This window comes from Cryptomeria japonica, chromosome 3, assembly GCF_030272615.1.
Source record: "Cryptomeria japonica chromosome 3, Sugi_1.0, whole genome shotgun sequence".
NCBI lineage: Eukaryota > Viridiplantae > Streptophyta > Pinopsida > Cupressales > Cupressaceae > Cryptomeria > Cryptomeria japonica.
In genome coordinates, this window is record NC_081407.1 from 622,362,361 (window position 1) to 622,434,449 (window position 72,089).

Sequence of the window (72,089 nt, forward strand, 5' to 3'; positions counted from 1 at the left end):
TCCTCATGATCTTCATCCATTTCAAGTGTTTCTATTTCTATTTCTTTGATCTTTCGTCTCTGAGCCTTGGTTAAAACAGGCATACACATGTTCTGAATGTTTTGCGAGGTTTCAATCTTCTATAATGTGTCCTAATAAGTGATCAATTGTTGAAGGAAATATGATAGATTGATAAGACATGAAATGGGCATTCAAGTATTTGCCAGTTTGCAAGTTTTTCGATCTTAGTTTGGAGTGCAAATTTTGGTGATTTTTTATATGACCAGGTTCAATAGGAACGATATATCCTATGATAGAAAATGAAGTTAATCTGATCAAGCGTTGTAGTTTCGTGATAAAGGATGATAGATCTTGATGAGAAACTATGTTTGAACATTCAGTTTATCAAAGAAAATGTGATGATGCACTTTGAGATGTTAGATCTTGAACTTGTTGGAGATGAATATTTGAGAACCTTAGTCTGTCTAGCTTTGAATCTATTTTGATAGAAGATAACTTGACTGAATGACCCGAGAAGATGACCTAGTCTCTATGTTTGACTGTCTGAGAAATGGGTTGTTTTTGTTTTCTGATTTTAGTACAGTTTACTAGAAACGCTAACAAAATGACCAAATGCGCTGCTATAATAACCAGGAACACCACCAAATTGACTAGAAACGCCGAGTAACAGACCATAAACGCTGCTATACTGACCATAAACATTGCTAAACTGACCAAGAACGTTGAGAAACAGACCAGAAACACTGCTATACTGACTAGAAACGTTGACAAACTGATCAAGAATGTTGAGGAACATGCCAGAAATACTGCTATACTTACTATAAACGCTAACAAACAGACCAAAAATGCTGAGGAACATACCATAAATGCTACTATACTTACCATAAATGCTAATAAACAGACCAAAAATGCCGAGGGACAGACCAAAAATGCTATTTTGCAATGCAGTGACTCTAAAGTTCAAAACAATAATGTTTAGACTCAGCAAATTTGGTGTTTGAACTTAGGAGATTGTTATTTTGACCCAACCTTTTGATTTTTAGACTCAGATAACTGATATTTAGACCTAGAAAGTGCAAACTAGGAGATCTAGTGTTGAAACATGAACAATTTGACATTCAACCCAAAAGAGTTGTTGCTTAGACCAAGAGAGCTGACATTTAGACCAAGAGAGCTGACGATTAGACCAGAAGAGCTACTGTTTAGACCAAGAACTTTGTTGTTTAGACTAGGAACCCTATTGTTTAGAATAAGAGAGTTGTTGTTTGGACTAGAAACTCTGCTATTTAGACTAGAATCTCTATTGTTTAGACCAGAAACTCTTCTTTTGAGACCAAGAGAGTTGTTGTTTTGACTAGAAACTCTGTTGTTTAGACCAAAAACTCTGTTGTTTAAAATAATGATGTTGGAACTTCGACAATGGTTGTTTTGACTCCAAGAGTTGATGCGTAGACTGAGAAAATTGATGTTTATACCTAGCAAGCTCAACCTTGGAGAGTTAATGTTGAAATATGAGAAATTTAACATTCATACCAACAGAGCTGGCATTTGGACCGTGAGAGCTATTGTTTGGAATGTGAGAGCTATTGTTTGGACTAAAAGAGAGATAGTTTGGGCCGAAAGAGCATCTATTTGGACCAAAAGAGCGACTGGAGCGACTGTTTGGACTAAAAGAGCGATTGTTTGGACCGAAAGAGCTACTGTTTGGACCGAAAGAGCTAATCCGCTATGAAACTTGTAAATTTGACAATTTGAAGTTTGAGTTTGCAATTTTTGTTGTATTTCAATGGATCATATCTTGACTTGACATACAAACATAGAATTCATTTTGTAATTTTTTTCCCAAAGGAAACATAAAGTGTATGTTCAAGAAGCTTTAAAGAAAGCCCAAGTTTTCACGGGTTTTGAACAATTGAAAATACATTATTCAATTTATCCTAAGGAGATTGGCTTCATTATTAGTTCTTAGCGCACACTTGGTACCCTGTCAGCTCACACATCCTTGTCACCCCCTAAAGGGCACCCATGTTTTTGTCTTTGCGAGAGCTAGTGGAGTCCCATTATGAGCCTAGCAATAAGGTCTCAAAAGGGGAGTTCGCACATACGCTCAAGAGGGACATATGGTGAGTGTCTTAAGGAGAGATTCTTCCCCCTCCATGCACTAAGAATTTAATAATATTCGGAGGTAAACTGGGTAGCTTCTAATTTTAATTGGAACTAGTATGGGATCTATTCAGCACGTCGAGGTATAAACTCAATTAAGAGGTCTCCCAACCTTGAAAAGCAAGGTTTGATATACCCGAAGGTATGGAGGAGAGATATTCCTGAGCACTGTTGTTGACTTAATTTTCATCAAATCACGTTTATTTTATAGTGGGTTGGAGTATTTGGTGTTAGCCATTCCCACTTGGGTCATTCCCCTCTCACCAGTCTTAATCGCTTTGGCCTTATAGGCTCCTCAAGAGGGCAGGCCCGCTAATGATATGCACTATTGAAAAGAAAAGATGAGTCTAGCTTTCTGATCACCTAAGAAAGGTGAGAGCATACTTGCCTATCATCAAAAACACATAAGACATGTCTGTTCATTTGCATTGTAATTAGTCTATGTGCCTAATTTATCAAAAATAAGTGCAAAAATCATGCGGCTGCAAACAAAGTTAGTAGTTTATATTGCATTCTTTGACGGCGAAATGGTTTTTGACTCTGGTCTTTCACAGCGAAATAAGTACTTGCAAAACCAACAAACTGCAACTTATGTTCGGAAAAATGACAGTCCAGAAGCATAAATAAGAAATGCAGAATACAAAATTAGAAAAATTCATGAAAATTTGAAAACGCTATCAAATTGACCAAGAATGCTATCAAATTGACCAAGAATGCTATCAAATGGGCCAATAACGCTATCTAATTAACCAAAAACGTTATTCTAAACACCAAGAATGTTGCTGAATTGATCAAAAACACTGCTAAATAGACCAAGAACGTTGCTAAACCGACTGAGAATGCTCTCAAATATACCAGAAATACTACAAGACATACCAGAAATGCTAACGTAAAGACTGAAAATGCTAAAGTGTGGAAAAACATAAAAACAAAGTTGAGAAATCTCCCATAAACACCATTTGAAGTGTCAGGACGCTATAATGGAGAGGGAGAATGCGAATCGAGAGTCCGAGAGAGCTAATTTGTGCACCGAAAGAGCTAATCAACTTGTCAATGAGATTTCATGCAAGAAAACTTGTTAAAGATCAAAGAGGCTAGGACCCATGGTGGGCGCCAATTAATATGATGCTAAAAAATATGGTTAAATTAAACAAGCATACACATAGATGAGACAATAAAAAATAAGTAGGAAGAAAATACAAGATCTAAATTAAAGATGCAAACCCATAGCCTCCTTTCAAGTGTCCCATCTTCCTCTATTCTTGAGGACCTTGAAGGTTGAAGAATTGTTGGCTCTCAGCGAAGCAATGACCTCTAAAGTGGCAACTCAAGAGTTGAGTAGCTACTTCATAATTGATTGTGTAAATTGGATGAAATGCATGATAATTGCTAAATGATTTAGCTAGATGATCTATTCAAGCTACATGATTGATAAAATGAAACTAGATTAATATGAAAATGAACTATGATTAATCTAATTAACAATTAATGCTATATGATATGATGTAAAATGCCTATAATAACAATGCAAAAACTAGGAATGCAAGGGATCCTTATTTCTCCCAAATGAGGGGTATTTATAGGAATTCCAAGGTCAAAGTTGAGGTAGCAGGAGGGTATATGCACGAAGTTGTGATACCAAAAAGGTGCCACACTTCAAAAAGAAAAAAGCGCATAAGGCGCACACACTATAGGGCGTGCACTCTATAGTGTGCACGCCTTATAAGGCGTGTGCCTTATGTGCATTATAAACAACAAAAAACCTTTGCTCCACATTTCTGCATTCCAAACACGCATTTTTGGCATTTTTGGGTGCTATTTTCTTGCGCTCGCCCTTTGTAAAAGCTTGAAATTGGGCATTAAGTTGTCCATCTCTCATCAAAATGCTGCCACGCCATCGAAGAGCTCGAAGAGGTATGTATTTTTATTATCTTATTGTCATTTTTTTTAATTAATTTGAAGATTAAACTAGGTTTATTGATTTAAATTTATTTTCATTATCAGAAAATGAGATTAGACAAGAAAATATTGAAAACACTCAATCACCTCCTCATGAAGACCATCTTGAAGAAGAAGCACATCAATCAGCTCCTCATGAAGACCATATTGAAGAAGAAGCACATCAAGAACCTCCTACAATCCCTAGACACCCCATAGGTGTTGGCAATATTGCATTATAACAGACAATGAAAGATTGTTGGCATTTCATAAGGATATTGAGAAGGTTGTTGATGATTATGGATATAACTGATTAAGGATGTTTACTGTCTTGATATTATTATTTTGTCATTGATGTCAAGAAATTGATTTTCTAATTTAGTATGATGTTGCCATATCTTGAGAAGTATGATTTGAAGATTATAAAGATGTCGGTAAAAGACACAGGAAAGAATATGATGAATAAGGTATTCAATAGGCAACTAGTACTGAGTCAGACAATGATGAGATCATGATGTTTTAGATTGTTTTAACATCATACATATGTTGTAAAATGTAAAGGTTAATACTATACTATGTTATCAAGCAAAGAACCTAGTCGGTAAACCCTAAAGAACCTAGTTGGTAAACCCTAAGGTTATCGCTATCGGTTAATGAAGGCGCAATGTCTACCGAGTGAAGTTTAGTATTCATCGAGTTGTTACCAAGTTGTAACCGAGCTATAACAGAATGCATTAAATGGTTACATGCGATATTTAATGAAGGAAGCTGATGAGTTGGAACTGATTAAATGATTGGTGAGCCGTGGATGAAGTTTGTTAACGAATCTAAGGCAATGGAAAGTCGGCATGAAGATCTATAGCTCAGATTGAACTGCAATACCTTGGCACAAGTTCCAAGAAATATATGCAAGTTCCAAGGCAGGGTAAAATGTTTTCAGATCAAAAGATGCATTGAACCTGGACAAGATCAAAGATCTGATGGCTATGATTGATCATGGGAAATGTGATCAAGGAGATTAAGCAGCTACCTAATTGTTTATAAAGAGGAAACTGTTGATAAACAATGTATGCGGGCAAGTGTATGCACAGGGATGCTACATAGTGATTACCGAGCACAGAAACTTGAAGACTTGTTTGAATAACAAAGTATAGAAGCCCAACAGATAGACAAGATTAGTTCTATGTCTAGATTGTATTGAACAAATAGGAATCTACTTTAGAATTTTAGACATGAAGTTGTAGATAGATTTTATTACTGTTATTTTGTGAAAGTGACAGAAAATCTCTTAACCGAGTGGACTTAACAGTCTTATTTGTAAAACCCTCTAGCAAGGTGACATTCTGATTGAGTGTTTGAAATCTTTTAACAAGGTCACTTCTAACAAGGTGAAGATCCTAACAGATCTGAGGGAAATCCCTTAACCGAGTCACATCTAGCAATGTGTTTGTAATCTTTAACAGGATTTGCTTTTAACCGAGCATACTCTAGAAGAGTATATTTCTTAGTGGGTCTGAAATCCCACAGTAGTTTTTTCCTATTTGGGTTTCCACGTTAAATCTAGTGTTATGAGGTTTATGATGTTTATATGCTTTTGAGTTTGCATGTTTAACAGTTTTGGTTATATTACTGAAATATATGTTACCGAGGTTGAATCTGATGTTTTTATGGATGATTAAGTTTGTATGATTCACCCCTCCCCCTCTCATCTTGTTGGCTATTGGATCTGTACTTATATTAAGTATCAGAACTATCAATAGGTACACAAGAAAACCTATTAGGTCAAATAGAAAATAGAACCTATTAGGTCAAATAGAAAATAGCCAAAAAGAGCTTGAAGGTTTAATCACAAGGCTAAAAGATCCCACTGGAACAAGCTCCCATAGGACAAACCTTGCCAATTATTTGCAATCTATTGTATCTCACATACAATCTATGAGTGGGCAAATAAATTTTTGGTCCCATAAGAAGGAAGAACAAAAGCTATTTTATGCTGACAAATTATCATATGCGGCAGTGAAGAAAAAGAAAATTAATGAATTTGACTTGTGTGCTCTTTTTACGGACCCCCGAACGAATCAACCTTTACACCCTAGATGTAGGAGATTCCCTATTCATTGGTGTCATCATGAAGGGATTAAGAACAATTTTTGGGATAGGTGGTGGATGGTATTTGATCAGCCCCCATGCAATAATCATGAGGTACCCCAATACTTTACTGTGAGTTTGTCCTTAATGAGATCCCAAACTATTTTGATTTTCTAGATTTCCAAGGTAGAGGTGGAGGTTCCTCGCATTAGAGAGAGGGTGCACAACGTGATCCAAATCTCCCACCAAGACCCTTGGTCAGACCTATGGTGGAGCATGTTATTATTCCTTCCATTGTGAAGGAGAGTATTGAGGTCGAAACTCTAGACTCGATTAGCTCACTCACTTAGAACCTTATACAGTATGCTAGTCCTCTAGTAGAGGGTGATGCGAGTGATGATGTTGATTCTTCTAGGCATCGAGTTCCAACTCATTTTTGTTGATCTTGTGGTTCTCTTTGCACTTATGATCCTAATAGTTCTGAGAATGCACGTGCATGAGCGGAGTTTGCTACAGAGAACATTGTCATGACAAAATCCTTGATGAATGAAACATTTGGCATTGATACCCAGGTGAATTTCATTACAAGTTCAATTCATTCTTTTTATTAAATCTTATATGTAAATTTGAGAATATATCTAAATTAGTAAATTATTATGATAAAAAATCAGGGTCAAAGTGTTCACAATACTAGCAACATTCCTGCAGCACCCTTTTTCACTACTTCGTCGACTCCATAGGTATACAACGAGTGAAAAAATATAATTATTATATGTAGATAGTTGAACCTTAAGTGAATGATTTTCTAATTACTCATTTTGGATGTCAAATAGTTTGATGCTAGAGCTTCAACATCAACACCTTGTAGTGTATTTCATCGACAATCTTTCACCCAGGTAAACAATTTATCTTTAATGTTGTTATTAAATAATATAGATAGTTTTGGCAATTAATCAATATACTTTGTTTAATTTTCAGATGTTGAATTCAGAGACTCCTCCTTCTGTCTGCGCGTCAATGGAGCGCGGTGTTGCTGCAGCAGTAGCAAGTTCAACTGCTTTAACAGAAGTATGAGACATATTTGTAAATTTAGTAAATTTAGCATTACATTTGTTATCTTAATAATATGTTATTGAAAAATTTAACGACACTTGTATTTAGTTTAATTTATATTGTGATGCTTACAGGAGGGGCTTGTCACTCCAGATCATGAACATGAACCTGTTGTGGATGAACATCATGATTATTTGTATGCGGTAACTGACTATTCTATTATATGTCATTCTAAAATTTAATTTTTGTATATTCTAACATCATTATTTTCATTGTGTCGGGTGGAGTTACAAAAAATTCTGGAGAGGAGGTCAAGCGGACGTACTCGAAAGACACCTACATCATATACATCTCCATCCCCTCGACAGGCAAAGATATCTCATGATCTGTTTCCTTCCCCTAGAGGGAAATGAATAGAATAGGGTCCTATGTTGTATGCCTATATGGCAATTTTGAACATATGTTTTGTATTACGAATATGTGACATTCTATCGCCATATGGCTTTTGGCAAGCCCCTATTTGACTTTATTGGATATCATGTTGTATGCCTTTATAGCAATTTTGAACATATGTTTTGTTTTATGAATATGTGAAATTCTAAGTCCATATGGCTTTTGGCAAGCCTATTTGTTTGTATTGGATATATTTGATAGTTTTAACGGTATACAATGTTGCATGGATTTGTAGCTTTTTGGTTAATGCAAATCATTTATCATGGTTATCCATAATTGCAGTACAAATGATTAGATGAATAATTGAACTCATTTGACGCTTTTTGTCGCGACCGAGAAAGAGTCGCCACGAGCAACTAGATCCGAGTCTACCAAAACCAAGACAGGATTTTTCAGAGTGCCATAACACGACCCCGTAGGATCAGACGGATCGTTCCTATGATTAACGGGCACAAAGAAACGCGATGCCAAATATTGACAACTTTGAGCAATTTGAGCACTTGGGCGATTTGGCTGCTAGGGTGTGGCCCACAACGATCGGGCGAGTTGGAAAGCAAAAAGAAGGCATTCTAAACGTAAACCCGGCCACCCCGATGTGTACAAGCTGACGGTTCGCTGCTGCAACGAGCGGATTGAAAGATGGGGCATTGTGCAACTTTTCATTGAACTCATCTGACGCTTTTTGTCGCGATCGAGAAAGAGTCGCCATGAGCAACTGGATCCAAGTCTACCCAAACCGAGAGAGGCTTTTTTAGAGTGTCATAACATGACCCCGTAGGATCAGACGGATCGTTCTTATGATTAACAGGCACGAAGAAACGCGATGCCGAATATTGACAACTTTGAGCAATTTGAGCACTTGGGCGATTTGGCTACTAGGGTGTGGCCCGCAACGATCGTGCGAGTTGGAGAGCAAAAAGAAGGCATTCCAAGCATAAACCCGGCCACCCCAATGCATACAACCTAACGGTTCAGTGCTACGACGAGCAAATTGAAAGATGGGGCATTGTGCAACTTTTCATTGAACTCATCTGACGCTTTTTATCATGACCGAGAAAGAGTCACCACGAGCAATTGGATCCGATTCTACCCAAACCGAGAGAGGTTTCTTTAGAGTGCCATAACACGACCCCGTAGGATCAAACACATCGTTCTTATGATTAACGAGAACGAAGAAACGCGATGCCGAATATTGACAACTTTGAGCAATTTGAGCACATGGGCGATTTGGCTGCTAGGGTGTGGCCCGCAACGATGGGATGAGTTGGAGAGAAAAAAGAAGGCATTCCAAGCATAAACCTGGCCACCCCGACGCGTACGAGCTGACGGTTCGGTGCCGCGACGAGCGGATTGAAAGATGGGGCATTGTGCAACTTTTCATTGAACTCATCTGATGCTTTTTGTTGCGACCGAGAAAGAGTCGCCACGAGCAACTGGATCCGAGTCTACCCAAACCAAGAGAGGCTTTTTTAGAGTGCCATAATAAAACACCATAGGATCAGACGGATCGCTCTTATGATTAATAGGCACAGAGAAACGCGATGCCGAATATTGACAACTTTGAGCAATTTGAGCACTTGGGCGATTTCGCTGCTAGGGTGTGGCCTGCAACGATCGGGCGAGTTGGAGAGCAAAAAGAAGGCATTCCAAGCGTAAAACCGGCCACCCCAATGCGTACGAGCTGACGGTTCGATGCCACGACGAGCGGATTGAAAGATAGGGCATTGTGCAACTTTTCATTAAACTCATCTGACACTTTTTGTCGCGACCGAGAAAGAGTCGCCACGAGCAACTGGATCCGAGTCTATCCAAACTGAGAGAGGCTTTTTTAGAGTGCCATAACACGAACCTGTAGGATCAGACAGATCGTTCTTATGATTAACGGGCACAGAGAAACGCGATACCGAATATTGACAACTTTGAGCAATTTAAGCACTTGGGCGATTTGGCTGCTAGGGTGTGTCCCGCAACGATCGGGCGAGTTGGAGAGCAAAAAGAAGGCATTCCAAGCGTTAACCTGGCCACCCCGACACGTAGGAGCTGACGGTTCGGTGCCGCGACGAGTGGATCGAAAGATGGGGCATTGTGCAACTTTTCATTGAACTCATCTGACGCTTTTTGTCGCGACCGAGAAAGAGTCACCACGAGCAATTGGATCCAAGTCTACCCAAATTGAGAGAGGCTTTTTTAGAGTGCCATAACACGACCCCATAGGATCAAACGGATCGTTCTTTTGATTAACGGGCACGGAGAAACGCGATGCCGAATATTGACAACTTTGAGCAATTTGAGCACTTGGGCGATTTGGCTGCTAGGGTGTGGCCCACAACGATCGGGCAAGTTCCAGAGCAAAAAGAAGCCATTCCAAGCGTAAACCCGGCCACCCCGACTAGTGCGAGCTGACGGTTCGGTGTCGTGACGAGCGGATTGAAAGATGGAGCATTGTGCAACTTTGCATTGAACTCATCTGACGCTTTTTGTTGCGACCGAGAAAGAGTCGCCACGAGAAACTAGATCTGAGTCTACCCAAACCGAGAGATTATTTTTTAGAGTGCCATAACATGATCTCGTAGGATCAGACGGATCGTTCTTATGATTAACGAGCATGGAGAAACGTGATGCCGAATATTGACAACTTTGAGCAATTTGAGCACTTGGGCGATTTGGCTGCTAGGGTGTGGCCCGCAACGATCGGGCAAGTTGGAGAGCAAAAGGATGGCATTCCAAGCATAAACCCGGCCACCCCGATGCATACGAGCTGACGGTTCGGTGCCGCGATGAGCGATTTGAAAGATGGGGCATTGTGCAACTTTTCATTGAACTCATCTGACGCTTTTTGTCACGACCGAGAAAGAGTTGCCACGAGCAACTGGATTCGAGTCTACCCAAAGCGAGAGAGGCTTTTTTAGAGTGGCATAACAAGACCCCGTAGCATCAGACAGATTGTTCTTATGATTAACGGGCACAGAGAAACGCGATGCCGAATATTGACAACTTTGAGCAATTTGAGCACTTAGGCGATCTGGCTGCTAAGGTGTGGACCGCAACAATCGGGCGATTTGGAGAGCAAAAAGAAGGCATTCCAACCATTAACCCGGCCACCCCGATGCGTATGAGCTGACAGTTTGGTGCTGCGACAAGCGGATTGAAATATGGGGCATTGTGCAACTTTTCATTGAACTCATCTGATGCTTTTTGTCACAATCGAGAAAGAGTCGCTATGAGCAACTGGATCCGAGTCTAAAAAAACCGAGAGAGGCTTTTTTAGAGTGCCATAACATAACACCGTAGGATAAGACGGATCATTCTTATGATTAACGGGCACAGAGAAACGCGATGCTGAATATTGACAACTTTGAGCAATTTGAGCACTTGGGCGATTTGTCTGCTAGGGTGTGGCTCGCAATGATCAGACGAGTTGGAGAGAAAAAAGAAGGCATTCCAAGCATAAACCCGCCCACCCCAACGCGTAGGAGCTGATAGTTTGGTGCCGCGATGAGCGGATTGAAAGATGGGGCATTGTGCAACTTTTCATTGAACTCATTTGACGCTTTTTGTCACGACCGAGAAAGAGTCGCCATGAGCAACTGGATCCGAGTCTACCCAAACCGAGAGAGGCTTTTTTAGAGTGCCATAACACGACCCCATAGGATTAGACATATCATTCTTATGATTAACGGGCATGGAGAAACGCGATGCCGAGTATTGACAACTTTGAGCAATTTAAGCACTTGGGCGATTTGGCTGCTAAGGTGTGGCCCACAATGATCGGGCGAGTTGGAGAGCAAAAAGAAGGCATTCCAAGTGTAAAGCCGGCCACCTTGATGTGTACGAGCTGACGGTTCAGTGCCGCATTGAGTGGATTGAAAGATGGGGCATTGTGCACCTTTTCATTGAACTCATCTGACGCTTTTTGTTGCGACCGAGAAAGAGTCGCCACGAGCAACTGGATCCGAGTCTACCCAAACCGAGAGAGGCTTTTTTAGAGTGCCGTAACACGACCCCTTAGGATCAAACAGATCATTCTTATGATTAATGGGCATGGAGAAACGCGATGCCGAGTATTGACAACTTTGAGCAATTTGAGCACTTGGGCGATTTGGCTGCTAGGGTGTGGCCCGCAACGATCGGGCGAGTTTGAGAGAAAAAAGAAGGCATTCCAAGCGTAAACCCGGCCACCCTGACGCATACGAACTGACGGTTCAGTGTCGCGACGAGCAGATTGAAAGATGGGGCATTGTGCAACTTTTCATTGAACTCATCTGACGCTTTTTGTCGTGACCGAGAAAGAGTCACCACAAGCAACTGGATCCGAGTCTACCCAAACCGAGAGAGACTTTTTTAGAGTGCCATAACACAACCCCGTAGGATCAGACAGATCATTCTTATGATTAACGAGCATGGAGAAACGCGATGCTGAATATTCACAACTTTGATCAATTTGAGCACTGGGGCGATTTGGTTGCTAGGGTGTGGCCCGCAACGATCGGGCAAGTTGGAGACCAAAAAGATTGCATTCCAAGTGTAAACTCGGCCACCCTGACGCATACGAGCTAACGGTTCGGTGTCGTGACGAGGGGATTGAAAGATGGGGCATTGTGCAACTTTTCATTGAACTCATCTGACACTTTTTCTCGCGACCGAGAAAGAGTCGTCATGAGCAACTAGATCCGAGTTTACCCAAATCGAGAGAGGCTTTATAAGAGTGCCATAACACGACCCCGTAGGATCAGACGAATCGTTCTTAAGATTAACGAGCACGGACAAACGCGATGCCGAATATTGACAACTTTGAGCAATTTGAGCACTTAGGCGATTTGGCTGCTAGGGTGTGGCCCGCACCGATCGGGCGAGTTGGAGAGAAAAAAGAAGACATTCCAAGCGTAAACCCGGCCACCCCGATCCGTACGAGTTGACGGTTGGGTGCCGCAACGAGCAGATTGAAAGATGGGGCATTGTGCAACTTTTCATTGAACTCATCTGAGGCTTTTTGTCACGACCGAGAAAGAGTCACCACGAGCAACTGGATCTGAGTCTACCCAAACCGAGAGAGGCTTTTTTAGAGTGCCATAACACAACCTCGTAGGATTAGACGGATTGTTCTCATGATTAACGGGCACAGAGAAACGTGATGCCGAATATTGACAACTTTGAGCAATTTGAGCACTTGGGCGATTTGGCTGCTAGGGTGTGGCCCACAACGATCGAGCGAGTTGGAGAGAAAAAAGAAGGCATTCCAAGCGTAAACCCAGCCACCCCGACACGTACGAGCTGATGGTTCGGTGCCATGACGAGCGGATTGAAAGATGGGGCATTGTGCAACTTTTCATTGAACTCATCTAACGCTTTTTGTCGCGACCGAGAAAGAGTCGCCACGAGCAACTGGATCGGAGTCTACCCAAACCGAGAGAGGCTTTTTTAGAGTGCCATAACAGGACCCCGTACGATCAGACAGATCATTCTTATGATTAACAGGCACGGAGAAACGCGATGCCGAATATTGACAACTTTGAGGAATTTGAGCACTTGGGCGATTTGGCTGCTAAGATGTGGCGCGCAACTATCGGGCGAGTTGGAGAGCAAAAAGAAGGCATTCCAAGCGTAAACCAGGCCCACCCCGACGCGTACGAGCTGACGGTTTGGTGCCACGATGAGCGGATTGAAAGATGGGGCATTGTGCAACTTTTCATTGAACTCATCCGATGCTTTTTGTTGTGACCGAGAAAGAGTCACCACGAGCAATTGGATCTGAGTCTACCCAAACCGAGAGAGGCTTTTTTAGAGTGCCATAACACGACCCCATAGGATCAAACAGATCGTTCTTCTGATTAATAGGCATGGAGAAATGCGATGCCAAATATTGACAACTTTGACCAATTTGAGCACTTGGGCGATTTGGCAGGAAGGGTGTCGCCCGCAACGATCAGGCGAGTTGGAGAGCAAAAAGATGGCATTTCAAGCGTAAACCCGGCCACCCCGATGCGTACGAGTTGATAGTTCGCTACCGCGACGAGCGGATTGAAAGATGGAGCATTGTGCAACTTTTCATTGAACTCATCTAACGCTTTTTGTCGCGACCGAGAAAGAGTCGCCATGAGCAACTAGATCCGAGTCTACCCAAACCGAGAGAGGCTTATTTAGAGTGCCATAACACGACCTCGTAGGATTAGACGGATTGTTCTTATGATTAACGAGCATGGAGAAACGCGATGCCGAATATTGACAACTTTGAGCAATTTGAGCACTTGGGCGATTTGGCTGCTAGGGTGTGGCCCGCAACGATTGAGCGAGTTGGAGAGCAAAAAGAAGGCATTCGAAGTGTAAACTCGGCCACCCCGATGCGTACGAGTTGATAGTTCGGTGCCACGACGAGCGGATTGAAAGATGGGGCATTGTGCAACTTTTCATTGAACTCATCTGACGCTTTTTGTTGTGACTGAGAAAGAGTCACCAAGAGCAATTGGATCTGAGTCTACCCAAACCGAGAGAGGCTTTTTTAGAGTGCCATAACACGACCCCATAGGATCAAACTGATCGTTCTTCTGATTAATAGGCATTTAGAAATGCGATGCCAAATATTGACAACTTTGACCAATTTGAGCACTTGGGCGATTTGGCAGGAAGGGTGTCGCCCGCACTGATCAGGCGAGTTGGAGAGCAAAAAGATGGCATTTCAAGCGTAAACCCGGCCACCCCGATGCGTACGAGTTGACAGTTCGCTACCGCGACGAGCGGATTGAAAGATGGAGCATTGTGCAACTTTTCATTGAACTCATCTAACGCTTTTTGTCGCGACCGAGAAAGAGTCGCCATGAGCAACTAGATCCGAGTCTACCCAAACCGAGAGAGGCTTTTTTAGAGTGCCATAACACGACCTCGTAGGATCAGACGGATCGTTCTTATGATTAACAGGCATGGAGAAACGCGATGCCGAATATTGACAACTTTGAGCAATTTGAGCACTTGGGCGATTTGGCTGCTAGGGTGTGGCCCGCAACGATTGAGCGAGTTGGAGAGCAAAAAGAAGGCATTCAAAGTGTAAACTCGGCCACCCCGATGCGTACGAGCTGATAGTTCGGTGCCACGACGAGTGGATTGAAAGATGGGGCATTGTGCAACTTTTCATTGAACTTATCTAATGCTTTTTGTCGCGACCGAGAAAGAGTCACCATGAGCAACTGGATCCGAGTCTACCCAAACCGAGAGAGGCTTTTTTAGAATGCCATAACACGACCCCGTAGGATCAGACGGATCATTCTTATGATTAACGGGCATGAAGAAACGCGATGCCGAATATTGACAACTTTGAGCAATTTGAGCACTTGGGCGATTTGGTTGCTAGGGTGTGGCCCGCAACGATCGGGTCAGTTGGAGAGAAAAAAGAATGCATTCCAAGCGTAAACCTAGCCACCCTGACATGTACGAGCTGACGGTTCGGTGCCGCGACAAGCGGATTGAAAGATGGGGCATTGTGCAACTTTTCATTGAACTCATCTGACGCTTTTTGTTGCGATCGAGAAAGAGTCGCCACGAGCAACTGGATCCGAGTCTAGCCAAACTGAGAGAGGCTTTTTAAGAGTTCCATAACACGACCCTGTAGGATCAGACGGATCATTCTTATGAGTAACAGACATGGAGAAACGCGATGCCGAATATTGAAAACTTTGAGCAATTTGAGCACTTGGACTATTTGGCTGCTAGGGTGTGGCCTGCAACGATCGGGCGAGTTGGAGAGCAAAAAGAAGCCAGTCCAAGCGTAAACCCGGTCACCCCGAGGCATACGAGCTGACGGTTCGGTGCCACGACGAGCGGATTGAAAGATGGGGCATTGTGCAACTTTTCATTGAACTCATATGACTCTTTTTGTCGCGACCGAGAAAGAGTCGCCACGAGCAACTGGATCCGATTCTACCCAAACCAAGAGAAGAATTTTTAGAGTGCCATAATACGACCCTGTAGGATCAGACGAATCATTCTTATGATTAACGGGCACGAAGAAACGCGATGCTGGATATTGAAAACTTTGAGCAATTTGAGCACTTGGACGATTTGGCTGCTAGGGTGTGGCCCGCAACAATCGGGCGAGTTGGAGAGCAAAAAAATGGCATTCCAAGCGTAAACCCGGCCACCCTGATGCATACAAGCTAACGGTTCAGTGCCGCGACAAGCGGATTTAAAGATGGGGCATTGTGCAACTTTTCATTGTACTCATGTGACACTTTTTGTTGTGACCGAGAAAGAGTCACCACGAGCAATTGGATCCGAGTCTACCCAAACCGAGAGAGGCTTTTTTAGAGTGCCATAAAACAACCCCGTAGGATCAAACGGATCATTCTTATGATTAATGGGCATGGAAAAATGCAATGCTGAATATTGACAACTTTGAGCAATTTGAGCACTCGGGCAATTTTGCTGCTAGGGTGTGGCCTGCAACGATCAGGTGAGTTGGAAAGCAAAAAGAAGGCATTCAAAGCATAAACCCAACCACCCCGACGTGTACGAGCTGACGATTCGGTGCTGCAACGAGCGTATTGAAAGATGGAGCATAGTGCAACTTTTCATTGAACTCATCTGACGCTTTTTGTCACGACCGAGAAAGAATCGCCACGAGCAACTAGATCCGAGTCTACCCAAACCGAGAAAGGCTTTTTTAGAGTGCCATAACACGACCCCGTAGGATTAGACGGATCGTTCTTATGATTAACGGGCACAAAGAAACGCGATACCGAATATTGACAACTTTGAGCAATTTGAGCACTTGGGTGATTTGGCTACTAGGATGTGGCCCGCAACGATCGGGTGAGTTGGAGAGCAAAAAGAAGGCATTCCAAGCGTAAACCCACCCACCCCGACGCGTACGAGCTAACGGTTCGGTGCCACGACGAGCGGATTGAAAGATGGGGCATTCTGCAACTTTTCATTGAACTCATCTGATGCTTTTTGTCATGACCGAGAAAGAGTCGCCACGAGCAACTGGATGCGAGTCCACGCAAACCAAGAGAGGCATTTTTAGAGTGCCATAATACGACCCCCTAGGATCAGACGAATCGTTCTTATGATTAACGGGCATGGAGAAACGCGATGCCGAATATTGACAACTTTGAGCAATTTGAGCACTTGGGCGATTTGGCTGCTGGGGTGTGGCCCACAACAATCGAGTGAGTTAGAGAGAAAAATGAAGGCATTCCAAATGTAAACTCGGCCACCCCGATGCGTATGAGCTGACAGTTCGATGCCGCAACGAGCAGATTGAAAGATGGGGCATTGTGCAACTTTTCATTGAACTTATCTAATGCTTTTTGTTGTGACTGAGAAAGAGTCGCCATGAGCAACTGGATCCGAGTCTACCCAAACCGAGAGAAACTTTTTTAGAGTGCCATAAAATGACCGCGCAAGATCAGACGGATCATTGTTATGATTAACGGGCATGAAGAAACGCGATACTGAATATTGACAACTTTGAGCAATTTGAGCACTTGGGCGATTTGGCTGCTAGGGTGTGGCCCGCAATGATTGGGGGAGTTGGAGAGGAAAAAGAAGGCATTCCAATCGTAAACCCAGCCACCCCGACGCGTACGAGATGACAATTCGGAGCCGCGACGAGCGGATTGAAAGATGGGGCATTGTGCAACTTTTCATTGAACTCATCTGATGTTTTTTCTCGAGACCGAGAAAGAGTTGCCACGAGCAACTGGATCCGAGTCTACCCAAACCGAGAGAGGCTTTTTTAGAGTGCCATAACACGACCCCGTAGGATCAGACAGATCATTCTTATGATTAACGGGCACGGAGAAACTCAATGCTGAGTATTGAAAACTTTGAGCAATTTTAACACTTGGGCGATTTGGCTGCTAGGGTGTGGCCCGCAATGATCAGGCAAGTTGGAGAGAAAAAAGAAGCCATTCCAAGGGTAAACCCGACCACCTCGACGCGTACGAACTGACGGTTCGGTGCCGCGATGAGCGGATTGAAAGATGGAGCATTGTGTAACTTTTCATTGAACTCATCTGACGCTTTTTGTCGCGACCAAGAAAGAGTCGCCACAAGCAACTAGATCCGAGTCTACTCAAATCGAGAGAGGCTTTTTTAGAGTGCCATAACACGACCCCGTAGGATGAAATGAATTGTTCTTATGACTAACGGGCACGGAGAAACGCGATGCTGAATATTGACAAATTTGAGTAATTTGAGCACTTGGGCGATTTGGTTGCTAGGGTGTGGCCCGCAACGATCGGGCGAGTTGGAGATGGAGAGCAAAAAAAGCCATTCCAAGCGTAAACCGGGCCACCCCAACACATACGAGCTAACGGTTCGGTGCCGCGACGAGTGGATTGAAAGATGGGGCATTGTGGAACTTTTCATTGAACTCATCTCATGCTTTTTGTCGCGACCGAGAAAGAGTCGCCACGAGCAACTGGATCCGAGTCTATCCAAACCGAGAGAGGATTTTTTAGAGAGCCATAACACGACCCCGTAGGATCATACGGATCACTGTTATGATTAACGGGCATGGTGAAACGCGATGCCGAATATTGACAACTTTGAGCAATTTGAGCACTTGGGCGATTTGACTACTAGGGTGTGGCCCGCAACAATCGGGTGAGGTTGAGAGCAAAAAGAAGCCATTCCAAGTGTAAACCCGGCCACCCTGACACGTACAAGCTGGTTGTTCGGTGCCGCAACGAGCAGATTGAAAGATGGGGCATTGTGCAACTTTTCATTGAACTCATCGGACAGTTTTTGTCGCGACCGAGAAAGAGTTGCCACGAGCAACTGGATTCGAGTCTACCCAAACCGAGAGAGGCTTTTTTAGAATTCCATAACACGACCCCGTAGGATCAGACGGATCATTCTTATGATTAAAGGGCACAGAGAAACGCGATGCCGAATAATGACAACTTTGAGCAATTTGAGCACTTGGGCGATTTGCCTGCTAGGGTGTGGCCCGCAACGATCGAGCGAGTTGGAGAGCAAAAAGAAGCCATTCCAAGCATAAACCCAGCCACCCCGATGCGTACGAGCCGACGGTTCGGTGCCACGACAAGCGGATTGAAAGATGGGGCATTATGCAACTTTTCATTGAACTCATCTGACGCTTTTTGTCGCGACCGAGAAAGAGTCACCACGAGCAACTGGATCGGAGTCTACCCAAACCGAGAGAGGCTTTTTTAGAGTGCCATAACACAACCCTATAGGATCAGACGGATCGTTCTTATGATTAACGGGCACGGAGAAACGCGATGCTGAATATTGACAACTTTGAGCAATTTGAGCACTTGGACGATTTGGCTGCTCGGTTGTGGCCCGCAACGATCGGGCGAGTTGGAGAGCAAAAAGAAGGCATTCCAAAAGTAAACCTGGCCACCCGGATGCGTACGAGCTGACGGTTCGGTGCCGCGACAAGCAGATTGAAAGATGGGGCATTGTGTAACTTTTCATTGAACTCATTTGACGCTTTTTGTCGCGACCGAGAAAGAGTCGCCACGAGCAACTGGATCCGAGTCTACCAAAACCAAGACAGGCTTTTTCAGAGTGCCATAACACGACCCCGTAGGATCAGACGGATCGTTCCTATGATTAACGGACACGAAGAAACGCGATGCCGAATATTGACAACTTTGAGCAATTGGAGCACTTGGGCGATTTGGCTGCTAGGGTGTGGCCCGCAACGATCGGGCGAGTTGGAGAGCAAAAAGAAGGAATTCCAAGCATAAACTCGGCCACCCCGATGCGTATGAGCTAACGGTTCGGTGCCGCGACGAGCCGATTGAAAGATGGGGCATTGTGCAACTTTTCATTGAACTCATCTGATGCTTTTTGTTGCAACCGAGAAAGAGTCACCATGAGCAACTGGATTCGAGTCTACCCAAACCGAGAGAGGCTTTTTTAGAGTGCCATAACACGACCTCGTAGGATCAGATGGATCGTTCTTATGATTAACGGGCATGGAGAAACGCGATGCCGAATACTGACAACTTTGAGCAATTTGAGCACTTGTGCGATTTGGCTGCTAGGGTGTGGCTTGCAATGATCGGGCGAGTTGGAGAGCAAAAAGAAGGCATTCCAAGCATAAACCCGGCCACCCCGACACATACGAGCTGACGGTTCGGTGTCGCGACGAGCGGATTGAAAGCTGGTGCATTGTGCAACTTTTCATTAAACTCATCTGACGTTTTTTGTCACAACCGAGAAAGAGTCGCACGAGCAACTGGATCTGAGTCTACCCAAACTGAGAGAGGCTTTTTTAGAGTGCCATAACACGACCCGTAGGATCAGACAAATCGTTCTTATGATTAATGGGAACAACGAAACGCGATGCCGAATATTAACAACTTTGAGGAATTTGAGCACTTGGGCGATTTGGCTGCTAGGTTGTGGCCCGCAACGATCGAGCGAGTTGGAGAGCAAAAAGAAGGCATTCCAAGTGTAAACCCGACCACCCCAACATGTACGAGCTGATGGTTTGGTGCCGTGACGAGCGGATTGAAAGATGGGGCATTGTGCAACTTTTCATTGAACTCATCTGATGCTTTTTGTCGCAACCGAGAAAGACTCGCCACTAGCAATTGGATCCGAGTCTACCCAAACTGAGAGAGGCTTTTTTAGAGAGCCATAACATGACCCTGTAGGATCAGACAGATTGTTCTTATGCTTAACGGGCACGGAGAAACGCGATGCCGAATATTGACAACTTTGAGCAATTTGAGCACTTGGGCTTGGGCGATTTGGCTGCTAGGGTGTGGCCCGCAATGATCGGGCGAGTTGGAGAGAAAAAAGAAGCCATTCCAAGCGTAAACCCGGTCACCCCGACGCGTACGAGCTAACGGTTCGGTGTCGTGACGAGCGGATTGAAAGATGGGGCATTGTCCAACTTTTCATTGAACTCATCTAATGCTTTTTGTCGCGATCGAGAAAGAGTCGCCATGAGCAACTGGATCCGAGTGTACCCAACCAAGAGAGGCTTTTTTAGAGTGCCATAATACGACCCTTTAGGATCAGACGGATCGTTCTTATGATTAACGGGCACGAATAAACGCGATGCCGAATATTGACAACTTTGAGCAATTTGAGCACTTGGGCGATTTGGCTGCTAGGGTGTGGCCCGCAACGATCGGGCAAGTTGGAGAGCAAAAGTAAGGCATTCCAAGCTTAAACATGGCCACCCCGATGCGTATGAGCTAACGGTTCGGTGCCGCGACGAGGAGATTGAAAGATGAGTCATTGTGCAACTTTTCATTTTTCTCATCTGACGCTTTTTGTCGCAACCGAGAAAGAGTCGCCATGAGCAACTGGATCCGAGTCTACCCAAACTGAGAGAGGATTTTTTAGAGTGCCATAAAAAGACCTCGTAGGGTCAAACGGATCGTTCTTATGATTAACGGGCATGGAAAAATGCGATGCCAAATGTTGACAACTTTGAGCAATTTGAGCACTTGGGTGATTTCGCTGCTAAGGTGTGGCCCGCAATGATCGAGCTAGTTGGAGAGCAAAAAGAAAGCATTCCAAGCATAAACCTGCCCACCCCGACGCGTACAAGCAGACGGTTCAATGCTGCGACGAGTGGATTGAAAGATGGGGCATTGTTCAACTTTTCATTGAACTCATCTGACGCTTTTTGTCATGACCGAGAAAGAGTTGCCACAAACAACCGGATCCGAGTCTACCTAAACCGAGAGACGCTTTTTTAGAGTGCTATAACATGACCCCATAGGATCAAACGGATCGTTCTTTTGATTAACGGGCACGAAGAAAAGCGATGCCGAATATTGACAACTTTGAGCAATTTGAGCACTTGGGCGATTTGGCTGCTAGGGTGTGGCCCGCAACGATCGGGCGAGTTCGAGAGCAAAAAGAAGCCATTCCAAACGTAAACCCGGCCACCTCGACACGTACGAGCTGACGATTCGGTGCCACGACAAGCGGATTGAAAGATGGGGCATTGTGCAACTTTTCATTGAACTCATCTGACGCTTTTTGTCATGACCGAGAAAGAGTCACCACGAGCAACTGGATCCGAGTCTACCCAAACCGATAGAGGCTTTTTTAGAGTGCCATAACACGACCCCGTAGGATCAGACGGATCGTTCTTATGACTAACGGGCACGGAGAAACGCGATGCTGATTATTGACAACTTTGAGCAATTTGAGCACTTGAGTGATTTGGCTGCTAGGGTGTGGCCCGCAACGATCGGGCGAGTTGGATAGAAAAAAGAAGGCATTCTAAGCGTAAACCCGGCCACCCCGAAGCGTACGAGCTGACAGTTCGGTGCCGAGACGAGCGGATTGAAAGATGGGGCATTGTGCAACTTTTCATTGAACTCATCTGACGCTTTTTGTCGTGATCGAGAAAGAGTCGCCATGAGCAACTGGATCCGAGTCTACCCAAACCGAGAGAGTCTTTTTTAGAATGCCATAACATGACCTCGTAGCATTAGACAGATCATTCTTATGATTAACGGGCATGGAGAAACGTGATGCCGAATATTGAGAACTTTGAGCAATTTGAGCACTTAGGCGATTTGGCTGCTAGGCTGTGGCCCGCAATGATCGGGCGAGTTGGAGAGCAAAAAGAAGGCATTCCAAGCGTAAACCCGGCCACCCCGACATGTACGAGCTAACGGTTCGGTGTCGTGACAAGTGGATTGAAAGATGGGGCATTGTGCAACTTTTCATTGAACTCATGTGACGCTTTTTGTCGCGACCAAGAAAGATTCGCCACGAGCAACTAGATCCGAGTCTACCCAAACCGAGAGAGATTTTTTTAGAGTGCCATAACACGACCCGGTAGGATTAGACGGATCGTTCGTATGATTAACGGCACGGAGAAACGCGACGCCAAATATGGATAACTTTGAGCAATTTGACCACTTGGGCGATTTGGCTTCTAGGTTGTGGCCCGCAACAATCGGGCGAGTTGGAGAGAAAAGAGAAGCCATTCCAAGCATAAACCCAACCACCCCGATGCGTACGAGTTGGCAGTTCGGTGCCGGGACGAGCGGATTGAAAGATGGGGCATTGTGCAACTTTTCATTAAACTCATCTGATGCTTTTTGTCGCGACTGAGAAAGAGTCGCCACGAGCAACTTGATCCGTGTCTACCCAAACCGAGAGATTATTTTTTAGAGTGCCATAACATGATCTCGTAGGATAAGACGGATCGTTCTTATGATTAACGAGCATGGAGAAACGTGATGCCGAATATTGACAACTTTGAGCAATTTGAGCACTTGGGCGATTTGGCTGCTAGGGTGTGGCCTGCAACGATCAGGTGAGTTGGAGAGGAAAAAGAAGGCATTCCAAGTGTAAACCCGGCCACCCCGACACGTACGAGCTGACGGTTCAGTGTCGCGATGAGCGGATTGAAAGATGGGGCATTCTGCAACTTTTCATTGAACTCATCGGACAATTTTTGTCGCAACCGAGAAAGAGTCGCCACGAGCAACTAGATCCAAGTCTACCCAAACCGAGAGATCCTTTTTTAGAGTGCCATAACACGACCCTGTAGGATCAGACGGATCGTTCTTATGATTAACGGGCACGGAGAAATGCAATGCCGAATATTGACAACTTTGAGCAATTTGAGCACTTGGGCGATTTGACTGCAAGGGTGTGGCCCGCAACAATCTGGCGTGTTGGAGAGCAAAAAGAAGCCATTCCGAGTGTAAACTCAACCACCCCGACGGGTATGAGCTGATGGTTCGGTGCCGCGACGAGCAGATTGAAAGATGGGGCATTGTGCAACTTTTCATTCAACTCATCTGACGCTTTTTGTCGTGATTGAGAAAGAGTCGCCATGAGCAACTAGATCCGAGTCTACCCAAACCGAGAGAGGCTTTTTTAGAGTGACATAACACGACCCCGTAGGATAAGACGGATCGTTCTTATGATTAACAGGCATAGAGAAACGCGGTGCCGAATATTGACAACTTTGACCAATTTGAGCACTTGGACGATTTGCCTGCTAGGGTGTGGCCCGCAACGATCAGGCGAGTTGGATAGCAAAAACAAGCCATTCCAAGCATAAACTCGGCCACCCCGAAGCGTACGAGCCGACGGTTCGGTGCCGCGACGAGGGGATTCAAAGATAGGGCATTGTGCAACTTTTCATTGAACTCATCCGACGCTTTTTGTCGCGACCGAGAAAGAGTCGCCACGAGCAACCGGATCTGAGTCTACCAAAACCAAGACAGGCTTTTTCAGAGTGCCATAACAGGACCCCGTAGGATCAGACGGATTGTTCCTATGATTAACAGGCACGAAGAAACGCGATGCCGAATATTGACAACTTTGAGCAATTTGAGCACTTGGGCGATTTGGCTGCTAGGGTGTGGCCCGCAATGATCAGGCGAGTTGGAGAGCAAAAAGAAGGCATTCCAAGCATAAACTCGGCCACCCCGACGCGTATGAGCTGACGGTTCGGTGCCGCGACGAGCGGATTGAAAGATGGGGCATTGTGCAACTTTTCATTGAACTCATCTGATGCTTTTTGTTGCAACCGAGAAAGGGTCGCCACGAGCAACTGGATCCGAGTCTACCCAAACCGAGAGAGTCTTTTTTAGAGTGCCATAACACGACCTCGTAGGATCAGATGGATCGTTCTTATGATTAACGGGAATGGAGAAACGTGATGCCGCATACTGACAACTTTGAGCAATTTGAGCACTTATGCGATTTGGCTGCTAGGGTGTGGCCTGCAATGATCGGGCAAGTTGGAGAGCGAAAAGAAGGCATTCCAAGCATAAACCCGGCCACCCCGACACATACGAGCTAACGGTTCGGTGTCGCGACGAGCGGATTGAAAGCTGGTGCATTGTGCAACTTTTCATTAAACTCATCTGACGCTTTTTGTCACGACCGAGAAAGAGTCGCACGAGCAACTGGATCTGAGTCTACCCAAACTGAGAGAGGCTTTTTTAGAGTGCCATAACACGACCCCGTAGGATCAGACAGATCATTCTTACGATTAATGGGCGCAACGAAATGCGATGCCGAATATTAACAACTTTGAGCAATTTGAGCACTTGGGCGATTTGGCTGCTAGGTTGTGGCCCGTAACGATCAAGCGAGTTGGAGAGCAAAAAGAAGGTATTTCAAGCGTAAACCCGACTACCCCGACACGTACGAGCTGATGGTTTGGTGCCGTGACGAGCGGATTGAAAGATGGGGCATTGTGCAACTTTTCATTGAACTCATCTGATGGTTTTTGTCGCAACCGAGAAAGACTCGCCACTAGCAATTGGATCCGAGTCTACCCAAACTGAGAGAGGCTTTCTTAGAGAGCCATAACATGACCCTGTAGGATCAGACGGATCGTTCTTATGATTAACGGGCACGGAGAAACGCGATGCCGAATATTGACAACTTTGAGCAATTTGAGCACTTGGGCTTGGGCGATTTGGCTGCTAGGGTGTGGCCCGCAATGATCGGGCGAGTTGGAGAGAAAAAAGAAGCCATTCCAAGCGTAAACCCGGTCACCACGACGCGTACGAGCTGACGGTTCGGTGCCGTGACGAGCGGATTGAAAGATGGGGCATTGTGCAACTTTTCATTGAACTCATCTAACGCTTTTTGTCGCGATCGAGAAAGAGTCGCCATGAGCAACTGGATCCGAGTGTACCCAAACCAAGAGAGGCTTTTTTAGAGTGCCATAATACGACCCTTTAGGATCAGATGGATCGTTCTTATGATTAACGGGCACGAATAAACGCAATGCCGAATATTGACAACTTTGAGCAATTTGAGCACTTGGGCGATTTGGCTGCTAGGGTGTGGCCCGCAACGATCGGGCAAGTTGGAGAGCAAAAGTAAGGCATTCCAAGCTTAAACATGGCCACCCCGATGCGTATGAGCTAACGGTTCGGTGCCGCGACGAGGAGATTGAAAGATGAGTCATTGTGCAACTTTTCATTTTTCTCATCTGACGCTTTTTGTCGCGACCGAGAAAGAGTCGCCATGAGCAACTGGATCCGAGTCTACCCAAACCGAGAGAGGATTTTTTAGAGTGCCATAAAACGACCTCGTAGGGTCAAACGGATTGTTCTTATGATTAACGGGCATGGAAAAATGCGATGCCAAATATTGACAACTTTGAGCAATTTGAGCACTTGGGTGATTTCGCTGCTAGGGTGTGGCCCGCAACGATCGAGCTAGTTGGAGAGCAAAAAGAAGGCATTCCAAGCATAAACCTGCCCACCCCGATGCGTACAAGCAGACGGTTCAATGCTGCGACGAGTGGATTGAAAGATGGGGCATTGTTCAACTTTTCATTGAACTCATCTGACGCTTTTTGTCATGACCGAGAAAGAGTTGCCACAAACAACCGGATCCGAGTCTACCTAAACCGAGAGAGGCTTTTTTAGAGTGCCATAACATGACCCCATAGGATCAAACAGATCGTTCTTCTGATTAATGGGCACGAAGAAAAGCGATGCCAAATATTGACAACTTTGAGCAATTTGAGCACTTGGGCGATTTGGCTGCTAGGGTGTGGCCCGCAACGATTGGGCGAGTTCGAGAGAAAAAAGAAGCCATTCCAAGCGTAAACCTGGCCACCTCGACACGTACGAGCTAACGGTTCGGTGCCACGACAAGCGGATTGAAAGATGGGGCATTGTGCAACTTTTCATTGAACTCATCTGACGCTTTTTGTCGTGACCGAGAAAGAGTCACCATGAGCAACTGGATCCGAGTCTACCCAAACCGATAGAGGCTTTTTTAGAGTGCCATAACACGACCTCGTAGGATCAGACGGATCGTTCTTATGATTAATAGGCACGGAGAAACGCGATGCCGATTATTGACAACTTTGAGCAATTTGAGCACTTGAGCGATTTGGCTGCTAGGGTGTGGCCCGCAACGATCGGGCGAGTTGGAGAGAAAAAAGAAGGCATTCTAAGCGTAAACCCGGCCACCCCGAAGCGTACGAGCTGACAGTTCGGTGCCGAGACGAGCGGATTGAAAGATGGGGCATTGTGCAACTTTTCATTGAACTCATCTGACGCTTTTTGTCGCGACCGAGAAAGAGTCGCCACGAGCAACTGGATCCGAGTCTACCCAAACCAAGAGAGTCTTTTTTAGAGTGCCATAACATGACCTCGTAGCATTAGACAAATCGTTCTTATGATTAACGGGCATGGAGAAACACGATGCCGAATATTGAGAACTTTGAGCAATTTGAGCACTTAGGCGATTTGGCTGCTAGGTTGTGGCCCGCAATGATCGGGCGAGTTGGAGAGAAAAAAGAAGGCATTCCAAGCGTAAACCCGGCCACCCCGACACGTACGAGCTAACGGTTCGGTGTCGTGACAAGTGGATTGAAAGATGGGGCATTGTGCAACTTTTCATTGAACTCATGTGACGCTTTTTGTCGCGACCGAGAAAGATTTGCCACGAGCAACTAGATCCGAGTCTACCCAAACCGAGAGAGATTTTTTTAGAGTGCCATAACATGACCCGGTAGGATTAGACGGATCGTTCTTATGATTAACGGGCACGGAGAAACGCGATGCCGAATATCGATAACTTTGAGCAATTTGACCACTTGGGCGATTTGGCTGCTAGCTTGTGGCCCGCAAGAATCGGGCAAGTTGGAGAGCAAAAAGAAGCCATTCCAAGCATAAACCCAGCCACCCCGATGCATACGAGTTGGCGGTTCGGTGCTGGGACGAGCGGATTGAAAGATGGGGCATTGTGCAACTTTTCATTAAACTCATCTGATGCTTTTTGTCGCGACCGAGAAAGAGTCACCACGAGCAACTTGATCCGTGTCTACCCAAACCGAGAGATTCTTTTTTAGAGTGCCATAACATGACCTCGTAGGATCAGACAGATCATTCTTATGATTAACGAGCATGGAGAAACGTGGTGCCTAATATTGAGAATTTTGAGCAATTTGAACACTTGGGCAATTTGGCTGCTAGGGTGTGGCCCGCAACGATCGGGTGAGTTGGAGAGCAAAAAGAAGGCATTCCAAGCGTAAACCCGGCCACCCCGACACGTACGAGGTGACGGTTCGGTGCCGCGACGAGCGGATTGAAAGATGGGGCATTCTGCAACTTTTCATTGAACTCATCGGACAGTTTTTGTCACGACCGAGAAAGAGTCGCCACAAGCAACTGGATCCAAGTCTACCCAAACCGAGAGAAGCTTTTTTAGAGTGCCATAACACGACCCTGTAGGATTAGACGGATCGTTCTTATGATTAATGGGCACGGAGAAACGCGATGCCGAATATTGACAACTTTGAGCAATATGAGCACTTGGGCGATTTGATTGCAAGGGTGTGGCCCGCAACAATCTGGCGAGTTGGAGAGCAAAAAGAAGCCATTCCGAGTGTAAACTCAACCACCCCAACGGGTACAAGCTGACGGTTCGGTGCCGCGACGAACGGATGGAAAGATGGAGCATTGTGCAACTTTTCATTCAACTCATCTGACGCTTTTTGTCGTGATCGAGAAAGAGTTGCCACGAGCAACTAGATCCGAGTCTACCCAAACCGAGAGAGGCTTTTTTAGAGTGACATAACACGACCCCGTAGGATCAGACGGATCGATCTTATGATTAATCGGCATAGAGAAACACGGTGCCGAATATTGACAACTTTGAGCAATTTGAGCACTTGGACGATTTGCCTGCTAGGGTGTGGCCCGCAACGATCAGGCGAGTTGGAGAACAAAAAGAAGGCATTCCAAGCATAAACTCGGCCACCCCGACGCGTATGAGCTGACGGTTCGGTGCCGCGACGAGCGGATTGAAAGATGGGGCATTGTGCAACTTTTCATTGAACTCATCTGATGCTTTTTGTTGCAACCGAGAAAGAGTCGCCACGAGCAACTGGATCCGAGTCTACCCAAACCGAGAGAGGCTTTTTTAGAGTGCCATAACACGACCTCGTAGGATCAAATGGATCGTTCTTATGATTAACGGGCATGGAGAAACGCGATGCTGAATACTAACAACTTTGAGCAATTTGAGCACTTGTGCGATTTGGCTGCTAGGGTGTGGCCGGCAATGATCGGGCGAGTTGGAGAGCAAAAGGAAGGCATTCCAAGCATAAACCCGGCCACCCCGACACGTACGAGCTGACGGTTCGGTGTCGCGACGAGCTGATTGAAAGCTGGTGCATTGTGCAACTTTTCATTAAACTCATCTGACGCTTTTTGTCATGACCGAGAAAGAGTTGCCCGAGCAACTGGATCTGAGTCTACCCAAACTGAGAGAGGCTTTTTTAGAGTGCCATAACATGACCCGTAGGATCAGACAAATCGTTCTTATGATTAATGGGAACAACGAAACGCGATGCCGAATATCAACAACTTTGAGCAATTTGAGCACTTGGGCGATTTGGCTACTAGGTTGTGCCCCGCAACGATCAGGCGAGTTGGAGAGCAAAAAGAAAGCATTGCAAGTGTAAACTCGGCCACCCCGACGCGTACGAGCTGACGGTTCGGTGCCGCGACAAGGGGATTGAAAGATGGGGCATTGTGCACCTTTTCATTGAACTCATCTGACACTTTTTGTCGTGACCGAGAAAGAGTCGCCACGAGCAACTGGATCCGAGTCTACCCAACCGAGAGAGGCTTTTTTAGAGTGCCATAACACGACCCCTTAGGATTAGACGGATCGTTCTTATGATTAACAGGCAAGGAGAAACGTGATGCTGAATATTGACAACTATAGTGCCATAACACGACCCCGTAGGATCAGACGGATCGTTCTTATGATTAACAGGCACGAAGAAATGCGATGCCAAATATTTACAACTTTGAGCAATTTGAGCACTTGGGCGATTTGGCTGCTAGGGTGTGGCCCGCAACGATTAGGCAAGTTGGAGAGCAAAAAGAAGGCATTCCAAGCATAAACCCGGCCACCCTGACGTGTACGAGCTGACAGTTCGGTGCCGCGACGAGCGGATTGAAAGATCGGGCATTGTGCAACTTTTCATTGAACTCATCTGATGCTTTTTGTCACGATCGAGAAAGAGTCGCCACGAGCAACTAGATCAAAGTCTACCCAAATCGAGAGAGGCTTTTTTAGAGTGCCATAACACGACCTCGTAGGATGAGACGGATCGTTCTTATGATTAACAGGCATGAAGAAACGCGATGCCGAATATTAACAACTTTGAGCAATTTGAGCACTTGGGCGATTTCGCTGCTAGGGTGTGGCTCGCAACGATCGGGCGAGTTGGAGAGCAAAAAGAAGGCATTCCAAGCGTAAACACGACCACCCCGATGCGTATGAACTAACAGTTTGGTGCAGCGACGAGCGGATTGAAAGATGGGGCATTGTGCAACTTTTCATTGAACTCATCTGACACTTTTTGTAGCGACCGAGAAAGAGTCGCCATGAGCAACTGTATCCGAGTCTACCCAAACCGAGAGAGGCTTTTTTAGAGTACCATAACACAACCCCGTAGGATTAGATGGATCCTTCTTATGATTAACAGGCACGGAGAAACACGATGACAAATATTGACAACTTTGAGTAATTTGAGCACTTGGGCGATTTGGCTGCTAGGGTGTGGCCCGCAACGATCGGGCGAGTTGGAGAGCCAAAAGAAGGCATTCCAAGTGTACACCCGGCCACCCCGACACGTATGAGCTGACGGTTCAGTGTCGCGACGAGTGGATTGAAAGATAGGGCATTGTGCAACTTTTCATTGAACTCATCTGACGCTTTTTGTCACGACCGAGAAAGAGTCGCCACGAGCAACTGGATCCGAGTCTACCCAAATCGAGAGAGGCTTTTTTAGAGTGCCATAACACGACCCCGTAGGATCAGATGGATCCTTCTTATGATTAACGGGCACGGAGAAATGCGATGCCGAATATTGACAACTTTGAGCAATTTGAGCACTTGGGCGATTTGGCTACTAGGGTGTGGCCCGCAACAATCGGGCGAGTTGGAGAGCAAAAAGATGGCATTCCAAGAGTAAACTCGGCCACCCCGACGCGTACGAGCTGACGGTTCGGTGCCGCGACGAGCGGATTTAAAGATGGGGCATTGTGCAACTTTTCATTGAACTCATCTAACACTTTTAGTCGCGCCAGAGAAAGAGTTGCCACGAGAAACTGGATACGAGTCTACCCAAATCGAGAGAGGCTTTTTTAGAATGCCATAACACGACCCCATAGGATCAAACGGATTGTTCTTATGATTAACGGGCACGAAGAAACGCGATGCCGAATATTGACAACTTTGCGCAATTTGAGCATTTTGGCGATTTGACTGCTAGGGTGTGGCCCGCAACGATCTGGTGAGTTGGAGAGCAAAAAGAAGCCATTCCAAGTGTAAACCCGACCACCCCGACGCGTACTAGCTGACGGTTCGGTTCTGCAACGAGCGGATTGAAAGATGGGGCATTGTGCAACTTTTCATTGAACTCATTTGACGCTTTTTGTCGCGATCGAGAAAGAGTTGCCACGAGCAACTGGATACAAGTCTACCCAAACCAAGAGAGGCTTTTTAGAGTGCCATAGCATGACCTTGTAGGATTAGACAGATCGTTCTTATGATTAACGGGCACGGAGAAACGCGATGCCGAGTATGTAGAACTTTCAGCAATTTGAGCACTTGGGCGATTTAGCTGCTAGGGTGTGGCCCGCAATGATTGGGCGAGTTGGAGAGCAAAACGAAGGCATTCCAAGCGTAAACCCGACCACCCCGATGCATAGGAACTGACGGTTCGGTGTCACGACGAGCGGATTGAAAGATGGGGCATTGTGCAACTTTTCATTGAACTCATCTGACGCTTTTTGTCGCAACCGAGAAAGAGTCGCCACGAGCAACTGGATTGGAGTCTACCCAAACCGAGAGAGGCTTTTTTAGAGTGCCATAACACGACCCTGTAGGATTAGACAGATCATTCTTATGATTAACGAGCACGGAGAAACGCGATGCCAAATATTGACAACTCTGAGCAATTTGAGCACTTAGGCGATTTGGCTGCTAAAGTGTGGACCGCAACAATCGGGCGAGTTGGAGAGCAAATGGGTATTCCAAGCGTTAACCCAGCCACCCCAACGCGTATGAGCTGACGGTTCGGTGTCGCCATAGATCGGATTGAAAGATGGGGCATTGTGCAACTTTTCATTGAACTCATCTGACGCTTTTTGTCGCGATCGAGAAAGAGTCGCCACGAGCAACTGGATCCGAGTCTACCCAAACCGAGAGAGGCTTTTTTAGAGTGCCATAACACGACCCCTTAGGATCAGACAGATCGTTCTTATGATTAATGAGTACGGAGAAACGCGATGCCGAGTATTGACAACTTTGAGCAATTTGAGCACTTGGGCGATTTGGCTGCTAGGGTGTGGCCCACAACGATCGGGCGAGTTGGAGAGCAAAAAGAAGGCATTCCAAGCGTAAAGCCGGCCACCCCGATGCATACAAGCTGACGGTTCGGTGCTGTGACAAGTGGATTGAAAGATGGGGCATTGTGCAACTTTTCATTGAACTCATCTGACGCTTTTTGTCGTGACCGAGAAAGAGTCGCCATGAGCTACTGGATCCGATTCTACCCAAATCGAGAGAGGCTTTTTTAGAGTACCATAACACGACCCCTTAGGATCAGACAGATCGTTCTTATGATTAACGGGTACGGAGAAACGCGATGCCGAGTATTGACAACTTTGAGCAATTTGAGCGCTTAGGCGATTTGGCTGCTAGGGTGTGGCCCGCAACGATCGGGTGAGTTGGAGAGCAAAAAGAAGGCATTCCAAGTGTAAAGCCGGCCACCCCGATGCGTACGAGCTGACGGTTCTGTGCCGCGATGAGCGTATTGAAAGATGGGGCATTGTGTAACTTTTCATTGAACTCATCTGACGCTTTTGGTCGCGACCAAGAAAGAGTCGCCACGAGCAACTAGATCTGAGTCTACCCAAATCGAGAGAGGCTTTTTTAGAGTGCCATAACATGACCCCATAGGATCAGACAGATCGTTCTTATTAGTAATGGGCACTAAGAAACGCAATGCCAAATATTGACAACTTTGAGCAATTTGAGCACTTGGGCAATTTGGCTGCTAGGGTGTGGCCCGCAACGATCGGGTGAGTTGGAGAGCAAAAAGATGGCATTCCAAGCGTAAAGCCGACCACCCCGACACGTACGAGCTGATAGTTCGGTGCCGCGATGAGCGGATTGAAAGATGGGGCATTGTTCAACTTTTCATTGAACTCATCTGACGCTTTTTGTCGCGACCGAGAAAGAGTCGCCACGAGCAACTGGATCTGAGTCTACCCAAACTGAGAGAGGCTTTTTTAGAGTGCCATAACACGACCCCGTAGGATCAGACAGATCATTCTTATGATTAACCGGCACGGAGAAACGCGATGCTGAATATTGACAACTTTGAGCAATTTGAGCACTTGGGCGATTTGGGTGCTAGGGTGTGGCCCACAACGATCGGGCGAGTTGGGGAGCAAAAAGAAGGCATTCCAAGCGTAAAACCGGCCACCCCGATGCGTACGAGCTGACGGTTCGGTGCCGCGACGAGCGGATTGAAAGATGGGGCATTGTGCAACTTTTCATTGAACTCATCTGACGCTTTTTATTGCGACCGAGAAAGAGTCGCCATGAGCAACTAGATCCGAGTCTACCCAAACTGAGAGAGGCTTTTTTAGAATGCCATAACATGACCCCGTACGATCAGACGGATCGTTCTTATGATTAACAGGCACAAAGAAACGCGATGCCAAATATTGATAACTTTGAGCAATTTGAGCACTTGGGCGATTTGGTTGCTAGGGTGTGGCCCGCAACGATCAGGCGAGTTGGAGAGAAAAAAGAAGGCATTCCAAGCGTAAACCCGGCCACCCCAATGCGTATGAGCTGACGGTTCGATGCCGCGAAGAGCGGATTGAAAGATGGGGCATTGTGCAACTTTTCATTGAACTCATCTGAAGCTTTTTTTCGCAATCGAGAAAGAGTCGCCACGAGCAACTGGATCCGAGTCTACCCAAACAGAGAGAGAATTTTTTAGAGTGCCATAACACGACCTCGTAGGATCAGACGGATCGTTTTTATGATTAACGGGCATGGAGAAACGCGATTCCGAATATTGACGACTTTGAGCAATTTGAGCACTTGGGCGATTTGGCTGCTAGGGTGTGGCCCGCAATGATCGGGCAAGTTGGAGAGCAAAAAGAAGGCATTCCAAGCGTAAACCCAGCCACCCTAATGCGTACGAGCTGACGGTTCAGTGCCGCAACGAGCGGATTGAAAGATGGGGCATTGTGCAACTTTTCATTGAACTCATCTTACGCTTTTTGTCATGACCGAGAAAGAGTCGCCACAAGCAACTGGATCTGAGTCTACCCAAATCGAGAGAGGATTTTTTAGAGTGCCATAACACAACCCCGTAGGATCAGACGGATCGTTCTTATGATTAACGGGCATAGAGAAACGCAATGCCGAATATTGACAACTTTGAGCAATTTGAGCACTTGGGCGATTTGGATGCTAGGGTGTGGCCCGCAACGATCGGGCGAGTTGGAGAGCAAAAAGAAGGCATTCCAAGCGTAAACCCAGCCACCCTGATGCGTACGAGTTGATGGTTTAGTGCCGCGACGAGCGGATTGAAAGATGGGGCATTGTGCAACTTTTCATTGAACTCATCTGACGCTTTTTGTCGCGACCGAGAAAGAGTCACCACGAGCAACTGGATCCGAGTCTACCCAAACCGAGAGAGGATTTTTTAGAGTGTCATAACACGACCCCTTAGGATCAGATAGATCGTTCTTATGATTAACGGGCAGGGAGAAATGCGATGCCGAATATTGACAACTTTGGGCAATTTGAGCACTTGGGCGATTTGGCTGCTAGGGTGTGGCCCGCAACGATCGGACGATTTGGAGAGCAAAAAGAAGGCATTCCTAGCATAAACCGGGCCACCCAGATGCACACAAGCTGACGGTTCAGTGTCGCGACGAGCGGATTGAAAGATGGGGCATTGTGCAACTTTTCATTGAACTCATCTGTCGCTTTTTGTCAGCACCGAGAAAGAGTCGCCACGAGCAACTGGATCCGAGTCTACCCAAACCGAGAGAGGCTTTTTTAGAGTGCCATAACTTGACCCCGCAGCATCAAACGGATTGTTCTTACATGTCACTAACATCGAGAAAAACCATGCCGAATTTTTACAATTTTTCACACTTTGAGTGATTGACAACAAATGAGCATTATTTACATATTTTACCATATTAACAGGGTATACTTCACGAAATGATCCCATGTGATCTCTAATGGTCCAAAATGACATTATTTGCATAAAATCACCCAAAACAAGACAAAAACATAATTTTTATATTACAATGCCTCGAGTAGTCAAAAATACAAGTCATGTACATATATCCAAATAAGATTGATATTACAATTTTTTACATTTACATTTAATCCAATGAACCATCTGGATCTACTCTACTCTTTATCATGTCTAGTATGGCCTCATGGTTAGACTCATGAACCTTCCATAGGTTCTTGTTTAGTGGTCTATCCCCATATCTGATCAAATGAACATTTGAAGCTACAACAAGGTTAGAATAATGAAGAATCTTCCTATGTGTCTCGAAGTCCTCGAACAACCACAAGTTAGACTTCTTCACTGGGTACCTTCTAAGCCATGTACCAGTAACAACTACTGATCCTGTGGGGTACTCAATATTTTCTCCATCTACCACAGGGCGATCCAATTTCTTTTTTGCATCCACACAACGACACAGGTAATAATCTGTTCCTTCTTCATTGTCTTCAGCTGCAATTACTGCATAAACATGCTCTGCAATGATAAAGTGAGAAGAATTTAGCAAACAACTAAGGTAAAATATTAAAGTACAAAAATTGCATGTGGATAATTTACTTGGTTGGACTAAATCTGACACATGGTCAAAGTCAATTGATGCTTCCATCTGTGTGAGTTGTAGTGCACTCGGAGGTCGGTATGTCTCAAGTGGGATTAGAGGTCTCATACACCATTCATCCACCCACTCCTTTGACTCACAGTCATTATAGGCACCATCTCTACATGAAGAACAATAACATGCCATCCGCCACGTATGGATAGTCCATGAACCTGCATTAGAGCTTTTGAAAGAGTGTAGCTCACTCGATCCTGTCAATGTACAACAATCTTCTAATTTTGCAATGTTAGTATCATCTACCAACCAAAAAAATATGCAAACTAAAGACTTGATTACCTGGACCAATTGTACCATTGCACCATTGAACAATTGATTTTGCATCTTTCAAGTTTGCATTCCCTTTGTACTTTAACTCTTCTCATGCTAAAGCTCTTTTAATACATGCTCCTACAACATCATGCTCCCCTTTTCCATGCCCAGTCTCAGAGAAATTCCACATATGTTGAATAGCAGTCAACTTATGCATCCTAATCAACCAATAAAACATCTGAGAGTTCTTAAATTGCGATGCACAATTATTTGACCATATGATATGTTGACAGAATGATATGCCTCGGCTAGCCAAATCATCGTAGAATATCTGAAAACAACCTTGCACAAACTCTGTAGAGTGTGAGCGATCATCACTGATGTAAAAATGATACTCCCTCAATATCTTCCTATCCTCTTCCATACTATCATGTGCATGAATGAATTCTATATGCACAAATATGGCAACTTGTGTGGAGTTGTAATATTGTGATTGCACCTCGTTCTGCAGTTGTAGTGTGTAGTTCTCTGCAAAGTCAACAATTGAAACGATTGTATGAAGTGGAAATGTGTCCTTGCATAGCTTAAATTGTGAGTCCAAGCAACGAGCTCGATGGTTATGCCTTGCATACTCATACACTATATTCTCATGAAAGATGCCCATAAACTGATACACTGGAATCTTCTCACTAACCAATTCACACCTTTTTGCTTCTTTTCCATTTTAGCATGTAGGCCACTGTCTTATATTTTCCAAATTCTACTAATTCATTACCAATTTGTTGTCCAATATCCATATGTTGACAAATTTGTAAATGTCGCAATCCACCACAATCAACACATGTGCCATCCAAGCAACACTTATTGTAATATACTTGACCATCTACTATTTCACATAAGATGCTAGATATGAATTCCCTTGAAGATGTCGGTGGACCATTTATGTTGCATTCCTGCAAAAAATTGTTAGCATGCAAATCTATACATATGCGTTGATAAACATCATAATGGTTAGAAAATTCAATATGTACTCTACAACAACAAGTTGTGCGTGTGTGATTTATTTTGACATAAAAAGGCTTTACCATTTCAAAGAACCTTTGACTAATTTTTATTTGAGGATACATACGTTGAAACTTGGCAAAAAATTGTGTTTGAGTCCTATCCAAAAAATGTTTCGGATGTGGATCACGGATTTTACTACCAATCCTCCTTCTTACAACATCTCTTTGATTTGGAGAGACCCTTGTATTATTCTTCCAAAAATATTCAATTAGGGATCTCAAGGCTTCAACAATTGCTTTATCTTTCCGTGGTAATCTACCGGAAAATGCCCATAACTCATTGTTATATGGATCCTCCGCTCTTTGTCGCCTTCCCAAAGCTCTCATTAGAGTTTGTCTACTTATCTTCAATTGTTTACTTGTCTTTCTAAGGAGGCGAGCTTTCTTAGTTTGAGTGCTTACAATTGTTGATGTAATGACACGTCGTGTGGCATTACTATCTTTTGTGCGTGAGTTAGAACCAACAGTATCATATGCATTCATCAGATTCTTCACAATAGATTTGTCGCTTGATTCAATCGATGTTCTTAGCCCAAGAATCTTCATTATAGGCCTAAATTTCAGATTTCTCATCATTTCAACAAATAGTTGACATCTTCCTGTCTCATTTAAAGGCTCAAAAAATATTTTCCATATCCGGTTAGCATGTCTTTGACAAGTATGCTTCGGAAACTTGTCAACCATTGGTTTCAAAACATTAGCATCAATATCAATCAAATACTTAGGCTTTCTATGCAAAACTCTAGGAGGTGTTCTCAAACTTTGAGTTATCTCAAGATTAGGAATGTCAACAACATTAGGGATTGGTGGCATACCTTCAAGCGGAGATGAAAATGATGACATGCCTTGAAATTGAGGTGTACAAGATGGTGTAGCTCCAATACTTGATGTCAGTCGTGAAGTACTTGCAATGTCAAATGTCATAGAGGGAGTGCATTCAATATGAGATGTTGTAGACACCAATGGTGTGCCAATAAGAGATGGTGTGCCTTCAACTTGAGATGTAAGAGATGGGGTGCCTTCAACTTGAATTGTTGTAGACATGCTCTCAACCTCAGGATTCAATTGTCTCATTGCACGAAGGTTTTGCATCCGTTGCCTTTGTGTGGCCAATTTTGTCTCTCTCTTAGATTGGATGGATATTTCATGTTCCTCTTCAATTGGCACCTCTTCAATTGACACCTCTTCTTCTATGGTATTCAATTTCCTTTGTTCACGAAGTTGCTTCATTCCTTCTCTTTTTTTTGCATTCTTAGCTTCATGCTCTTCCAGTGTTACATTTTTTGGTCGTTTCCTCGGCATGATGATGATGATGCATATGTTAAAATGGATACATGAAATTGAAATTATTTCATGTATTCCTTTTCTAAATTATTTTATAAGATCTTAAAAAGGATGTATGAAATTGCAAATTTTGTTTTAAACCACTAAACAATTAATTTTCTTATGCAACTTCCTTCAAATGCATTGTTAAATCTAATGTAAATCTAATAGGATTATAATCAATTTTGACTCACACTTTTATTCTAACATTTAAACAAAATAACACTCAATAAGTATTTGAATTCTAAAAACAAGAAAATATTACCTCAATTATTCAAATTTAATAAAAAAACTATGTTCTTCCTCTTTGACGTTGCCAAATGAAAAAAAAGGTGGTGGAGAGCTAATGGAATGTATAAAATAACCTTGCATAAAATGTCAACACCATGCAAAAAGCATTTTTTTGTCTAATCATGCGCAGAAAGAAGACAAAAAGAGAGAATGTGGGCTTGGATCACGGGTCAAGGGTCCCATATAACCATTTTTAGCGCCAAAATGACTTCCATTGAAATTTTTTACCTTAAACTAAACACTAACTATATACGCTATAACCTTTTTTTTGTGCAGCTCATTTGGCTAGCGCCAAATGACTTCCATTGAAATTTTTTACCTTTGATAAATTTCTACTCTATACCCTATAACCTTTTTTTTGTGCAGCTCATTTGGCTAACGCCAAATGACTTCCATTGAATTTTTTTAACCTTTGATAAATTTCTACTCTATACCCTATAGTTTGATAGCCACGACCATAAAAATTAAACCATATGACTCCTTAGGACACAATATGGTGTCTTAGGACACCATATGACCCCTTAGGACATAATATGGTGTTGTTATGGGTCGTATGGACACCTAAGGGGTCATATGATGTCTTATGGGGCCATAGGACACCAAATGACCCCTTAGGTGTCGTTAAGGATCGTATGGTGTTGTAAGGGGTCATATGGTGTCCTATGACCCCTTAGGACACCATATGACCCCTTAGGACACAATATGGTGTCGTTATGGGTTGTATGGACACCTAAGGGGTCGTATGGTGTCCTATGGGGCCATAGGACACCATATGACCCCTTAGGTGTCGTTATGGGTCATATGGTGTCGTAAGGGGTCATATGGTGTCCTATGACACCTTAGGACACCATATGACCCCCTAGGACACAATAGGGTGTCGTTATGGGTCGTATGGTGTCCTAAGGGATCATATGGTGTCTTATGACCCCTTAGGACACCATATGACCCCTTAGGACACAATATGGTGTCGTTATGGGTTGTATGGACACCTAAGGGGTCATATGGTGTCTTATGACCCCTTAGGTGTTTTTATAGGTCGTATAGTGTCGTAAGGGGTCATATGGTGTCCTATGACCCCTTAGGACACCATATGACCCCCTAGGACATAATAGGGTGTCGTTATGGGTCGTATGGTGTCTTATGACCCCTTAGGACACCATATGACCCCTTAGGACACAATATGGTGTCGTTATGGGTCGTATGGTGTCCTAAGGGGTCATATGGTGTCCTGTGACCCCTTAGGACACCATATGACCCCTTAAGACACAATATGGTGTTGTTATGGGTTGTATGGACACCTAAGGGGTCATATGGTGTCCTATGGGGCCATAGGACACCATATGACCCCTTAGGTGTCGTTATGGGTCGTATGGTGTCGTAAGGGGTCATATGGTGTCCTATGACCCCTTAGGACACCATATGACCCCCTAGGACACAATAGGGTGTCGTTATGGGTCGTATGGTGTTCTAAGGGGTCATATGGTGTCTTATGACCCATTAGGACACTATATGACCCCCTAGGATACAATAGGGTGTCATTATGGGTCGTATGGTGTCGTAAGGGGGTCATATGGTGTCCTATGACCCCTTAGGACACCATATGACCCTTTAGGACATAATAGGGTGTCGTTATGTGTCGTATGGTGTCATAAGGGGTCATATGGTTTCCTATGACTCTTTAGGACACCATATGACCCTTTAGGACACAATATGGTGTCGTTATGGGTCGTATGGTGTCCTAAGGGGTCATATGGTGTCCTATGACCCATTAAGAGACCATATGGTGTCGTTATGTGTCCTATGATGTCCTAAGGGGTCATATGGTGTCCTATGACCACTTAGGACAAAATATGGTGTCATTATGGGTCCTATGGTAACCTAAGAGGTCATATGGTGTCCTATGACCCCTTAGGACACCATATGACCCCTTAGGTGTCGTTAGGGATAATTTTGTGTCCTAAGGGGTCATATGGTGTCCTATGACCCCTTAGGACCTAGAGAGAGGAGGGAGTGAGGAAAAAATTGAGGGAAAGAGGTGAGAGAGGGAATTAGATGGGTGTAAGGATGAAGAGGGAGATAGCTCGAGGGATAGGAGAATAAGGGAATTGTGAGAGCTAGAGAGGGGAGGGACAAAGAAGAGTTTGTATCTATTCCACATTTGGCACGCACCAAATAGGAAGAGTGCCAGATGTGTACATAGAAACCCCCATCTCACCTCTCCCTTCTTTATCTCCCTTCCCTCGTAGTTCCATCTCTATTTATGAACTAGATCTCATATTCTCTCTCTCCCCTTACCTCTTCTCGGGCTCTTCATTCTTATAGATACATACTCTTCTTTGTCCCTCCCCTTTCTAGCTCTCACAATTCCCTTATTCTGCTATCCCTCGAGCTATCTCCCTCTTCATCCACATTTGGCGCACGCCAAATGTGGAATATGGACCACATTTGGCGCACGCCAAATGGAATATCCATTCATTAGGGCGCTCGCCATATTTGGCGAGCGCCAAATGTCCCGCTTTGGGAAACACCAAACCTATGGTTTGGATTTTCCTTGGGCATCCAACCCAAAGGTTTGGATGACCATTTCAGGCTAGAGATGTGTTTTTATCAGAACATTGAAAATTTTGACATATTTTTGGTCGTGCTCTCCGTCAGGTTTGCACGTGTTTCGATGAAGTTAAAAAAAAAATATTGTGGTAAACTTGAGCTCCCTCTTAGCTATCCAAAAATGTAATTTATTTCAAATTTTGATTTCGTTAGGTCTTTCATCTATAATTTCTTTTGTTAGTCTGTCCGTTTTTTGTCAAAAACCAACATGCACTATTTTGGGTCTAGATTTTTACAGGTTCATCAGATTTTGAAAAAAATTACATTTTTAGAAACTAGACTCCATTCTACACAATTTTAAAAAAAAAGTTTTGATTTTTGATTTGTTTTCAATGATTTTAGGGGGGAGCATGCTCAAATTTCTGTTTTTCAGGATGTGTCCACTTCGAAAATTAGTAAAAAATCATATACTCATTAAAAAATTAGCTGAAAATTCTGGCATAAACTTCATGGTGTTAGCTAATTTCTCACTGAAGCGATTTTAAAAATTAAAAAAAAAAGTTAACATTTTAGGGGGGCCACAACAGACGCTATGTTATGTTTTTTGCATAAAAAATAGGACCACTTTTTGTGGCCCCCCTTTTTGAAGCCCTTAATCTCCACCATTTTCAAAAAAAATTAGTAGTTTAGAAAGTAGACTCGAAGCACTCTGACTCTTGTTCTTGTTGCATATTCAAATTTGGAGTGTAACTATCTTCAATTTGTCGTTGAAGTTCATACTTTGCTGATTTTTTTTAAAAAAGTGGCACCTTAAGACCCCCTTTTGGTACCACAACTTGGTGCACATACCCAGGAATTGACGGTCCATATTTGATCTGAAGATATCAAGGGTTAAGATTGAAGAAGTTGGAGAAGATGTTGGAGGAAGGGACACTTGTCATCTCTATGGTGACAAGTGTCAAGGAGCCTTGCTCATAAGAGGGCAAGTGTCCAAGGGAGGAGACATGTGGCAAAAGTGCCATGTGTTTCAAGGGGAGAATATCCAACCCATAAGAGGTTAGGATATGTAAGAGGATAGGGTTAGTTAGACCCTAGGATTAGATAGAATGGGTTAGGTTAGGGGATGGTTAGGTTAGGTAGTTAAAAGCTAGGAGCCATGTGCTCATTTGAATTGAGAAATTCAAATATTTGAAAAAGATAATTAATCTCAACAAATCATGATTTAATTTGTTTTAATTAATTATGAGATTAGAAGAATGAATTTAGATGGGGGCAAGATTAATTAATGTAGATTAATTAATCAAAGGGGATTATGAAATGAACTTAATAAATAAATCCTTAGACTTATTTATAAGTAGATGAAAGGGAAAATTAATCAAATTGCTTGTGAATTCAATTAATTAATTGGGAAGGGAGATTAATTAAATAATTGCATATTTAATTAATTATCTTCAGATGATTTTTAGATGTATAGAGTATTTAACCTGATTTCCAGTAGAATCCATATCCTAAAAGTCAGTACCAACAATAGCATCACCCCACTTGACCTGAGTAGAAGTAATATTCAGCAGAACGAGAATGCTCTGATAAACAACATGTAAGATATCCTTTCCAGATCAACAATCTGGCAGTACAAGCACTTAAAAGGCAACTGGTCATAGTTAAATTGAATCTGCCAAATACAATTTCTCAGCTTCAAAATAAAATTGTTCCTTAAAGTCAGGTCATTACATGAGTTATACACCTCATGGCACAGGAATAAAGCTTCAATGCAACTTCAACATTTCAACTCAAATTCGGTGGGAAAAGATATACTTGATCCAAACCACAAGCTATGTTTGGATCCACAATGTCCTTCCATTCTATAGCCTCTCATTTGTGCATTTCCAAGGGAGCTACAGCCAAACCATGAAATTTCCATGCATGCAGATGAATATAAACTCGAGGCCTCGATTTAAAAATTATGAGAGTTAATATTTTGTGGTAAGAAAAATGGCCTATTTACTAGGTTCCCACATTATTGGGCTATGCAGAGGATACAAACTTAATGCTTCTATTTTTAACACACAAGAAAATTCACCAAATTCAAATAAACTCAATGGAATGCAAAAGGGTGGAATGTTTTTCTGAGGACAGACTTAATTGTTGAAATTCTCGATAGAGTCTTGTACAATGTACTGATCCTATACATATTGGAAAAGGTACTACATGTATGTCATTATTTTTTATAGTTGCTCAATATTATAAATGCATAAATGTGTAGTAATTCTACTCATACGGACTGAACATATGTTTCAGCCCTAATCTTGAACCTGACCCAAAATTCAGAGAAATTTTAGTTGACAATAATAAACTAGAAACCTTGCCAATTCATTTCTATAGCAAAGTATAAGAGAAAATGATTTCTCACATGAAAAGATAGCATAACATACACATTTATTGTAAGAAGGAAGTTTCATTAAACAGAAAAATTAAAAGTAAGACATTAGTAATAAAGCACACAAGCTCCCAGATTGACTTTCAATAATTGCACTGCACTTAAAACTTAGCCATGGTGAATGATTGAAGTGATGGAGATAGCAAAGTCACAGCCAACAAATGTGATGCAGTGATCATTCATCTTTGTGTTACCCAATTGTTTCCCAAACATTTCTATGTTATATACTTTAATGCTAAATGATAGGCATAAATGTACGATTCTCCTCCACTCTATTCCTTTCTTGTATTTCATAATCATTGGCGGTTAATTAAAAATCATTACACCTTTCTTGTTTGTTTAATCTTTTACTTTGTACATGAATGCTTCAACACAACAAAATTTTCATTTATTTATTCCATTTGTCTTATGCACAGTTTTTGGTTCATATTGATCATAGTTGTAGTTTTTCATTCACTTTATTTTCTATTATATTCTTATGTTTATTCCTATTACTTGTTGAATTGTATCATTATGTTTTTACTTGAACATTTTCCACTACACGTTCTTGTTTTAGGGGAAGAGCACCAATAGCTAACATAGTTCCAATACCCGCACACTTATCGTCATATTGACCTCCAATAGCCATCATAGTGAAAACACCATTACTAAATTTGTTTTGTACCAATAGCTGATCATTTTTTGTTCATAATTAGCCCATTTGTGCACCCCTATTGGAATATTTGTGCAAAACTATTGGGACATTTGTCTACAAGTATTGGCGATTTTGAGTGGACGGCTACTAAACATCTTTAGTTAGGTATCAGGCAACACTTTTAAATGTGTACTTTTTGACCTTTGTGCGCATAACTAATTCCACAGCGTGCATCGTTACTACCTAGAAGCCAAATCAATAGCTATAAGTAGTTAAGTCGCATACGAAGACAACTAAAAAAATATATCAAAATCTGATGTACTGTTTAGAATTTGTGGGTGCATGAAGTTAGCTACGACGGCTACAAGTGCTCTTCCCCTATAATGGGGTTTCTTTGAGGTAACACTTTTTCTACCTCCTCAATTTCATTATATCATATGATTAAACCTACTTACTTTCATTTCCAAAATAATCCTCAAATAAATTTTTTATCTCTTTCTTTTTCTTAAATTGATTACATCATATCATAGTCAATCAATTAAAGAGAGACATATATTCTGTTTCACATTTCAACACATCAATCATAACTAATTTCTTTTATGAATACCCCTTCACAACTATAGTTAGTTTCCTTTGTGCAAGCTTCTTTAAAACCATATCATTTTTCCTATAAATAAGCTCATTTGTAGCCATAGTTAGATTCATTTGTGTAGGTTCTTGTTTAACCATATCTACTTTTATTTATTTTTTTGGATACGCCAAAGGTATCCCTGTGACCCAACCTAGCACCCAATCCGCCTTACATTGGACTTACATATAGCCAAGTTGGGGTTTAGAAAGGGGCGAGACTAGTCCCTTGGGGGTGGTGTCATAGCCCACAACCAACAAACACCAGTTAAATCCATCCCTCGGAGTCAAACCCAAGACCAATGGGGAGCAAACCCATGGCCCAAGCCAACTCCGTTGAACATGCCAACTAAAATGTGCCATATCTATTTCTATTATCTGAGCTCTACAACCATATTCCATTTGTGCAATCTTCTTAGTATTGTTGAGGCCACATCAATTTCAAATCCATGTTATACTCTACTTATGTAGTTCAACAAATTTAAGATTAAAATTAATTAATATATATGATTTGTTTTTTCCTAGATGTTTGTGATTGCAAACATTAAATTATTCCTCTACATGTATTAGGGGTTGAATAAAAGATAGACAATAACGAGAGTAGAAAAATGGATTTATTTAACCTTGTTTGAATATATATACTTCCCATAAAATAATATAAAACTAGTTTTTATTTATTTAATTTACGTAATGCATTGTAGCTTAGACACGTGGTCCAACGTGAACAAAATATAGAAACGCCTACATCACACTTTTTAATCTTGTCTTACATATATTTTAATTCTCCTTGGAACTAAGGAGAATTTTTTATTCTCTTACCTCTCTTAAAACTTAAACCATAATGAGAATACTGCAGGTAACGATCACAATGCCGTTAATCATAAGTGCTGCAACAACTACCATTCCCAATGAATTTGGAGAACTTGGTTAATTTGGTCCCCTACATTTCCTGCTCAAGGGTTTCCCACATAGTCCAGGGTTACCCTGAAAAAGGTCGGAGCTATTAGAGGCCCACTTAGATGGTATTGGCCCTGTAAGATTATTATTTGCAAAATTGACGTCGTTGAGCCGCTTCAGCTGCGTCAATTCCCATGGTATCGAGCCGCTAAGTTGGTTGTCGTTGAGGCGGAGAATATTCAGATAAGTACAATTAGCGAGCTCGGGAGGAATCGACCCAGTAAAGTGGTTTGACGAAAGATCAATTTGCACAAGAAAGGGAAGCCATTTGCAGAGATCCTTTGGGATCGTGCCTGAAAGATTGTTGCTTGAGAGATCCAAGTTAGTCATACTCCCACAGTACTTGAAGCCGCTGGGGAAATGTCCCGAAAGCTCCATTCCAGGAAGCTTAACGCTTAGCACTTTGCCGTCATAGCTATGCCAGCACTGAATTCCTACAAAATTGCAGATAAAGCCTTGGCTGCTGTTCCCAAAGCGCCAGGTGAAGAGAGACTGATTTGGATCAGTCAATTCTGCTTTAGTCTCGTTAAGGCACCGTATGTCATCTTCTTCAAACTGTGGCCTTTTTATGATGACTTCGCTGTTGCAGAGAGGTAAGTGAAAGAAGAGGAAATAGAGGAGAATAAAATATCCAAGCATTGTCATGGCGTCCACAGCGGAGCTCATCTACCACAGGCGCTGTTTCCCAATAATTCTTAGAATAGAGATGATTGTGTTCGATTGCAAATGGTTATATTTGCCTCTAAGTGACCACTTTTTCCTGGGAAGGAAGTTGGAAGGAGCAATGAAAATTATGGGCAGTATCTTCACTTGTATTCACAGTCAACACGGCATTGCGTTGTGCGTAATTTGTGCTAGTGTTGATGTTGAAAATTTTTCATTCAAAATTGTCTCCGTCTTCTGATCAAGTTGCGTGAATGAGAGGGATGATTAGGCAACGTCTATACATTCTCACATTGTACATTTCACAGTATTTATTAATTAATTTGAAAATTAGAATATAATAAATTTTTAGTTTTCTGAAGTTGCTTGAATGCCTGGGAAGTCTCAAATTGTAGATTTTAGAGTATTAATTGAAAATTAGAATATAATAATATTAATCTTAATTAATTAATTGAAAATGTTTATGACAATGAAATTGTAACGAAGTTATAAATCAATTTATCAAGCATCATTATGTAATTGGATAAAAAAATATTTTAATTAATTAATAAATACAGTAAAATGTATATTCTAGAAGTTGGATAACTAATACAAACGTTTATGACAATGAAATTGTAAGGATATTATGAGTCAATTTATCAAATATCACATTATTTGACCATGTTTATTAATTAATTGAAAATTAGAATGTATGACATTTTTTTTTAATTAATTAATAAATGCAGTCAAAGTGTATGTTCTAGAAGTTGGATAGTCAATAGAAATGTTCATGGCAATGAAACTACAAGGATATTATGAGTCAATTTATCAAGCATCATAGGAACAATGTATTTGACTTATGTGAAACAATTTGAATTGGAAGAATAATAGTAAAAACAAATTATAGGTATATTATCTTGAAATTGTGAGATTCAATGCTTGTATCTTTGACACATCTCTTGATTACATTTTTAATTTATTTAAGGAACAAGAAAATGATTGACAACAAAACAATCTTTCGTCTTTAATTACTTTAAACAATCATATACACATACATACATACATATATACATATATACTTGTATATACATATATCTATATATTAAACACACTCACACACATATATGTGATGGCTAGACTCATTGCCAACTAAGTAACATTTTAATAACTATTTAGTCATATTTCACCATGGTATATAAAAGTAATTCTTTCTTATAACAGACCTTCACTAAATTAATATTTAAAATTACTTAGATCTAGAATTGTCCAAAAAAAAACCAACCATAAACATTCAAAAAGAAAAAAAAATGGTTATAACATATTCATAGAGAATAAATTGATTTACCAATATAAAATTACTAGCATAAATAATTTCATCCATACATTTGATTCATGGATGTCTTTATGATTATAATGGTATTTTGAAAATAGCCAAATTTGTAAAATATCTAACTACCATTGAAATCCTCTAGATTGAAGTGCTAAGGCAATCTCTATATGATGCTACCCTCTAGAAATTGAAGGTTTGTTGTCTATAAAAAATAAGGGTTTTCATGCTTAGATCCAACTACTATACATAAGTGCTCAAACTACTAAGGTTTGAGGTCTTTTTTATGTCATGAAAAGATTATCACAATTAATGTAGTTTCTCACCTTACATAAAATTTGAAGGATCTGGTGAGGGATATTTCCTTACCATTTTGTATTTAAGAGTGAGTTCAAGGTAATCAGGGGACAAATAATAGAAGTGCACAAAAAAATCCATGTATATTTAGTCAAATCTATGAAACACATATTTAACTTTCAAATGGATTCATATATAAAATTTTAAAATGTTTTGTAATATCAAAGTATAATAGATATCATATAATGGATATTGGTTTTATATTTGTTATAAACATACATGTATTTAAAATTATAATATATATTTGTTAGAAACAAAACATATTTTACTAAAAATATTCTTCATAAACAAATATACCTTTTAATATATCAAATATTTTTTCTTATATGACGTATATTTATTCAATAAAATGGATATCCATTTTTGTTTTGCCATTGTGTGGCCACAAAGTTATGACCCATGGGTTTCTTGACTCTCATCAATAGAAGTAGATATTAGTCATCTTGAATATCATTTTTGGACAATCCTCCATACTCCTTGAGCTAGCATGCGGTAATCATAGCAAGCATTTAACAATTCATAGATATATTTTTAAAAATCTTTTTTTATTAATTTGGGTTCAAAATTAACAAAAAAATTATTTATATTAGTTTATAGTTTGTAATTTGGTTGAATGAAAATTTCATAGTTGCATTTCAACATGAACTTAATGTTATACATTTGATTGAGTGTGTATTTTGTGCATTTTAAGTTTTTCTTTTAAATAGTTTAGGGTTCTAAATTCAATTTCTTTAGGATTTCATTTTTTGTTTTAAATTTTTAATATAAATTACATATCGTTTAATAAAATATTATTTCAAATCTTAATTATCCTTAATAACTTCTACCATAGAAGGGATTATCAACAATGTCCATATCTTCACAAGCTAATTATATGTTTCATTTTAGCAACATCAAGAAGCCAAAGAGATTCATATTATATTCTGATTATATGAATAGATGAAATAATTAGATATTACCTAAGCCATGTTGGTAGCACAAATTTTGTTAATTAAAAATCTAGATTACCATTTAATACACTTAGACAAAAACAAATTAGTCAAGTGGTGTAAACCTCTAAGTATCACAAATAATTTTTTAGATTGACGGTGGATGTTTTTGTTGGCAATATGTGTTTTCATTGATGTCAACTTAATGTCTAACAATATGTGTTGTCATTAAGGAGATGAATATAACATGTGTTGTGGTCATTGATGAATCAGATGATGTGTGTCTAGTATATTATATTTGAGAGCAATTGTTCCTTTAACATAGATGGTGTCTTAGGATTAACATGAAAGATAATCTAAAAATCCAACAGTTGTATCCATGTCAATACATTAGTCTAGAAGTTCATTGTAAGTATATGGCAACACATTGTTACTTATGCTTTATCCTTTAGTTCTAGGATGTTGTTACAGTAGTTGGTGGTTACTTTTTCTAGGAGGTTGTTGATTGACATTTGTGATTGGATTCATACCTATGCTATTGTGGAAATTTTTCTAAGTATTCAATAGTGCATCTTTCCAAGTCTGCTAGTTGATATTGTGGTTCACATTCTATGCATTGCATGATTTGGTTATGTGGTTTTGGTGTTGAGTTGAGTAATGTGTAAGGTGCACACTTTTAGGATTCCATGCTCGACAATATCCTCTACATCAAAATTTATAAGTTCTTTGAGTTACAATTTGATAGTGTAATGTGTCTTTGTTAAGCCACTAGAATGCTTTAAATTCTTTTGCAGTGATTGGTATGCCTTGGTGAATTTGGTAATATGTTAAGTATGGTGTAAGGGTTCAATTATGTGATTTTTAGATGAGTTGGTGCTTTGTACTTGGAATACTCATTAAGTTAATGTGACACAATCTGATTGGTGTGCACTATGTCTGACAATTCAGCAAGCTTACTCTTTTGTGCCTACCTTTTCATATTGATTTCTTCAGGAGATGATTGCAAAAAAATTGTATATGATTTGAATTGCCTTCATTCTAGGATCAGCATAATAATTTTGGCATCTCATTAGTGGTGTAGAGGCTATCAATTAATAGTTTTGATAGTAGTGTTGATATTTGGGCTAACAAGTTGAGTTCCTTCAATTGTAGTTGATCCTCACATACTCTAATTGCTTTCAAGGATGTGATAAGATGTGTTTAATTTTCATCTATTCCTTGGGTTGATCCATGACTTGATCTTATTGTTTGATATATATGTTTCGAGCTGACTTATATTGGGTCACATGTTTTATTTGATATGTCCTATGGATGTCAACCTAATTAATGTTTTGGTGTGTTGTAGAGGGTATATATGGAAGGATAAATAATTTGTGAATGATGTTGTTGTGTGGTAATGTGAAAAATAATTTGGTGATGATCTAGTGGAGAATAAAGTGTGCAAAATCAGTATGATAAAGTAATTGTGCTACAAAGAGGACTACAACTTCAACATATGTTAGATGCTTCTACTATAGTAGTTCATATTATATCTCTCATTCTAATATTTATGTATCTTGGTAGGAGATAGTGCGTCTTCTTATCAAGTCATTTGTATCTTTCTTTAGGGTAGTGAGGCTCACCTTGTAACTCCTTCTGATAGCAATTAGCTTCTTTGGCAGTGTTCCTAAAACAAAGATTGTACAAATACTTGTTTCTTATAGTGTGAGCTAGCTATCATCATGGATTTTTCCCTCCTTGGGTTTTCCACATAAAATACTTAGTGTTTTGTGTGGTGCATGTTTTGGTTTTATTCTTTCTTTCAACAACTTTTATTTAACGAATGAATGGAAAATAAATGTTTATTCTGATTAATATTGATTCACCCCTCTCATTATGTGGGTGTGTTCAACAAACTTTTGATATTTAATATCCAACAAAAATCTTGATGTAACTTTTTATTTCATCTATTGGTATGTATAGGTATGTGACTTAGTACACTTTAATGTCAATGCCTAACAAATTGATGCATATTAGAGTGAATTAATCTAATAACAAGTAACCATTATGCCCAAGAAGGATATTATGAGTCAAGTTATCAATAATCACATGGAACAATGTATTTGAATTATGTGGGATAACTTGAATTGGAAGAAAATAGTACTAGAACCAAGTTCTAGGAATATTACCAATGCTTCAGATGGTGAGTTTCAGTGGTTGTATCACTACAACCATTAATGTACATATATTAAGACTGGACCTATTACCAACTAAGTATCATTTTTTGTGTAGGCACCAAGATGTTGCACAAAAAAGTGTCCAAATGGTCAAAAAAGAGATAAAGGCAAGAACCTTAATGAGAAATTCAAATAACATGCTTGTATTATGGCTTGGTTTTTCCAAGTTATAATGTGAGTGATTTATTTGGCTTCATAATGTGCTTACATTTTAAAATTGCAAAACTCCAATGTGTTATGTTGAGTACAAATGTGCTTGCATTTTGTACTCAACATAACATGAGTGTGTTTTGTATATTTAAAGTTGCAAAAAAAAGAACCCCTCATTTGCAACCCACAACCCATAATTTTTGTAGCAGTGTTTTTGCCCTCTTTTATACAAAACATGAGCATGCTTTGGAGATTTGACTCATATCCTCACAATGCCATGTTGAAGAAAAGGTAAGTATTCATTTTTGTGTGCATTAGATTGAAATTTTATTTGCATTTGAAGAAATGGATTATTTTTTATCAATGTCCTATTTTTTTTATTTATAGAAGATTGTATAAACCTTGAGCCACAACCAAATTTAAATGATAAAATGCATTATGAGTGATGGGAAGGCCAATATCATACAATCACATCCAAATAATCATTCATAGTGCATATACACCAGAAATAAGCCAAATAACAATCAATGCATCAATTAACCAACATGGAAAATGAAATACATAATGCAACACTTGCATATATACAAATGGGTGTGAGATGAGAAGGTGATATCCAACTATGACTAACCCTTTAAGAGATGGACAATTGTGAGCACATGTGGAGGTGATAGACAAAGTCTCCAACCTCTCCATAATGTCTCCAACCTCTAATGAGATGAGATGACAAAGTCTCCTACCTCATGTGTGCACACATGGTGAGACAAAAAAGTTTCTAAACTGAAAACTAAACTTAACCTTTAATGTCAGGTTAAGTTAGACTAAGCCACTAAGTATGACTTAAGCCTAGGTGAGGGCTAGGAAAACCATACACTGTAACACACCCCCATAAGTTATATTTAGGAAGTAATAATTATCCAAAGTAAAGATGGGTATTGGGAACAAAACCTTCAATAAGGTACCTATGTACATACAATGAAAGTATTTCAAAAGTCAAAATTCAAAGAGAAAACCCAATGAAAAAAACTATTCTCCAAACAAGAGAACAAATTAATAAAATGATGTATGTACAAAGGATATTTCAAGAATCCCCATGAACAACTTACTTCACCCCATGTTTGAACTCATGAAAACAAGGAGATTTTGAAGGTTTAGTGAAGATTTCTACAATTTTCTCCTAAGTAATGCAATACTCAAAGGAAAGAACACCATCATGGATGAGCCCTCAAATGTTGTGCATCTGAATCTCAATGTGCTTCATCCATCGATGCTCAACTAGGTTGTGAGAAATGTGAATATCACTTTGGTTACCATGCCAAAGAAATGTAGGATGATTTTGTGGAATACAAAACTATCATGATCTTTTGAAGTCACTAAACCTCCTAAATAGAAAGAACCATGCCTCGATACTCTACCTCAGGAGAAGAAAGCGCTATATGTTTCTACTTCCTACAAGCCCAAATAATAGGACATGATCCAAGACAAAATACAAAATTGGAAGTGGACTTACATGAAATCAATGTCATCGACCCAATCTAAATCTATGAAACCCACTATCTATGTATATCTTTATGTGTGTTGAATTTAAAAATGTGTAGTGTCCTAAACATATCTCAAATGTACTTGGTTTCTTGTCAATGTCTGTCATGTGGATCATGTGAAAAGAATGAAACAAGGCCAGCTACAAAGATGATGTCAGGACAAGTGTGTGTCAAGAATAAAAGGCTTCCTACTAACATCCTATGAAATGTAGCATCAATAGTAGGGATGTACAACTAGAAATCATTATGACACCTAACTAAAATGATGTGGGTGATGACTTACAATTAACCATCTTAAACTAATGAAGAATTTCAATGATATACTTTTGTCGACATATGGAAATCCCTTAAGTAGACTGTTGAATCTGAAGACCAATAAAATAATGTAGAAGGCCCAAATTTTTCATATCAAACTACTCTATGGGTAAGTGCACCAAGATAATTTACAAAAAGGGGGTATAAGTGGACACTTTTTTTTGAAATCAGGTAAACCTAAACTTGGAGGAGAAAGTTGAGAGTCACCCACTCAAGATATGAAGATACTCAAAGAACAAAGATTATAGTACTCTGAATCTAGTTTCCAAACTACTAATTTTTTTCAAAATTGGATAAGATTAAGGGGGTCAAATCTTTTGCACATGAAAAACAAACCATGCTTTTTTCTGAAAAACATAACAATGTCTGATGTGCGCATCAAAAAAGTCATAGTTATATTTAGTATTAAATGACAAATCATTTGGGAGAAAGATAGGTAAGAGTGAGCACTAGAAGTTGTGTATTTTTTTGTAATTTTTGTTGAGTATTTTTTTTAATGATTTTTCCAATCGAGCACTTCTTGAAAATCAAGTACCTGTTTGTGCGCGAAGCATAACTTGCACCAAAAAAATTGAAAATGAAAAAAATTAAAAATTAAAAAATGTAAAGAATCAAGCACACTACAATAATATATATTTTTTTAAAAATTTGGATAAGTTATTTAAAAAATGGTACACGTATGTCTCTGAGAACTATGGAGACACTGGTAAAAGAAATTCAATGATAATATGTTATTGTTGTTCAAATTTAAAAAATTATATGGTTAGAAAGCTCAGGAGATGGGTGAAAATATGGTGGCAATTTTAGTAATACTCACTTGATGAAGTGTAAGCCTAATGATGAAAAAGTCGAGAAACCAAGTTCATAAAACAAAACATGTCAAAAAGGAGGGAAATGGAGGGAAATCAAACTTCCAAACCGCAGCTTTGTCATCCAAGCCTATTCACAAGCCTAAACAAAAAAGAGCACGTATGGGGTTTCTTTTGAATAAGAACCGCATATAGTTTTTTTTTTTAATAAGCAGTGCATACACAGTTCTAAGGAGAAAATATTGCGTACGCGGTTCTTCCCATGATACTATACCATAAAGAAATTAATGTGTGTTTTTAAAATGTGTGTGTGTGCATACATATATGTATATGTATAATATGTATATATGTAGATATTGTATGTATATATAATATGTGTATATATATAGACACACACACATATGTACATGTATATGTATATAATATATGTATGACATATGTATACATATATGTACGTTTATAATATATATATATATATGTATGTATAATATACTTAAAATATGTATGTGTGTATTATCTTTTGATATTTTATGTGTATTATATGTATATGTGTATGTACATGTATATTGATATACATTGTCTTTTGATATCTTATTGTACATTGTATTCATCTCTCTCTCTCTCTCTCTCTCTCTCTCTCTCTCTCTCTCTCTCTCTCTCTCTCTCTCTCTTGACCCCACATAACACCTAATGGTATCATGTAAGATCCCTTAGCACACATGACCCCTTAAGACCATATGATGTTCTAACACATGTGCAGCCACATTATGACCCTACATGACCCCCAATGATGCCATATGACCCCTTCAGACCATGTATGATATCTTAAGGGGTCATAGGTGTCTTAAGGGGTCATACGGTGTTGTAACACATTTGTGGCTCAATTAGGACACCACGTGACCCTTAACGATATTATGTGACATCTCTTCCTCTCCACCCATATCCTTCCCTCCTTTTTTAATTCTTCTCTCTCTCTCCCTCCCTCCCTCCCTTACTCCCTTCCTCCCCATCTCTCTCTCTCTCTCTCTCTCTCTCTCTCTCTCTCTCTCTCTCTCTCTCTCTCTCTCTCTCTCTCTCTCTCTCTCTCTCTCTCTCTTTCTTTCTCTCTCCCCCCCTTAGGACCCCACATAACACCACATGACCCTTTACAAGAATATGATGTCCTAAGGGGTCAAGATGGAAAGATGGCATTACGGTGTTGTAAGGTGGCAAGATGAACCATTATTACAATATCAAAAGCAGTACCAATACTGCAAGTACAAGAATAACAAACCATTATGCTCCCACTCTCTCCCTTCCTCCATACCCCATCCCTCTCTCTCTCTCTCTCTCTCTTATCACCCACTTTTCTTGTGTAGAGAAAATTCAAAAATACTTTCAAGCTTTCTCCTCCTACATCCTCCACTATCACTTCTACTCTTCCGTTCTCCATGAAACCTGCAACCTGAAACACAATACTTTCTCTGCCCACCTCTTTCATCACTATATTATGTTTACCCATCTCATTATATACCACTTGGAACATAATAATATTATCTCCCACCTTCTTTATCACAATCAATCCTTTCTTTTGAACCATCAGATCCCCTTCAAACATGGCCCAAAAAACATTTGACCTATTCACCTGCCAATATATTATTAAATAAAAGACAATGGAATGTCCTTAATCTAAGCTCTCTCTCTCTCTCTCTCTCTCTCTCTCTCCCCCCCCCCCTCCCACCTTAGGACCCCACATAACACTTGATTACATCATGTGACACCTTAGCACACCACATGACCCTTTAGGAGCATATGATGTCCTAAGGGGTCATATGGTGTCCTAAGGTGGCAATATGAACAATTATTACAATATAAAGAGCAATACCAATACTTCTTACAAAAATAACAGACCATCATGCTCCCCCTCTCTCCCTTCCTCCATACCACATCCATACACAAATTCAACTTGGTAAACAACTTCTTTATCTAAAAATTAGCTGCAATCCTCACATATAATTGGCAAAAATTTCATTATCACCCACTTTTCTTGTATAGGGAAAATTCAGAAACACTTTCAAGCTTTCTCCTCCTACCTCATCCACTATCACTTCTACTCTTTTGTTCTCAATGAAACTCACAACCTATAACACAATACTTTCTCCTCCCGCCTCTTTCATTACTATATTTTGTTTACCCATCTCGTTATATACCACTTGGAACATAATAATCTTATCTCTCTCTGTCTCTCTCTCCCTGTAAAGACATAAATTATTTTATAACCAAATAAGACATAAGTTACTCTTTATTTTTAAATAAACTCATAAATCTTTTAATAAGTCTCTTTCATTCCACTTTTCCTTCCATAGTTTCATTTGATCATTCCATTTATATCGTAATAAACACGATTTTTCTATAAAAGATAAAGATTCTTCATTCAATAAATCGATGTAAGTAGTATCTCAATCATACAATACTTAGGCATTTCAAGTTTTTGTAAGTTCAATAACAAAAGAATACAAAGTAAAGGGTGAGATTTGTCCTTTGATCTGCAACCCAAGCTATCTGCAATGCAATCTTTAGCATGAAGACGAGAACAAGATTCAGGCACTTTTTCTGCCCAACCTTGAAGCTTACACTTCCCCAGAATTCTTAGTCAATCAAGAATACCCAACCCTACATGAATTGCTTAGCAAAAGAATTCAAAAGACAAGATAGAATTTGGTGCATGCCTAGATGATACATGCAATTAATTTTTCTAATTCCATTAAGAAACATGCAAGATCAATCAAGGATGTGGTAGAGTGGATAAATAAAAGAATTCCATCTATTTCAATTGTTATTCAATTGATTACTGGGCCAAGTATAATGCCATGCATAGAAGATAATATAGTTTGGAAAAAACAAACTCTCTCTCTATAATCCACATTCGGCACCCGTCCTGGAAGGTAACTTTCCACAAACACAAGCCTATCTAGCTTTGTTTACATAAATCTAGAATAAATATATACAGAAGACAATCTTTCTCCTTTCACTTCTAGCTTCCTATTTCTTGCAAGATAAAAATACAATTTTAAAGAAGTCAATCTTTTGTTGAATAGAAATAAAAAGAATCAATCTTTTGTTACAACCAATCCTATCTACCAGGAAGCAATCTTTCATGGATAAACAAATATACATCTGAAAAAGAAACAATCTTTTGCTTCTATATTTCAAGCAATTTAAAGACAATAATTACCTATTAAAAAGGTGTATCTTTACATAAATATTGAATAAAATGAGTACACATTCTTTTATTCAATTATATATTTAACATTTTAAAAGCCTAAGCATTAACTTACATTCCATTTCTTATGGCTTAGAATTCCCATGTTTATATCATCTAAGCTTTGTATCTTTCCATGTGTTTTGGTTCATATAAATCAAGAATATAATTTCATGAAGAAGACAATTTAATAGAAATAACAACATTCTTATTATTACTTTTGATCATAGATCAAACACTCTTTCATGGATAAGCAATCACGCATATTTGATAACAATGTTTCATTTTTAAACTAAAAAGTAAATCAAACTAAATTTTAAGAAAGAAGGTGTAGTGCATGTATGAATCTTTACATATTAATGAAATATAATGAGTACACATTCTTATAAGATTAACTAATGCAACCTATCATGCACTTCCTACCATTCTTTAGCATTTACCATGCATGTTTAATAATTATTTTATCAAATGTACCTCATAATGCATTTCCCTATATGATTATTCAAAAGAGAAAGTTCAAAGCAATTTTATTCTAATCATGGATTGTCTCAATCAAACTCCATTCTAATCTTCTTCATAAACATTGTATTACTTCATGAGTTACTTACTATCCTTTCTAAATGTGTAATGACCAAAGAATTAAATTAGAGCCTATCTCTTTATGTTCTTGTTACTGACTTGAGGTGATTGACTTGCTTTCCTTCTGAAATCTGCATGCTTCTCTCCTTCAAGATGGTTCAATAACTTTCTGTCCCTCTCCTCTTCTCTAACTATCGATTCTTCTACTAACACTATCCTCTATATCCTCCCTATTCTTTCTTTTCTATCTCTTTCCTTCCCAATCTTTTCTCTCTATCTTTTCTTCTCTTCTTTTTTCATTCTTGTTCTCCCTTCTATTCTCCAATAATAATAAAACAAACAAATGCTCGTTCAAGAGCCTAGATCTTAAATTCGACGCTAAATCGGAGATGATCATTACCAAACCTCTACATCTGGTCCTCATTCTTGAATTCCTATTCTCTTCTACCTTCCATTCTCTATTCCTTTATTGCATCTTTGTCTCCCTTCCATCTCTATTCTTGCCTCTCTATTCTTTCTTCTCTGATCATTCTAGTTATCTCTTCTATTGAGCCTTCACTATTATTTATACTATTCTTATCCTACGTTGGTTGCTACTCTCTTGGCTTTAACTTAGCCAAATCAATGACACCGCTGTTAGTCATTAAGCTCTCTTTTAGATCTAAATGGTTTAGAACTTTTACGACTTGCATACATGTTGACTAGCTTGCATCTATTATTTTAAACATTTGACATGATTGTTCAACTCTATTCCATGTCTTTCTATATTCTTTGACTTAAAGCTAGTGTCAACACAATGACATCTCACTTATCTTGTGGTTTCTGTTGATGGTTGATGAAATGGTTTGTCACTATCGACCTCCTCTTTAATAACCTATTAGGTTGCATGCAGAATACAAACACTTAAGTGGTTGTTATGTGAGCATTTACTGTCATCTTTGCCAAATGTCCGCTTTGTCGCCTAAGTCAATTAATATTGACCTACCTAAACCCCTAGTTTGTCATTTTCTTAGCAACCGATTATAGTTAGTCGTGGTGCTAGGTCAACCAAGTTGCTTATCGTGGGTCATGGGGTGACAAGTCGACTAGTTACATCAACTTCGCTATCACCTCGACCACCAATTCACTAACTGTCAAACTTATAACCTACCACCTTTTTAAATATTATTATAAATAACAATATACATGACTTTATAATATATGTTATATTTAATAAAAATCTAGTAAAATAGGGTATATATAAGAAATTATTTTTATATATTATACATTCGATTTAATAGATCTAATATAAAAAGGTATTAAAAAATAATGATATATAATTCTAAATTATATACATGCATATTTATAAACCTATTATTTCGAATTGACAAGATTGTCTAATGTTAAATTAATCACTTAAACATTATTTAAAATAAATACACATAATTAAAAGTCACCTTTGTATATATAATATATATACATACGATCAAGTAGCAATTATCGAACTAACATGCATAAGAAATTCATATAATTGTAAACACAACAATCATTAATAAAATTATATTCTCTTATACTAGGAACATTAAATCATCCTTTATAAAGAACGTTAAGTCATTAAATCACTTAACTCTTTTTCAAAATATCAAACTAATTTTCACCCTCAGACGAAATAAATTTAACAATTACCATTTACTCATAACATTTCATTTATTCAAAATCATGCATCAATGAAATCACAAGTGCACAAACATAACTTTTCTACTGTGGTGTGTGAGAGATTCCATCTATTCTAATGAAATTCAGGAGCTAATACAACTCTACCTAAACCATGTTCTCGCCTTCATCTGTGTTCACCAATTCCTGCATTCACTTGCACTCAGTTGCTCATTAGCAATGATGATCCCAATTTTAAAAATTATTATTGATCATTCAATTGTATACAAATCATTTCAGTGCATTCGATCTCCTATCTTATTAACAATTCCATTTTCATTTCATTTCAATTTTATTTGAGAAAAATAAACATTATTTTCCTAATTAAATAATTATGGAAAAATAGGGTTCGTGACATCCTTCCCCTCTTAAAAGAGACATCGTATCGATGTCTTATTATTCTATCAATAAGCACATACTTTCTCAACATCATAAACATTAACCATACATTGTGGTCTCAATCAAATACAACAATAATAGTACCATCTATACTATACAAATTTACAACATGTAAATCAAAATTAGGGTATTCAAGTATTTCGTGCATCAAAAAAATAGTACTCTAAGAAAACAAAAGATGAATATGACAGTCGATCGTCGCATCATCCTCCCAAGTAGCACTATCATTAGAATATTGGTCCCACTAGATCCAATACTAAGTGAAATCTCTTCTATGTAGCTTAATGCTACACTGATCAAGAATTTGAATGTCCTCCACTAGCACCATTCCTGGATCCTGTATCCATAAGCAACTGGATTCATAACTTCCAACACATCGAAGGGTCCCACATATCTTGGTACCAACTTTGATGATTTCCTTGATAAATCTCTTATGAGGCTTATCCCTCAAAATAATTTCTTCTTCAATAACAAATATCTGAGAGTCTTGTTTCTATTATCATAGCTTGTCTGTCGACTATTTCTTTCAATATATTCTTGATCAGTTTTATCTGCTCATCCATTTCTTTAAGCATATTAGAACCAATGATGATCCTATCTTTATCCTATTCCAACTGACAAATGTTTGTCATTTCTGTCATAAAGCATCATAATTGGTATCATTCCTTAAAAATGAATGAAATTTTTTTGTTGTATGCCAACTCAATCAAAGGCAAATACTTCTTCCATTCACATTTCTAATCAATGTGATACATCAAAACGAATTCTCCACAACTTGATCAACTTTTTTTTGTTCGATCATCTATCTAAAGATGTCATGCCGATTTAATCTAGTTCCCAAAGATATATTCAATATTATCCAGTTCCAAAATGTCACCCAAACATTCCTATTTGATATTTCTATTTTTGAAACTCCATGCAATAGATAAGTTGAATGAATAAATGTCTTCACAAGATTCAATGATTCATCTTTAAATATATCCAAGTACGAAATATGCAATCTTTGTCAATCTGTTGACAATAACCAACTATGATGTCATGCTTGTTCTTACTTAAAAGAAATTCTTGAATAAATTTCATATTGATTTCCTGCCACCTATACTTAGGTTTGATATAAAAGTCCTATTTTATGATCATGCTCACCTTTCACTTGTTAAACATTGTGCCACATACTCAACTACCTTGTCCAAAGTTCTTAGTTTTGTTACATCTTTATCAACAATCTCTAGATTATCTAGATATTTCCCAATGTTCTAAATAGAGTGCAATATTTACTTCCTCAAGTTTCCACCTCAAAGTGAGTACATCATTCATTGGCGTTCTTAGTTACACTCAAGTTCTTATCTCAAATCTATCAAATCTATGATCCAAAATATCTACTTTCAAAACATCAATAATGTTTTTCTTCCAAGTGATTTTGTAATAATTGCTATGAGAACCCATCATTTGACTTTCTTTTTATTTCCAACTATTCCAACCAACTCAATCTGCTTCATACCTCAAAATTCTATCAATCCATAAGATTTCCAAATTACTATGTATACTTTTAATCAAATAACAAGGCAACCATGACAACAGAAAATTCTTAACGTCATAAAATATGTTATACAACTAGTAGCGCAACCTTATACCTAATTATCTCAAATGTGTCTTTATGCCAAAGACCATATATTCTTGGATGTTCAAGACTCCAAAACCCAATTTTAACAAAAGACATCTTGCATGGTCACATGATCTCGAAGGTAAAACCAAGGAAGTAAGATCTCATATAATTGATGAACTAATTTGAATTTGTCTATCTACTAAATATGTATGTATAAATATAGTTACCTTTGCAAGGCCTATCCCCTAGTTATTCCACACATTGAATTTACTCAAACTAAAAATTACACAAATATATAGTATTATTGCCCTAACTGACACAACACCTATGTTTGGTACACTCTCCGCTTTTTACTTTCTTGGGCATACTATTAGGGGTTTGCTATGAACATGATAAGGAAGGAATGCAATATGCAACCAAAAGACAATGAAAATTTCAAACATTAAATCAGTCACCATAAAGGTTAAGAGAACAAGTGATCAATTTCAACAGTAAATTATAAAATGCACATAATGAAACATTAAGTCAAGTGTGACCAAGGGTCACAAAATAGAAAATTGGTGACTCGTCCAAAAAGAAAAAGAAAATATAATCAAGTCAAGAAGTCAAAACTAATCCAAAAATCAATGATCAAATAATTCATCAATAAACCAAATAAAGCATCAAACTGAATACATATCAAATGTACTGAGTGACTAGGAGTAGTCACATATGAAGGAGTATTACAACACCTTGGGGTGTCTTTTCCAGAGTGTGCGAGAGAGAGTATCAAACATAGTACCAAAAATCTCATGATTGAAGATAAGGACACAAAACTAGAATAAAGAGTCCTATGAAGATTTCATCATATCATCCATAATTCCTATCCATATAGTACCTACCTCGTACACTATAAACATAGAATAATATCTTTTGCAAGAAATAAGTTAGAATAATTATCAATCTAATAAATCAAGCATCTCAAGAACCTAGGTTCTAATAACAACTATCATTTTTATCAATAAAGTCTCAGCCACAACTTTACTATATAAGTACCCAACTCTTGCTCAATAAACTATCATCTGATGAATGTGTCCATTAAGTATGCCAATTCTAGGAGGTACTCTTTCTCCGCCTATCTGGACACCATGTTGATTTTGCAAAAAGCAACTTTATTTATCGATTGTTCATAAATGATATTGCCCAAATTTATATCTCTTCTCATGGAGTCAATGGGGTATATCCTTTCTACTCATCTGAACTAAGCATAGTTGATGCAATAGGGAGATACTCATATAGATATTCTTCGTCTATCACCTAAATAGGGTAGTCCAACTATACTTGTCTCCCAAGGAAATGGTAGGTGATATTTCCGTTACTCTACACAACTTGGTTAGCTATTTCTTCTTCTAGGTTTGGGAATTGATTCCTTTCTTCTTTCATCCTAGAAGTAGACAAATGCCTTCCTCGACCTTATCATTCTCATCTTGAATATCCTGAATTCATTCCATAGTAGGAGGGAAATATTTCTTCCTTAATCAACCATCCTCCTTCTTCTAGGTTGTTGTCATCAATTCACCTTGAAAAGGCTTTGTGCTCCTTCTTAATTTCCAAGTGTCATGTGTTAGATATCCAATAACAAGTTTGTTAAGCACATGACTTCATTCATGAAATGGACTCATAGGTCCTATAGTTATAAATCGTGCTCTGATACCAAAATGTAAAGACGTAAATTATTTTATAACCAAATAAGACATAACTTACTCTTTATTCTTAAATAAACTCATAATTCCTTTAATAAGTCTATTTCATTCCACTTTTTCTTCCATAGCTTCATTTGATCATTCCATTTATATCGTAATAAACACGAATTTTCTATAAAAGATAAACAGTCTTCATTCAATAAATCGATGTAAGTAGTATCTCAATCATACAATACTTAGGCATTTCAAGTTGTCGTAAGTTCAATAAAAAAAGAATACAAAGTAAAGGGTGAGATGTGTCCTTTGATCTGCACCCCAAGCTATCTTCAATGCAAACTTTAACATGAAGATGAAAACAAGATTTAGGCGCTTTTTCTGCCCAACCTTGAAGCTTACAATTCCCCAGAATTCTTAGTCAATCAAGAATACCCGACCCTGCATGAATTGCTTAGCAAAAGAATTCAAAAGACAAGATGGAATCTGGTGCATTCCTAGATGATACATGCAATTCATTTTTCTAATTCCATTAAAAAACATGCAAGATCAATCAAGGATGTGGTAGAGTGGATAAATAAAAGAATTCCATCTATTTCAATGGTTATTCAATTGTTTACTCGACCGAGTATAATGCCATGCATAGCAGATAATATAGTTTCGGAAAAAGAAAACTCTCTCTCTATAATCCACAATTGGCACCCGTCCTAGAAGGTAACTTTCCACAAGCACAAGCCTATCTAACTTTGTTTACATAAATCTAGAATAAATATATACAGAAGACAATCTTTCGCCTTTCACTTCTAGCTTCCTATTTCTTGCAAGATAAAAATACAATGCTAAAGAAGTCAATCTTTTGTTGAATAGAAATAAAAAGAATCAATCTTTTGTTATAACCAATCCTAGATCTATTAGGAAGCAATCTTTCATGGATAAACAAATATACATCTGAAAAAGAAAAAATCTTTCGCTTCTATCTTTCAAGCAATTTAAAGACAAGAATTACCTATTACGAAGGTGTATCTTTACATAAAAATTGAATAAAATGAGTACACATTCTTTATTTAATTATCAAAACATATTAAAAGCGTAATCATTAACTTGCATTCCATTTCTTATTGTTTAAAATATCCATGTTGTAAAGCTTTGATGTGAATAGTAAACAAGATGAGAGAGGGGGGGGGGGGCTGAATCATACAAACTTAATCTTCAACATATTCAACAGATTCAACCTCAGTAGCTTATACTTCAGAATACATAACCAAAACTGTAAAACATTCAAACTCATGAACATATAACATCACAACACATATAATACCAGATTTAACATGGAAACCCAAATAGGGAAAAACCACTGTGGGATTTCGGACCCACTAAGAAATATACCCTTCTAGAGTATGCTCGGTTAAAAGAAAATCATGTTAAAGATTACAAACACATTGCTAGATGTGACCCGGTTAAGGGATTTCCCTCAGACTTGTTAGTGTCTTGCACTTTGTTAGAAGTGACCTTGTCAAAGGATTTCAAACACTCATTTAGAATGTTACCTTGCTAGAGGGTTTACAAATAAGATTGTTAGGTCCACTTGATTAAGAGATTTCCTGTCACTTACGAAATAAACAACAGTAATAAAATATATCTGCAACTTCACATTTGAAATGCTAAAGAAGATTCTTATTTGCTCAAAACAATCTTGTCATAAGAATTATCTAATTCCTTGAGGGGCTTGCTGGGCTTCTCAATCTATTCTTCAATCAGATCTTCAAGCTTCTGAGCTCGGTAAACATTCCTGTAGCATCACTATGCATACATTTGCTCGCATGTAGTGTTTATCAACAATTCCTTATTTATAAACAATTTCTGACCGCTTAATCTCCTTGATCACATTTCCCATGATCAATCTTAGCCATCAGATCATCAAACTTGACTAGGTTCATTGTATCCTTCAATCTGAAAATGTTTTACCTCGCCTTGGAACTTGCATTCCTTCCTAGGAACTTGTGCTAGGTTATTGCGGTTCAATCTGTATTGTAGATCTTCCTCCTGTATTTTCATTGTCGTAGATTCTTAACAAACTTCTTGCATGACAAACCAATCATTTATTCATCTCCAGCTCATCAGCATCCTTCATTAAATAATGTTTTTATCCATCCAATGCGATCTATTATAACTCGGTTGTTACTTGGTTAATACTGAACTTCGCTCGATAGACATTTTGCCTTCGTTAACCGATATTGATAACCTTAGGGTTTACTGACTAGGTTCCTTGCTCAGTGACATAATACAGTATTAAACTTATAATCAACAACATGTGTAGGATATCAAAACAATCAAAACAACATGATCTCATCATTGTCTAACTCGGTAATAGTTGCCCATTGAATAACTTATATCTCTCCTTCTCCTTTATTATCACATTCTTTCTGTGTCACTTGCCGACCTCCTAATACTCATCAACACATACTTCTCAAGATATGGCAACATCATACTGAATCAGAAAATCAATTTCTTGACATCAATGACAAAATAATATTATTAAGAAAACAATCATCCTTCTTTAGTTATATCAACAATCTCCAACAACCTTCTCAATATCCTTATTGAAATGCCAACAATCTCCTTTCTATTGTAATGCCAACACATGTTTATATTGTCTAAGGTCTATATCTTTCCATGTGTTTTGGTTCATATAAATCAAGAATACAATTTCATGAAGAAGACAATTTAATAGAAATAAAAACATTCTTACTATTACTTTCAATCATAGATCAAACACTCTTTCATGGATAAGAAATCACGCATATTTGATAACAATCTTTCATTTTTAAACTAAAAAGTAAATCAAACTAAATTTTAAGAAAGAAGGTGTAGCGCATGTATGAATCTTTACATATGAATGAAATATAATGAGTACACATTCTTAAAAGATTAACTAATGCAACCTATCATGCACTTCCTACCATTATTTAGCATCTACCATGCATGTTTAATAATTATTTTATCAAATGTACCTCATAATGCATTTCCCTATATGACTATTCAAAAGAGAAAGTTTCAAGCAATTTTATTCTAATCATGGATTGTCTCAATCAAACTCCATTCTAATCTTCTTCATAAACATTGTATTACTTCATGACTTACTTACTATCCTTTCTAAATTTGTAATGACCAAAGAATTAAATTAGAGCCTACCTCTTTATGTTCTTGTTACTGACTTGATTTCCTTCTGAAATCTGCATGCTTCTCTCCTTCAAGATGGTTCAATAACCTTCTATCGCTCTCCTCTTCTCTAACTATTGATTCTTCTACTAACACTATCCTCTATATCCTCCCTATTCTTTCTTTTATTTCTCTTTCCTTCCTAATCTTTTCTCTCTATCTTTTCTTCTCTTCTTTTGTCGTTCTTGTTCTCCCTTCTATTCTCCAATAACAATAAAACAAACTAATGCTCGTTCAAGAGCCTAAGTCTTAAATTTGACGTTAAATCAGAAATGATCATAACCAAACCTCTACATATGGTCGTCATTCTCAAATTCCTATTCTCTTCTACCTTCCGCTCTCTATTCCTTTGTTGCATCCTTGTCTCCCTTCCATCTCTATTCTTGCCTCTCTATTCTTTCTTCTCTGATCATTCTAGTTATCTCTTCTATTGAGCCTTCACTACTATTTATACTATCCTTATCCTACGTTGGTTGCTATTCTCTTAGCTTTAACTTAGCCAAATCAATGACACCACTGTTAGTCATTAAGCTCTCTTTCGGTTCTAAATGGTTTAGAAATTTTACAACTTGCATACATGTCGACTAGCTTGCATCTATTATTTTAAACATTTGTCAGGAGTGTTCAACTCTGTTCCATGTCTTCCTATATTCTCTGACTTAAAGCTAGTGTTAACACAATGACATCTCACTTATCTCACCGTTTTTGTTGATGGTTGATGAAATGGTTTGTCACTATTGACCTCCTCTTTAATAACCTATCAGGTTGCATGCAGAATACAAACACTTAAGTGGTTGTTACGTGAGAATTTACTATCATCTTTGTCAAGTCTCCTCTTTGTCGCCTAAGTCAATTAATATCAACCTGCCTAAACCCCTAGTCTGTCATTTTCTTAGCAACCGATTATAGTTAGTCATGGTTCTAGGTCAACCAAGTTGCTTATCGTGGTTCATGGGGTGACAAGTTGACTAACATCAACTTCTCTATCGGCTCGACCACCGATTCACTAAGTGTCGAACTTATAACCCGCCACCTTTTCAAATATTGTTATAAATAACAATATACATGACTTTATAATATATGTTATATTTAAGAAAAACCTAGTAAAATAGGATATATATAATAAATGAATTTAATATATTATACATTCGATTTAATAGAGCTAATATAAAAAGGTATTAAAAAAATATGATATATAATTCTAAATTATATACATGCATATTTATAAACCTATTATTTCAAATTGACAAGGTTATCTAATGATGAATTAATCACTTAAATATTATTTAAGATAAATACACATAATTAAAAGTCACCTTTGTATATATAATATATATACATATGATCAAGTCGCAATTATCGAACTAACATGCATAAGAAAATCATATAATTGTAAATACAACAATCATTAATAAAATTATATTCTCTTATACTAGGAACATTAAATCATCCTTTATAAAGAACTTTAAGTCATTAAATCACTTAACTCTTTTTCAAAATATCAAACTAATTTTCACCCTCATAGACGAAATAAATTTAACAATTACCATTTACTCATAACATTTCATTTATTCAAAATCATGCACTGATGAAATCATAATTGCACAAACATAAATTTTCTACTATGGTATGTGAGAGATTTCATCTATTATAACAAAATCTAGGACCTAAGACAACTCTACCTTAACCATGTTCTCGCCTTCGTCTACGTTCACCACTTCCTGCATTCACTTGCACTCAGTTGCTCATTAGCAATGATGATCCCAATTTTAAAAATTATTACTGATCATTCAGTTGTATACAAATCATTTCAGTGCATTAGATCTCCTATCTTATTAATAATTCCATTTTCATTTCATTTCAATTTTATTTGCAAAAAATAAACATTATTTCCCTAATTAAATGATTATGGAAAAATAGGGTCTGTGACACTTCCGTCTCTCTCTCTCTCTCTCTCTCTCTCTCTCTCTCTCTCTCTCTCTCTCTCTCTCTCTCTCTCTCTCTCTCTCTCTCTCTCTCTCTCTCTCTCTCTCTCTCTCCCTCTCCCTCCCTTTGCCTTCACATTTTCTTTACTGGAAGTAATGCATACGAGGTACTGGGAATATGGGTGTTGGCCTACTGAGCATTTTTAGGGACTAAAAGTGCACACAGGGTTACTAAACATAGTGCGTACGTGGTTCTTGGACATAGTTTTAGTTTCCCAACTGTCTCAACGGCATCAAAAGAATTTTTTGAGGTTGTTGAAGGATCCACTGCAACTATTACTGTGCTTCTGTGATAGTTTTATATGTAGAAGTGAATTTTTTTTTGCATGATTTCAAATGATTGAATTATTGTTCTTATTAGTTTGGTCAATGTTATTGTGATTGTTTAAGAGTTTTGATTTAAGAACTTTTGTTTACATATATATGTTATTTAATAGTTGTGATTGTTCAATTTTATGGTTATTTGATTGTTTAAGAACTTTTGTTTACATATATATGTAAAATGATTCTATTTAGGACAACTGGTATTAACGATGGGAAAGAATAAGCAAGGAACAGTGGAACAACAAGAGGCTGATAAGGAAAGACAAAGGCAATGTATGAAGAAATTACATGACATAAGAGCAATGGGACAAGAAGGTACGTCATCCTCAACATCTCAATTCGATTTACCAAATGAACATAATGCAATTGAAGAAGAGATCACAATGAATAATCAAATGATGAATAAGCACCAACAATATTTGATTTATCGTATGAACCTAATGCAATCAATGTACCTAAAGCACATAATGATGAACATACACCATCTCTATTTGATGTGATGAATGTACCTAATGCACGCAATGCACCAATGCTAACACCTCCTAGAATCATTCATAGGAAACCAAAGTATCTAATTGACATCGATGAGAATATTTTGAAGCCAATGCCCGATAAAATGAATGAACGGACTTGTAGGAGAATGGTTAAAATAATATGGAAAGACATTTTTGAAAACTTAAATCAAACTACAAGATGCCAATTAATTGTTGAAATGATTCAAAATTTGAATTTTAGAGAGACAATGAAAATTCTAGTCCTAAGATCATCTGAAGTAATAGCGAAAGAACTATTGTGAGAAATCTATTTGATGCGTATCAAGCTATTGGTTCAAAATCATGTAATAAAGATTCTAATGTTACTAGACATGTTATTACATCAACCATAATAAGCAAGAAAATTAAAAAAAGATCATTTGATAAGCAAAACAAGTAAGTCATTAAACATAAGTAGAACAACATTGCGTAAAGCATTAGATAGGCGGGAGAAAATAGAGGATCCTAACAATAATTCTCTTTGGGCATTCTTGGGTAGACTACCATGCAAAGACAAGGTTGTTGTTGATGCACTAAGAACATTAATTGAAACTTTTTGGCATGACAACACAAGGGTTTCGCCTAACCAAAGAGATGTTGTTAGAAGGCAAATTGGATCTAGAAATCATGAGCCACATGCCAAACACTATTTGGATATGACTCAAATAAAATTTTATGAAAGATTCCTTCAAAAGTTTCCTCAAATAAGAATTATTCAAAAAAATTTTAAATGGAAAAACCTTTGTATGTTAAGATTAATCATGTCCGCACCACGTTTTTTTGTAGGATGCATATTCAATTTTCCATTCACTATGATACTTATCGTCATATATGTTGTACTTTGCACACTAACGATGTTTTGTAGGAATGCAATATACAACCACCTCCTAAGTCACCAAGAGAATTTATTTCCAGTGTGTTATGAAAAAGAGATGATGGTTGCATTTATTATAATATGATGTGTTTGAAAGGTTCTTGTGCTACATGTGGTGGTTTGCAACATTTGCCAAGATGTCTACATTTGGATAGCACACATGAAATTGGTAAGAAACTAGTATCTTTTGGAAAGTACAAGATAGTGATATATGGGGTTAAAGATGGAAAAGAATTGAAGAGATGTGAGTTAGTGAAAAATGATATATGCATAGCTGATTTTATGAGAACGTTTAAAGAAAAACTAGTTTATGAGTACATAATAAATACACATAGAGCTCAGTGGTTAGATGAGCAATTCAAGTTATGCAAGGACACATTTCCTCTTTGTACCATTGTCTCTATAGTTGATTTTGCTGAAAATTATACACTACAACCTCAAAATGAAGTACAATCTATGTATTACCATTCTACACAAGTTTCTATTTGTGTACACATAGCATTCATGCATGCAGATGATAACACATACGAGGATAGAAAGGTTGTAAGAGAGTATCACTTCTACATAAGTGACAATCGTACACATTCATAAGAGTTTGTGCAAGGATACTTTAAAGATTTTTTATGATAGTTTAAGGGAAAGGAACATACGATACAAGCAACACATAATATGGTCAGATAATTGCACCTCAAAATTCAAAAATGCAAGGATGTTCTATTGGTTGAGTAGGATGCAACAATATTTTTAGAATTTCACTGAGGCTAGACATGGAAAGAGAGAGCACAATGGTGCAAGAGAATGCATAAAAAGAGCCCTAGCTAGAGAAGAATTGAAGTACGAAGGTGGTGCTGAGTTGATAGATGCAACAACAATTGTGCGATGGTGTAACTCTACAATGCAACTAGGTAATGCATGTACGTCAATGGTTCATAGATACTTTTGGTTTATCATTGAATCTGACATTAAAAACTATCAATATTGTTGTACAATTGTAGGATCTAGTGACATGCACTCATTTCGAAGTTCAAATGCAAGTTCACCGGTAATTTATACTAGATAGATTGTATGTTTTTGCTCTTCATGTATGTATTTTTTGTGGGTAGAATGTGAATCACGAGTGGGTTGACAAATGGTCTTTTAGACCATTGCTTCCCATTGATACCTATCAAATTCCCAAAGCTCTGCAGTTGAACCAAATGGAAGCATCAATTAATTTCGAGCATGTATCCGACCTAATGGAACCAGGTGATTTTTTGGGTAAATTTTATTGCAAGAAATTTTTTTGGCTCAATTTTTTACATCAAACATTATTTTTGGTATTAATTATTATTCTATAATATGCAGGTCATGTTTACGCAGTTGTTGCAGAAGATAACAATGAAGAAGGAACGGATTACTTTTTGTGTCATTGTATTGAACCTAAGAGAAAATTGACAACCACAATCATTGATGGAGAGGGTATTGAGTATCTAGTAGGGTATGTTGTCATGACAAGCACATGGCTTAGGAGATACCCTATCAAGAATTCTGATGTTTGGTTGTTCGAGGACTTTGAAACACACAGACATATTCTTCATTTCTCCAACCTTGTTGTTGCAACAAATATTCATTCGATTAAGTATCATGGTAGACCTCATAAAAAGATTTTGTGGAAAATTTGTGAATCTGACCATGAGGCAATACTTGACATAATATGGGTTAGAGCTGATCTAAAAGGATCACTTGATTGATTCTACAGTTCAGGGTAGAATGATTTTGAGAATTTTGTATATATCGTCGACGAATTGTTCTATATTCATTTTTTTGTATATATAAATGCCCATGAGCTGATTTGTACATATTTAGGGGCATAGTTTTGTATATTTAAATGGCCATGAGCTAATTTGTACATATTTAGATGCCAAATTTTGTATATTTAAATGGCGATGAGCTGATTCGCA

General features: G+C 39.4%; 1 protein-coding gene across 1 annotated transcript; it reads right to left on the reverse strand.

The window, feature by feature from the left end:
• Positions 1-574: 574 nt before the first annotated feature.
• Positions 575-46,407, reverse strand: LOC131874285 (inactive LRR receptor-like serine/threonine-protein kinase BIR2). The gene is made up of 3 exons (XM_059217579.1): positions 45,768-46,407; positions 883-953; positions 575-772 (listed from the first exon to the last, which is right to left on the reverse strand). Exons 1-3 carry the CDS (start codon positions 46,405-46,407, stop codon positions 575-577), a joined length of 909 nt encoding a protein of 302 aa, XP_059073562.1.
• Between the last annotated feature and the right edge of the window lie 25,682 nt (positions 46,408-72,089).

Coding starts and splice junctions, on each gene's coding strand:
- LOC131874285 (XM_059217579.1), bottom strand. CDS start 46,407: ATGAGCTCCGCTGTGGACGCCATGACAATGCTTGGATATTTTATTCTC. Junction 954..45,767: donor TAGCTCCGACCTTTTTCAGG/GTAACCCTGGAC, acceptor TTTGAACTTTAG/AGTCACTGCATTGCAAAATA. Junction 773..882: donor TCTGTTTATTAGCATTTATG/GTAAGTATAGTA, acceptor ATTCTTGATCAG/TTTGTCAACGTTTCTAGTCA.